At 35.8% G+C, this 72,089-nt stretch overlaps 2 protein-coding genes across 7 annotated transcripts; one reads left to right on the forward strand and one right to left on the reverse strand.

The window, feature by feature from the left end:
- Nucleotides 1-28,096: 28,096 nt before the first annotated feature.
- Nucleotides 28,097-31,946, forward strand: LOC127121267 (probable ubiquitin-like-specific protease 2B). Its single transcript, XM_051051819.1, has 11 exons — nt 28,097-28,259; nt 29,089-29,195; nt 29,272-29,323; nt 29,406-29,455; nt 29,540-29,661; nt 29,809-30,009; nt 30,099-30,154; nt 30,238-30,331; nt 31,086-31,179; nt 31,260-31,358; nt 31,480-31,946. Exons 1-11 carry the CDS (start codon nt 28,178-28,180, stop codon nt 31,864-31,866), a joined length of 1,344 nt encoding a protein of 447 aa, XP_050907776.1. The 5' UTR covers nt 28,097-28,177; the 3' UTR covers nt 31,867-31,946.
- A 13,281-nt stretch (nt 31,947-45,227) lies between these two features.
- On the reverse strand, nt 45,228-58,147 carry LOC127118667 (MADS-box protein JOINTLESS). Of its 6 annotated transcripts, none has more exons than XM_051048912.1 (10): nt 58,003-58,136; nt 57,482-57,686; nt 46,832-46,907; nt 46,538-46,599; nt 46,323-46,422; nt 46,057-46,098; nt 45,885-45,926; nt 45,663-45,799; nt 45,431-45,472; nt 45,228-45,312 (listed from the first exon to the last, which is right to left on the reverse strand). In XM_051048912.1, the coding sequence occupies exons 2-9, from the start codon at nt 57,670-57,672 to the stop codon at nt 45,457-45,459; spliced, it is 666 nt and encodes a 221-aa protein (XP_050904869.1). In that variant the 5' UTR covers nt 57,673-57,686; nt 58,003-58,136; the 3' UTR covers nt 45,228-45,312; nt 45,431-45,456. The 6 variants fall into 6 exon arrangements, with proteins under 6 accessions (XP_050904869.1, XP_050904867.1, XP_050904868.1 ...); XM_051048910.1 differs by having other exon boundaries at nt 45,236-45,312; nt 45,408-45,472; XM_051048911.1 differs by having other exon boundaries at nt 45,245-45,472; nt 57,482-57,689; nt 58,003-58,147.
- Between the last annotated feature and the right edge of the window lie 13,942 nt (nt 58,148-72,089).

The raw sequence follows: 72,089 nt of genomic DNA on the forward strand, positions 1-72,089 counted from the left end.
ATCCTAACATCCAGAAGTAGCATCATGCAGAAATTCACATCATTTGGAGTTCGTTTAGCATGGTAAAGAAAATCCACAAGTTGAACAAGCAAAGGTGTGACACACATTGTCACACCTACATTAACCAGATCATATCTCAACAACCATAAATGCTAAAAATGCAAACTCTATATCAAAATGTCAATTAGGATGTCTAGTTTGAGCATGCAAAGTTTCAAGAGCATTGGGTAAAATCTCATCATTTCATGAAGCAAATGGAAAGGTAGGTCAAGAAAACACACACATACACAAACCCTAAGCCAAATTAAATTCCATCCGTGCACAATTTCTGGAAAAAATCTCATAAAATACTAGACATCATGAGGAACAAAATGCAAAAATGCCTAGGTCAATTGGATCATCCATCAATGAGTTATGAATTTTCTAAGATGCAAATGGCAAATGAAATAAAAATTGAAAAAAAGAAAATGAATTAAACGAATTATAGGTTAAATGTTTATTTAATTGGATGAATAGTGCTGAACAAATGAAACTCAGCGTTTCATTAAATCTAGGTGGCGGCCAAACGCTAACAACCAATCGAAATGCCATGCAGGGGATTACGTGGACCAGTACATGTAGGTCATTATACAAACACATGCAAACAACAGAAACACGCTGCAAATGGATCAAAACGCGCCTGGGCAATGTTCTTCATCAAATCCATCATGTTCATCACGCACAGTACCAAGCCAAGAACAAATATCTCAGAAATTAAAAATAAACATATCATCGTGTTCATCTTGTCACATACAACTCAAATCCATGCTTGGTTCATCCTAAATCCACATATATCCAGCAAATCGAAGCCATACATTTTCACATATGAAACCCTAATTCGCTATAACTAACTCATTTCTACATGGAATTCAGTGAAACAAGGCTCAGATTGATCACCAATGCACGATCTACAACAATCATATAACCAATTTAAGAAAGAAGAAACTCGAGTTCTGACCTCTTGGAGAAAACAGAATTGGAAATGATGGATTCGAGCCTTGCAATGCACAAACAGGTCTTCTAAAGCCCTTGTATGGATGAATGAATGAAGAGTTGAAGTTCAAATGTGCACGATTCCACTCAAATCCAGATCTGCCATGGATGTAATGCAAGCTTCGAGCATGAGCAATAGTGCATGGATCCTCTTGATTCTTGCTTCAAATCTACTCAACTGCTCTTCCAGAAGATGAATTGGTCAAGAGAATGTGAAGTTATGTGAAGAAATGGAGAGAAAAAAGTGAGAGCAAATTTGAAGAATTTTTCTAGATCTGAATTTGTGTGTGTGGTTAGCTGAAATCTGTTATGTTTAGCCCCTTTATACTCCCTCCTAATCAAGCCCTTAAACATGTTTAGCATTTGGCAAGTGAATTAGGGAAAACAAGGTGCAAATGCAAAATGACCATTTCACCCTATGCATGGGGTGCATGGTGAACAGTGCACGGGTTTGTGATCCAATTCCACTTAAAACAAAATTTTGGAGCTATTGGAAGTGATTGAATGCTTAAACAATACACCAATTTTGAATTTGAAAATTCCCTCCAAAAATTAAGTGAAAAAATCAAATGATTATGTGAGGGGAATGCATGGCATGTGATGCATAATTTGGATAGTGTATGTCAAGACATGAATGTTGCAAAAAGAACCGCTTCATTTGGCCATTTGGTTTGAAAGTTATGCATGTTTGAAGTCCCATGTTCACTTGGCCAAGATTGATCCATATCTTTTCAACCACACATGAGAAATTCATGTTCTTGGACTTTGTGGAAATGGGAGAGCAATATTTTCAACTTTCATGTTGGACAAAATTTCATTTGAAGCTTTCTTGGTCATGTAATCTTGAGGAGAAAACCTTTCCATTTTTGGCAATTTCAAATTACATGTCACTTACTATTTTTGGAAACTTTTCATCTGACCTCAAATTATTCATTGTTGATGTTTGCAATGTCAAATGAGACTTGTATGTACATGAATGAGGCCTCTCTAACCATCTCCCACCTTTAAATCCATGGTTGAATTGACAGTTGACTTTGGTTGACTTTCTAGGGTTTCAGATGAAATGCATCTTGACTGATGAGCTTTGAACATCCAACCTTTGGCCAAACCACTTCAAAATGGTCCTTGACCATATGAAATCAATGAACCAACCCTAGGGCTTTGCTTCAATAGGAAATGCACTTGCTTGCTTGCACAACTGGATCTCCTGACTAGTCTTGACTGATGACTTGGCAATGGACAATGCAATGCTATGCAGTGGACAATAATGTTAATGGCCTAAACATGAAAATGAATGTACAAAATGGGAGGTGCAAATTTGAGGTGCTACAATGTGGAGCAGTTAAATATGTGGAGCTGTGTGGAGATGTATGTGCTGGTATAGCTGAACAGATGAACAACTATTGTTGAAGGAGATATGTTTGATGTAAAACAAAATGTTGTTCTGTTCTGTGATGTTGGGGGAGATGTCTCATGTTCTGTGCAGCTGATGTTGGAAGAGATGTCTGATGTGGTGCACAGGTGAGGTTGAAGCAGATGCTAGAGGGTGATTCCGACTGTTACAGGTGTTGCGGTTACAGGTGCTGTTATTATTAAATGAGATGTTTGTGTTGCACAGATTTAGGGGGAGAAGTAGTACCCTTGTGCATCTGTGTGTTTTACTAGTTGCTACTATAGCTAGTAATTCTGTTTGTTTGCTTCTGCCGCTGCTTAAACTGTTGTTTAACTGCTGATAGTTTTTCTTGTGAACAAAATGGACAGATATATGTTTTAGCCAAAATTTGCCAAAGGGGGAGTTTGTTGGTTCTAAGTGTTGGCAACAATTTTGGTAAACACAAAGAGTGTTCACAAGATGTAACATGTGATGTCTTAACATAAGATATTTGTGTACCTGCTGGAGTTAAAAAAATATAAGTATGCAGGATTGTTTCAGGATGTCATACACAATGTCATGGCATCTGATATTATGTACCTGCTGGAAATTATAAATGAAATTATGCAGGACTGTTCCAGGATGTCAGACCCGATGTCATGACATCTTGTACACAGAACATTCAGGGTGACTGTTATGTGTTATGTGATTGCGCATTTAATGGAAATCTATGTATGATTGAAGATCTGATTTGCAGGCGAATTCAATCATTAATTACAACCTGATTTACTTATTTTCCAAGGAGATCTAACCAGCTGTCATGAGAAGATTTAATTGGAAAATAGTTTTAGGGTTTTCAAGATGTCCAAGCCCAGCTGAGTGCTTCTATAAATAGGACATGGAAAACCTGATTTGACACATAACCAATACTGAGCGAAATATTGAGAGAATATAAGGGTTTGTGTCTTGTTTAGTCGTGAGACTTGTAAGCCATTCAATTCATCCATAGATGATTGAATTGGTCTGATTTGTGGGTTGTAAATTGTCACTCTAAGCTTGTAAGAAAGAGTGTGTATCTACTTGATCAAAGCTATTAAGCAAGACCAAGTGTGTGTCTACTTGATCAAAGCTGTTAAGCAAGATCAAGTGTGTGTTATTGAAAAGTGTCTTCTTTTCACAAGGAATTATTGTTTAAAATCACAGGTGTGATTGAGGGGGAGTGAGTGAGCTCTCATATCTAAGAGTGCTTAGGTAGAAGTCGCACGGGTAGAGATTAGGTGAGAAAGACTGTAACTTGTTGAAGTGTACGGAGAGTCTTTGAACTGATTCTATTTAGTGGATTTCTTTCCTGGCTTGGTAGCCCCCAAATGTAGGTGAGTTGGACCGAACTGGGTTAACAATTGCTTGTGTCTCCTGCATTACTATTCTTTGTGTTTATCCTGTTTGCATTACTCAGATATTAGTGTCGTGACATTACCTTCGACATCTCATATCTGATACCAGAATTTCACTCTAGATTATTGGATTAAGTCCTTATTGAATGCGAAATCACCTTAGCCGGGTGGATTGGAGTAGCTTTTAATTTCAAACGAACCAGGATAAACTTCTGCATTGTTTGTTTTGATCTTTGTGTGTATGGCGTTTCCAAAAAAATTTATTGTCAGTGAAAACAATTCAAACCCCCCTTTCTTGTTTTTCTCTACCTTCAAAAATAATTAATAAACTGGCTTTTTCGAAAGGCTTTTTGTTATCATTTACAAGTAGAGTAGAGTTGGTTAAGTCTATCATCCAACGAATGTTAACTCATAGCATGTCCATTTATGTGTGGCCGGTTTCTCTTGTTCGAGACCTTGAGTGTGCGAGGAAAAAATAAGGGGGTAATAGTGGCGTGGAGAAAATTTCCAAGCCTTTATAGGAAGGTGGCCTTGGGCTTAGATCAATTATCATGATAAATGAACCATCAAATTTGAAGCATGCTTGGATCTTCATAATTCAGATGAAACTTGGGCTTCTATTCTCAGGAAAAGAGTTCTAAGAAATAACAAATTCATCAATCAACACATCTTCTCTTTCATTTGGAAAACTGTTAAATAAGAGATGACTTATGTTATTGAAAATTCTTCCTGGTGTTTCGACAATGAAAGCTCTATCAACCTTTGGTTCGATAACTGGTGTGGTTCTCCTTTATTTCATGACATCAAGGATCCACATTCGATTGCTGATCACAAGGTCAGTAAGATCATTGTTAATGGGATTGTGATTTTTATAAATCTTCCACCCCCATTCCCCTTTCTCTCCAGGTGTGTATTAAAAATTCTCACATCCCTTTCAACCTTAGGCCTGACAAGAGAATCTAGAACCTCTCCCCTACTAGTGATTTATCCTTAAAACTTGATTTCAAATTTAAGTGTATCATAGGCATCAAAGAGGTTTGTTGGAGTTGGTTTTGGTCTAAGTCGGTACCACCTTCAATATCTTGTATGGTGTGGCGGCTTATTCATAACAAGTTGCCTACATATGAACAATGGAAAAGAAGAAGTTTCTTTTTCCCTTCTAAATGTGATCTTTGTAGTATGGCGGAGGAAATAACAAATCACTTGTTCTTTGAATGTGAGTATGTGACAAAGATTTGGAGTTGGGTAAAGACCATTCTCAACATCAATTCCCCCATTCAAGGATGGCCAGACATATGTCGTATTTACGGCAAGTATGGGTCATATCATTGCAAGATTATCTCTAATGTGGCAATCTGTAGCACCCCAAAATTTGTCCTCCTCATTCATACATTTATTGCTTAGGTCATTTAGCATTTCATATCACATTGCATCATGTCAGTCGGGATTGGCTCCAAGAAGCTCGAGCATTATCCAGGACACTTTGTGGGTTCTATGATCCGACAACACGGGGAAAAGACATGAGGTACTACCAACAAATCTAAGTGGGGCCTATTCACCGTACAAATCGTCAGTCTGAAGAAGCAAGAATCTGCCGCTGAGCTGCTATGCTCGCTAGGCGAGCAGATGCTTCGCCTAGCGAAAAGGACTGTCATGCTCGCTAGGCGAGCAGATCCTTCGCTAGGCGAAGGGCGCGTATTTCAGAAAAAGACAGAAAAAACCTTGGGCCTCAGCTGACTTCATTCCAAGCCCACAAGTCCACAAATTTAGCCTATAAATATAAGAGTTTCAGTAGGGTTTCAGACACTTGGAAATTCCCTGAGAAATAGACTTGGAGTTCACGTGGAGTTTCAAACCTAAGAACTACTCTGCAGCAACCTTCAGGCAGCTCTGAGAAGTTCACTCCGCCTCACGCAAACCCTAGTGCTACCTCGCAGATCCGGCCGCACTTTTCAATCCTAATCAGTCTCTCTCATCAGGTATGCCTCTGTTCCTATTACTCTATGCCTCGGATTGAATACTGAATATATGAGGTAACCTCAGATTTTGCCCACAGGGTTATATTTGTGTATGAATATGTGATTTATGCCTTGACTGTTTAACAATTTCGATGAATGCCATAGAATCTGGAATCATTAACATTATGCAGGCACACTTGAAAAGCCAAAATCCGCAGGCGCTCGCTAGCCGCTTCGCTAGGCGAGCACGCAGCGAAGCTTCGCTAAGCTTTCGCTAGGCGAAGCAGGCGCGAGCGTGACAGTATTTGTTTTTATTCTGTTTTGTTCTAACCTGTTCTTTGTGTTGCCATGGCCTTGTTACCTTTTGATTTCATCCTGTTTGCCTAACCCTTTTTGTTGAGTTTTTGTGAGGGCTCACATGTTCTTGCAGGGATACCCTTCGGAGGTTTATTCCGATTTCCCGTACTGACTGGTTTTCTTTGATGGCATCAGCTTGGGAGAGTCTCAGGGTCACTTATCCTTTAATTGCTGTAACTTCGGATCTTGATCCGTGTGGTATTTTACGTCTTCCCTTTTATTTTTACTGCTTTCTTAGCTGGAAGACCTCGATAGGAGGCAATGTTTGAGCCCCTTGGTGGCATTTTTTCTGCTTTAAGATACATGTTTTGTGTGATGTGATTGTTTCCCCATAGGATGCGAGGCTTCGCATAGCCTCCCGTTTGCATGCCAATTTAGGTAGCACTATTCCTCCGCCTAGGACTTCCTTTTCACATGCGCGTTCCTACAACGCAAACAAACCCTAAAACCCCAAAGCAACACGTTTACTCCTTCTACTACAGGCGAGTAAGTCTCCAAAGGTCGAGCATCCGGTAGATTGCGTAGTGACGTCGTTCGTCCAAAACCCAATCCATAACCCCGTAGTTAGCCGAACTACGGTTTGCTCTGATTCTCATTCCAGATGAGATACGTAGGCATAAGACGCGACGTCTTAGCGAGCACAATTACCCCAACCCATAGGTCAGCCGAGCTACGAAGACTCTGATTCTCATATTCAGATGAGATACGTATGCAGTGGATGCGACATCCGCGCGAGTCCTTTTCCTTTACCCCTTTTTTAGTAAATAGCACATTAGGCAAACCCATACCCTTTAAACAGAAACCGCATAAGTGGATCCCGTAGAGTACTACGGATGCGTAGGGGTGCTAATACCTTCCCTTCGCATAACCGACTCCCGAACCCAAGATTTGGTTGCGAGACCCCGTCTTGTCCTTTCCTTTTTTCAGGTTTACTTCGAGCGTTTCCTTTCCCTCCTTTGGGATAAATAACGCACGGTGGCGGCTCTGTTGTTTCTTCTTTTCCCGCCGGTTTTTTTCGCGTAATGCGACAGCTGGCGACTCTGCTGGGGACATAGAAGTTGACCTCTTGCTGGTCCATCTTCCCTAAGCGGGTCCCTCCTAGCTTGTGCGATTTCTTGTTTATTGGATGTTCATGCTTTTGTACATTTATTTACTTACTTGCTTGCATTCATGTACATATGTTTGCTGTATCTGCTGCTGTTTGTTTGTTTGTTGGGATGGGATGTCCTACGAGAAATAAGCCCATTACCCAGGCTTGAGTGTACACACAGGTTTTAGAGTGGATGTTCATGAGGCTTGCGTGGCATGTTGCTGCGTTAAGTCGTTCGTGAAGAACCACACCCAGACGAGGTTTCTCTTGGGTATATTATGTCCTACGGATGTTCCGTAACGACATGATGTTCCTTTAGAAATTGTCGACTCTGGTGACCATTTCCCGAGAACTCAGTCGAGGCCTCTCCTCCGAGACGCGATTATGTTAGCTCTGGTGGGCGCATTCTCGCCGATCAACCCGAGGACCCCGAGACTGGGAACTTGCTTTAGGATGTCCTGTTGAGGGGAGTCAGTGGAGGTCTTTTATCCTGTAATAATGCCAAACCTTCAGTGGTAAACGTATTATTCGCGACTGGAAGGCTGAAGTTGACGAACTTCTGTTCTTAGAACCTACCAGTGAGGGGCGGGCTAAATTCAGGAAACCTTAACCTCCAACCAACCCGGTTTTCTGAAGCAGAGCTTTGATCTTGTATTATGTTCCTCAGTGATTGTCTCTCCAGACAGCGCAACCTGACAAATGTTCAAGCAGATACAGCAATCCTGATTGACATGCCACTGCATTGCATTCACATCATCACATCATTTGCATTCATATCATTTAACACATGTTTATCTATTTCTAGGGGGTTTACATCTTCTTCTTGATTCCGGTCGGGGTTTTTCCTGGTTCTCTCAAGATGGATATTGGCAGAAAGAGACTCGTCGCCTACAGGTTTCCGGTGGTCTGTTTGGAGCCCATCCAACAACTGATGAAGTTAATGGATCCTGGTTCTCTAGAAGGATTCCGAGAGGATTACGGTTTGATTCTAAGTTTCGTCACGGTTCTTTCCAAAGATCAACATGATGCTCTCTTCACACTGCTACAGTTCTATGACCCTCCATTGAGGTGTTTCACATTCCCGGATTGTATTTTGGTCCCTACTTTGGAGGAGATTGCCAGTTTTCTCAGAGTTCCCATCAAGTCACAATTGCTATTCTACAGCTCGGAGTGTCTGCCCGATCTCAGCATGGTTGCTTCAACCACATATTTGAAGGAATCAGTTTTGAAGGCTAATATGTGTCAGAAGGGAAAAGTTAATGGTTTTCATCTAAGTTTCTTATTGGGGGAAGCAAAGAAGAAGCTTGAAGATGGTGACCAGAGGGGTTTCAATGCTGTGATGGCTCTTTGTGTGTATGGGATTGTCTTGTTCCCTAATGTCGCTAAATTTGTGGACATGGACGCGGTACGCCTCTTCGTGTTGAGAAATCCAGTGCCAACCTTGCTAGGAGATTTCTTTCATTCAGTGCACCACAAAAACGAGAATAGAAAAGGAGGATTGGTGAATTGCTGCGCGCCTTTGTTTTATAAGTGGTTCAATTCTCACCTGCCCAAATCAGGAGCATTCGTTGATGTCAGAGACTCGTTAAGTTGGTCGAAGAGATTGATGGGGTTGAGAGCTGAAGATATTTCTTGGTGGTCTGACCGGAGTTTGCTTCGGGCAGATATTGTTCACAGTTGTGGGAACTTCCCGAATGTGCCGTTGATAGGGAGAAGAGGAGGAATCAACTATAACCCTTCTCTTGCAGTTAGACAGTTTGGATATGCCTTAAGAACTCCGCCGTTGGAAAGAGATGTGGAAGAGAGTCTGTTTTTCCATTCTTCGCCTGATTTGACTGTATCCCGTAAGGCAGCTGAGGCCTGGCTCAAGGTGATCAAGAAAGGAAGAGCTGTTCTTGGGAAAGGAGATTGTAGAACTTACCCTCAGTATGGAGAGTGGCTTCAAGGAAGAATCGAAGAGTTTGGTCTACCGTTTCCTATTGAAGAACCTTTGTATACACCTGCTCTTGAGCAGTCAACAACGGTGAGCCGAGAGGAGTATGACAAGTTGAAGAACACCATGGAAGGACTGCAAGTCGAGAACTCGGAGTTAAGAGAGAAGTTGCAAGACTATGTGCACCAGGTCCGTGAGTCAGAATATCAGAAGGAGGAAGCCGTCAGATCGCAAGAGGAAGCCGAAAGGAAATTTGCTGTGGAGGTGGATTTCTTCAGGAAGACAGACGAAGCCTTGAGATCATCCGGTTCTGAGTTGAGGCGAGTCAAGCAGCGGTTAACGGATGCTCATGGTAAACTAGCTGGGTGGCAAGAGCAGTGGGATGCATTTTCGATGTCTCGGAAGGCAAAAGAGGAAGAGACGGTGGCCGAACTGACTGGTCAGATAGAGAAATTGAAGACTTTGCTGAAGGAGAAGAACCATGAGCTGCTGTGCACCCGATCAACTAAGGGTTATATCACCGATCAACTCAATAAGGCTCAAGGATATATCGAAGAACTCAAGACGCTGGCAAGTTCAAAGAAATCTAGACTTGAAGAGGTATTTGGGAAAGATGATGGGAATTACTATAGAGAACACATCAACGAATTGGATGGAATCATTCACAAGAGGAATCTGCTTATCCGGCGTTTGACAGAATCTCCAGATCATCCTGACACGGTGGCGTTACTGGATGAAGTGAGGAACGGTCCTTATGGGTTGTATACAGGAGGCTGATTTTTGATCTGCTTGTGCTTCTCTTTACTTACTTTAATGCTGTGTAGTGATGATCCACAGGCTTGTTGTGGAGATCCTCCTTTGATGTATTTTTTCGGCTAAGGCCCTTTCCTTGAACTCATTTGTATGATGGTTTCCCTTTATTGCATCTCGATCTCAGAAGCTTATCCATGACTCAGTCTTCTTGCACTATTCGCCTGATGTGAGACTGGAATCAAGGGGGCAGAATACCTTTTAGATTTGATAAACATGTCATTGCATTTACATAGTCATTGTCATATCTTGCATAACAGGTACCGCTGCGGTGTTCTCATATTGTTTGGTGTTCCACTAGCAGGATAGCTGACTCAGGCATTCACCGGTACGGTACTCGCAGGAACCAACAAAGAGCAATGGAAGGTGTACAAGCAGAACTCGCTGAGATGAGGGCCCGCATGACCCAATTCATGGACGTGGTTCAAGGGGTGGCTCAGGGACAACAAGAGCTCAGGCAGATAATACAGGGGAATCCCCCTGCTCAACCAGAGACAGTGACTGATCCTCCAGCTGGAGAAGTTAACGGACCCAGTGGACCGGGGCCTATCCCGATCCCGCATGTCAACCCCGGTCAGCAGCCCGCTCATGATGATCAGGACGATCAGTTTCCCCCACTTCAGGAAGACTTTGGCATGGGTCATGGCGTAGACCCCATGTTCAGGAGGTTGGAAGAGAGGTTGAAGGTAGTGGAAGGACAGAATCCTTTGGGAGTAGACGTTGCTGACTTAGGGCTGGTCCCAGGTGTGAGGGTGCCACCGAAATTCAAAGTCCCGGTCTTTGACAAGTACAAGGGCAACTCTTGTCCCAAGACTCACGTGCAAGCCTATTTCCGTAAAATGGTCGCATACTCTGATGACGAGAAGCTACTTATGTACTTCTTCCAGGATAGTCTAGCTGGGGCATCCTTAGAATGGTATATGAGGCTGGACAGAGCCCACATCCGTTGCTGGAGGGATTTGGCGGAGGCTTTCGTGAAGCAGTATCAGTATAATGCAGACATGGCTCCGGACAGAACTCAACTTCAGAATCTGTCTCTTAAAAGCAATGAGTGCTTCAGGGAATACGCTCAACGCTGGAGGGAGACAGCTTCCCGTGTTCAACCCCCTATGTTGGAGAAAGAAATGGCCAACATGTTCATGAATACATTGCCTGGACCTTATCTGGAGCGTCTAGTGGGGTGCAATGCTTCCAACTTTGCTGATGTGGTCTCTACCGGAGAGAGGGTGGAGAATTACCTGAAGACCTGCAAGATCCAAAGCGGAGGTGGATCTTCATCAGGGGTAAAAAAGTCGTTCGTTGGAGGGCATAAGCAGAGAGAAGGGGGAGTGAATTCTTTGGCTTCCTATCAGAACAGAGGTGTTAGAAGGAATAATTTTCAGAATTATCATCAACAACCGTATGTTGCGGCGGTGACCATTCCAGCTGCAGCGCCACTACAACAACAACAATCACAACGTCAACCGGCTCAGTATCAACAGCAGCAACAACCGGGTAACAGACCCGCTTATCAACAGAGGCAAAGGATGATGGACCGGCGTTTCGACACTATTCCAATGTCGTACGCCCAGTTACTTTCTAGTCTTCAACAACTGCAGCTTGTGCAATTACGCACTCTGGCTCCTCCTGTCGGTAGACTTCCGGTGGGTTACGACACCAACGCTAGGTGTAGCTTCCACTCTGGGGCACCTGGCCATGATATTGAGAACTGCAAAGCTTTTAAGCACGTAGTTCAAGACCTCATAGATTCAAAGGCCATTGACCTTGCACCAGCTCCGAATGTCGTCAACAATCCCATGCCCCAGCATGGTGGTGCAAATGTTAATATGATAGAGGGAAAAGCCAAGCTCGTTAAGGAGGTGTTGAAGTTGAAGACTCCATTGTTGGATATCAAAGGATGCTTGCTGAAGGCCGATGTTTTCCCCGGTTGTGGGAAGGATTGTTTGGATTGTGCTACTCAGAGTGGAGTTTGTTTGAAGCTACAGCAGGGTATCCAGGCCTTGCTCGACAAAGGTATCCTCCAGGTTGAAGATTTGTCTGTCCAAGAGTTTGATGAAGGGGTTGAGGAAGAGGGGTTTGAAGATGCTGCTGATGAGTTCGCAGATGTTGTTCCTACTGATCCTGTAATCTATGATGGTATGGTTGATCCTGATGTAATTGAGCGTGATTCTGACGTTTCGGATGTTTGTGCTCCATTAAATGAGGCTTCTGAGTACGACGGTGACATTGCTACTATAACTATTTTCTATCCAACTAATCGGATCAGTGTGCCAGAGGCGCAACCCGTGCCACCAGTGCAACAATCTACTATGACCATCACAACCCCTGGTCCTTTACCTTTCACCAGTGAAAGGGCCATTCCGTGGCATTATGGGGGGAACGTATACACGCACGATCATAGGGTGAAACGGCCACTAAAGGTAGAAGAGGGTCAAAAGCTTGAAGTTGAAAGTCCCGCAGTGGATAATGTTGGTGGAATCGGGCGATTCACCAGGAGTGGTAGATTGTTCTCACCACCGGTTATCCGAGCTGATAGTGCTGATGCTATGGTGAAAGCCAAGGGCAAAGAAGTCGTGAATGAGGGTACCTCTGCACCCCGGGAAAGTTCTGAGTCCACTTTTGCAAAGGATGTGGACGAGCTTCTGAGAATCATAAAGAAAAGTGATTACAAGGTAGTCGATCGGTTGATTCAGACTCCGTCCAAGATATCCATTCTCTCACTCCTATTGTGCTCGGAGGCGCACAGGGAGGCACTTCTGAAGGTTCTTAACGCTGCATATGTACCTCAGGAGATCTCAGTGAACCAACTAGAAGGGATCGTTGCCAGTGTCCATACAAGCAATGGGTTGGGTTTTACTGATTCTGACCTAACACCAGCTGGACGCAATCATAACAAGGCTCTGCACATCTCATTGGAATGCAGAGACACCGTGCTATCGCATGTTCTGGTGGATACAGGTTCCTCTCTCAATGTGCTACCCAAGAGAGCCCTGTCGAAGTTAGAAGTAGAGGGTTTGGTCTTGAAACCTTCAGATCTTATGGTGAGAGCCTTCGATGGTTCTAAAAGGTCGGTGTTTGGAGAGGTAGAGTTGCCAATTCTGATTGGATCACAAACCTTCAACACTGTTTTCTATGTGATGGATATCAGTCCTTCCTACAGTTGCCTGCTGGGTCATCCTTGGATCCATAATGTTGGGGCAGTCTCTTCAACTCTACATCAGAAGATTAAGTTTCCGGTCAATGGGCGAATTATCACCGTCTGTGGTGAGGAGGACATCCTGGTCAGTAACCTGTCTACATTCAAGTATGTAGAAGTAGAAGGTGAAATTCATGAGACCCTGTGTCAGGCTTTTGAGTCAGTTCAAATCAAGGATGCAGCTCCGGTGGAAGATGTTAAAGCAGGTGCCTCTATCTCATCCTTTAAGCAGGCACGGGCCGTGGTGGATTCAGGTGTTGCTCCCGGTTGGGGACGTCTGTTGGAATTACCAGTGAAGGAAGACAAGTTCGGGATTGGGTATCAGCCAGCTCTGACTTCTACAACTTCAACACTCCAGGGGCCGATTACTTTCTCCAGTGCTGGCATCATTCAGTATGGTCAAGTCTCTGCAGTCAACGAAGAAGATGGGGATAGTGATTGTGACATTGACAACTGGGTGCGTCCGAGGATCCCGGGTGAAGTCATCAACAATTGGTCTTCTGAAGAGATTATCCAAGTCACTCTTCTTGAAGAGTAATTTTATTTGTTTATTCTTGCATATCCAAGTCTTACGTTCCGCCCAGGGCGTAATGACTCATTGTAGGGCCCATCTATGTGACACTTGCATTTTTTATCATAAATAAAGGACGTGTTTTTGCATTCAAATATTTCGTTCCCTGTCTTTCTATTTTGGCAATTTTTCAAAATAAAATAAAAAAAATGGCAATGTTTTGTTTAGTTTTCACTTCTTGTTCACACTCATAAGCACATACCATCACTCATGCAGATGCACATCACCGGATCCTATTGATAACGGTTCTGCTATGGCTCGCTTCGACTTTGAAAATCCAATCTTTCAAGCTGAAGAAGAGGGTGATGAAGACTGTGAACTCCCTGAAGAACTTACCAGGTTATTGAAACAAGAGGAAAGGGTTATTCAACCGCATCAAGAGTCTGTTGAAGTGATTAATCTCGGCACCGAGGACGCCAAGAGAGAAATCAAGATAGGGGCTGCTTTGGGAAATGATGTGAAGAAAGGGCTGATTAAATTGCTGCAAGAATACGTTGACATCTTCGCCTGGTCTTATCAGGACATGCCTGGGCTGGACACAGACATCGTGGTACACCGCTTGCCTCTCAAAGAAGGTTGCCCTCCGGTCAAGCAGAAGCTCAGAAGAACAAGACCAGAGATGGCTGTCAAGATAAAGGAAGAAGTACAAAAGCAGTTGGATGCAGGGTTTCTAGCAGTCGCCAATTATCCGCCATGGGTTGCAAACATCGTCCCAGTACCTAAGAAGGACGGAAAGGTACGGATGTGTGTCGACTACCGGGATCTGAACAGAGCTAGCCCTAAAGATGATTTCCCATTACCTCACATCGACGTTTTGGTGGACAATACAGCTCAGTTCTCGGTATTCTCCTTCATGGATGGCTTTTCTGGCTATAACCAAATCAAGATGGCACCAGAAGACATGGAAAAGACAACTTTCATAACCCCATGGGGCACCTTCTGCTACCAGGTGATGCCGTTTGGTCTGAAAAATGCCGGAGCAACATATCAACGAGCTATGGTAACTCTGTTCCATGATATGATTCATCATGAAATCGAGGTTTATGTGGATGATATGATTGCCAAATCTCAGACAGAAGAAGAACATTTGGTGAATTTGCAGAAACTGTTTGAGCGTTTGAGGAAATTCAAACTGAGACTTAATCCGAATAAGTGCACTTTCGGGGTGAGATCGGGAAAATTGCTGGGTTTTATTGTTAGCGGAAAAGGGATTGAGGTAGATCCTGACAAAGTGAAAGCAATACAGGAAATGCCTGAGCCAAGAACAGAGAAGCAAGTCCGTAGTTTCTTAGGGAGGTTGAACTACATTGCAAGGTTCATCTCTCACCTAACAACCACGTGTGAGCCAATTTTCAAATTGTTGAGGAAAGATCAGGCTATCAGGTGGAATGAAGATTGTCAAAGGGCTTTCAAGAAAATGAAAGAGTATCTACAGAAACCTCCAATCCTTATACCTCCAGTTCCTGGGAGACCTCTGATAATGTACCTATCAGTGACGGAGAACTCGATGGGGTGTGTATTGGGACAGCATGACGAGTCTGGTCGAAAAGAGCATGCCATATACTACCTTAGCAAAAAGTTTACCGACTGTGAAATCAAATATTCGCAGCTTGAGAAAACTTGCTGTGCTTTGGCCTGGGCTGCTCGCCGACTGAGGCAGTATATGTTGAACCATACTACTTTGTTGATTTCTAAGATGGATCCAGTGAAATACATATTCGAGAAGCCAGCTCTCACCGGAAGGGTCGCTCGTTGGCAAATGATTTTAACAGAGTATGATATTCAGTACACGTCGCAAAAGGCCATCAAAGGTAGTATTCTGTCAGACTACCTTGCCGAGCAGCCGATTGATGATTATGAGCCGATGAAGTTTGAATTCCCTGATGAAGACATCATGTTCCTCAAGATGAAAGACTGTGAAGAGCCAGTTGTTGGGGAGGGACCTGATCCGAACGAAAAGTGGACTTTGTTGTTTGATGGGGCTGTCAATGCTAGAGGAAGTGGAATTGGCGCTGTCATTACAACTCCGAAAGGTGCCCACATGCCTTTCACCGCTCGTCTGACTTTCGAGTGCACCAATAATGAAGCTGAGTACGAGGCCTGTATCTTGGGTATTGAGCAAGCCATTGATCTGAGAATCAAGACTTTGGACATCTTCGGAGATTCAGCTCTGGTGATTAATCAAGTGAATGGTGATTGGAATACTCTCCAGCCCACTCTGGTCCCCTACAGAGATTACACGAGAAGACTTTTGACTTTCTTCACAACGGTAAAATTGTATCATATACCTCGTGATGAGAACCAGATGGCAGACGCACTTGCTACTCTATCCTCCATGATCAAGGTAACTCGTTGGAACCATGCTCCCAGGATCGATGTGATGCGCCTTGACAGGGCCGCGCATGTGTTTGCTGCTGAACTGGTAGTCGATGACAAGCCTTGGTATCACGATATCAAATGCTTTCTGAAGAATCAAGAGTACCCTGCAAGGGCATCCAACAATGACAGAAAGACTTTGAGAAGATTGGCAGGCAGTTTCTTCTTGAACAAAGACGATGTGTTGTATAAGAGGAACTTCGACATGGTTTTGCTCAGATGCGTGGACAGACACGAGGCGGACATGTTAATGCAGGAAGTTCATGAAGGTTCCTTCGGTACTCATGCCGGCGGACATGCAATGGCTAAGAAATTGTTGAGAGCGGGTTATTATTGGATGACCATGGAATCAGATTGTTTCAAGTATGCTCGGAAGTGTCATAAATGCCAGATTTATGCTGATAAGGTGCATGTACCGCCAAATCCTCTGAATGTGATGTCTTCGTCGTGGCCGTTTGCTATGTGGGGCATTGACATGATTGGAAAGATTGAGCCGACTGCTTCCAATGGGCATCGCTTCATCCTTGTTGCCATCGACTATTTCACCAAGTGGGTCGAAGCAGCGTCGTTCGCGAATGTCACCAGACATGTGGTTGCCCGTTTCATCAAGAAAGAAATCATTTGTCGCTATGGGATTCCCGAAAGAATCATTACTGATAATGGTTCTAATCTCAACAACAAATTGATGAAGGAGTTGTGTCAGAACTTCAACATTCAGCATCACAATTCTTCCCCTTACCGCCCTAAGATGAACGGCGCTGTCGAGGCGGCAAATAAGAACATAAAGAAGATTGTGCAGAAGATGGTCGTCACGTACAGAGATTGGCATGAGATGCTACCTTTCGCCTTGCATGGGTACCGCACCTCAGTACGTACATCGACCGGAGCAACCCCTTACTCCCTTGTGTATGGTATGGAAGCGGTCCTACCTGTTGAAGTGGAGATTCCTTCTCTAAGAGTCCTGTTGGATGTCAAGTTAGATGAAGCTGAATGGATTCGGACAAGGTTCAATGAGTTGAGTCTTATCGAAGAGAAGCGAATGACAGCCATTTGTCATGGGCAGTTGTATCAGAGTCGGATGAAGAGAACCTTTGATCAGAAAGTGCGTCCTCGTTGTTTCCAAGTTGGAGATTTAGTTTTGAAAAGGATCCTTCCTCCTCAGACAGACCACAGGGGCAAGTGGACTCCTAACTATGATGGACCGTATATTGTCACCAAGGTTTTTGATGGTGGGGCTTTAATGCTTGCAACTATGGATGGTGAAAACTTCACTTCCCCTGTAAACTCAGACGCAGTTAAAAAATACTTCGTATAAAATAGACCCGCTGGACAGTAAAAAGAATAGTCCAGGCAAAAAATGGGCGTCCCGGCGAACCAAGAAAATGAAAAGGTTCGGGCAAAAATTAGGGACAAAAATAAAAAAAAGGATTGTACACCCGGTAAGTTGAAAACCTGAAAAGGCAACTTAGGCAAAAATGGGTATCCCGGTGGATCGAAAACCCGAAAAGGGCGATCCAGGCAAAAGTTAGGGATTAAGCGAATGACTGCGTTCTGAGTAGTTCTGAGTCTCATCTCGTGCCAATGACTGGAAATTTTTGAAGGATAGGAAACAGTCCAATCACCTTTTCAGAAGGCTGATCATCTGGAGGATCTTGAAGACGGGCAAGTCATAGCAGAATTGGAACCCAATAGAAATCCACTTCACATTGCCATTAGATTAATTTCTGTTTTTATCTTTTGTGCGATTACCTCTTTCCAGGGATTGCTTCCTGATGTAAATGCCTATTCAGAGGCCATTCAATCAATAAAATCATGTTATTCAGTATATCTCTGTTTTTATTTTCATTTTACTGTTTTGTTTGCAAAAATGACGTCCGAATTTTTGATAAACGTTGCATCATGACACATAAGGGCTTTACAGGTACATGCTTAATAAACATTTAAAATTGCTGTAAATTTTAAGTGCTTTGGATCGTCTATTCAGAACAGATACCCTCGGGGCATTTCCTTAAAATCCCCTGCAGATGATCGTGAATATCTTCCCCAGTGAAGTCGCCAACAGACAAATTCGGTGCCTTATCCCTGCAGAGCTGATCAGAGCGTTGGATTCTTCAATCCCCCAGCAGTTTCTCACCACCGTACTTCCCCAAGCGGTTGTTTCAGGACATACACTCCCCAGTAGAGTTGATAGTACCAGACCACATATCCCCAACGGGGTTGACAGTGCCAGACTGTATCTTCCCAGCAGGAGTGGCTGCTCCTTAGAGTTCGATGCCAGATCGATAATCCCAATGCCAGATCCATGGTTTCTTTTCTTGAAGCAGAACCTCGGTACCGTATCAGTGTTTGCTCCCCCTACTGAGTCATCTCTCGCAAATCGTGGTTGCCAGAACCATTGTAGCTTTCCTCAGCAGCAGGCTTCCAATGCCATTCCTTCCCCGATCAGAGTCTCGGTATGGCCAGAACACCGCATGGCTAGTCATCTCCCACAGAATTCTTTGCGCTGTGCATCTCCAACAGCCTTGCCGGAGCCCAGAGGATGACAATCATTTCCCCAGCAAATCCCCTTGCCTCGGCTTGGCATTCTACCCAGCATTTCGCATCCCTGCATGTAGAGTCATATTGCATTGCATCTCGCGTAGCATTTCCATTTTCATGGAGCATTACGCCATTGAAAAATTCAAACATACGCATGTAAGCATAAAACATTCTCGGTATCCCAAGTGATAAGCTAGAAGTTGTTTCCAGTACTCAGACTGAAGATTGTTCGTGACTTACCTTTGTTATCTCCAGCAAGTATCATTGGCCCATGCGCCGCCTCTATTATCATTCCCTATTTCTGCCAATGCTGACAGGCATGAAGTTTTCCGGTATCCAGACCGAAGTGGCATTCAGGCCAGTTTCCCGGTATCCAGACTGAAGTGGCATTCAGGCCAGTTTCCCGGTATCCAGACCGAAGTGGCATTCAGGCCAGTGTTCCGATATTCAGATCGAAGTGGCATTCAGGCCAGTTTCCCGGTATCCAGACCGAAGTGGCATTCAGGCCAGTGTTCCGATATTCAGATCGAAGTGGCATTCAGGTCAGTTTCCCGGTATCCAGACCGAAGTGGCATTCAGGCCAGTGTTCCGATATTCAGATCGAAGTGGCATTCAGGCCAGTTTCCCGGTATCCAGACCGAAGTGGCATTCAGGCCAGTTTCCCGGTATCCAGACCGAAGTGGCATTCAGGCCAGTGTTCCGCTATTCAGATCGAAGTGGCATTCAGGCCAGTTTCCCGGTATCCAGACCGAAGTGGCATTCAGGCCAGTGTTCCGATATTCAGATCGAAGTGGCATTCAGGCCAGTTTCCCGGTATCCAGACCGAAGTGGCATTCAGGCCAGTGTTCCGATATTCAGATCGAAGTGGCATTCAGGCCAGTGTTCCGATATTCAGATCGAAGTGGCATTCAGGCCAGTTTCCCGGTATCCAGACCGAAGTGGCATTCAGGCCAGTGTTCCGATATTCAGATCGAAGTGGCATTCAGGCCAGTTTCCCGGTATCCAGACCGAAGTGGCATTCAGGCCAGTGTTCCGATATTCAGATCGAAGTGGCATTCAGGCCAGTTTCCCGGTATCCAGACCGAAGTGGCATTCAGGCCAGTGTTCCGATATTCAGATCGAAGTGGCATTCAGGCCAGTGTTCCGATGTTCAGATCGAAAAAGTTTCCGACGTTCAGGTCGATGCGACTTGTGGCATTCAGGCCAGTTTTCCGATGTCCAGATCGAAGTCACTTCCAGTATTCAGGTTGACTTTCACCGTACCAGACGGGTTCTTCTTTCAAGACCACCTCTTTGCCGATTCTGACAGGCATGGTCATGTCGCTTCAGTACAAATTTTTGGGCTTTCTATTGTATTCAATCCCTTGATACCTCGAAAGTACAAAGCCACTGCTATCTTCCTTTCGGGTCTCCAGCTAATTGAATAGGGGCAGCTGTAGCACCCCAAAATTTGTCCTCCTCATTCATACATTTATTGCTTAGGTCATTTAGCATTTCATATCACATTGCATCATGTCAGTCGGGATTGGCTCCAAGAAGCTCGAGCATTATCCAGGACACTTTGTGGGTTCTATGATCCGACAACACGGGGAAAAGACATGAGGTACTACCAACAAATCTAAGTGGGGCCTATTCACCGTACAAATCGTCAGTCTGAAGAAGCAAGAATCTGCCGCTGAGCTGCTATGCTCGCTAGGCGAGCAGATGCTTCGCCTAGCGAAAAGGACTGTCATGCTCGCTAGGCGAGCAGATCCTTCGCTAGGCGAAGGGCGCGTATTTCAGAAAAAGATAGAAAAAACCTTGGGCCTCAGCTGACTTCATTCCAAGCCCACAAGTCCACAAATTTAGCCTATAAATATAAGAGTTTCAGTAGGGTTTCAGACACTTGGAAATTCCCTGAGAAATAGACTTGGAGTTCACGTGGAGTTTCAAACCTAAGAACTACTCTGCAGCAACCTCCAGGCAGCTCTGAGAAGTTCACTCCGCCTCACGCAAACCCTAGTGCTACCTCGCAGATCCGGCCGCACTTTTCAATCCTAATCAGTCTCTCTCATCAGGTATGCCTCTGTTCCTATTACTCTATGCCTCGGATTGAATACTGAATATATGAGGTAACCTCAGATTTTGCCCACAGGGTTATATTTGTGTATGAATATGTGATTTATGCCTTGACTGTTTAACAATTTCGATGAATGCCATAGAATCTGGAATCATTAACATTATGCAGGCACACTTGAAAAGCCAAAATCCGCAGGCGCTCGCTAGCCGCTTCGCTAGGCGAGCACGCAGCGAAGCTTCGCTAAGCTTTCGCTAGGCGAAGCAGGCGCGAGCGTGACAGTATTTGTTTTTATTCTGTTTTGTTCTAACCTGTTCTTTGTGTTGCCATGGCCTTGTTACCTTTTGATTTCATCCTGTTTGCCTAACCCTTTTTGTTGAGTTTTTGTGAGGGCTCACATGTTCTTGCAGGGATACCCTTCGGAGGTTTATTCCGATTTCCCGTACTGACTGGTTTTCTTTGATGGCATCAGCTTGGGAGAGTCTCAGGGTCACTTATCCTTTAATTGCTGTAACTTCGGATCTTGATCCGTGTGGTATTTTACGTCTTCCCTTTTATTTTTACTGCTTTCTTAGCTGGAAGACCTCGATAGGAGGCAATGTTTGAGCCCCTTGGTGGCATTTTTTCTGCTTTAAGATACATGTTTTGTGTGATGTGATTGTTTCCCCATAGGATGCGAGGCTTCGCATAGCCTCCCGTTTGCATGCCAATTTAGGTAGCACTGTTCCTCCGCCTAGGACTTCCTTTTCACATGCGCGTTCCTACAACGCAAACAAACCCTAAAACCCCAAAGCAACACGTTTACTCCTTCTACTACAGGCGAGTAAGTCTCCAAAGGTCGAGCATCCGGTAGATTGCGTAGTGACGTCGTTCGTCCAAAACCCAATCCATAACCCCGTAGTTAGCCGAACTACGGTTTGCTCTGATTCTCATTCCAGATGAGATACGTAGGCATAAGACGCGACGTCTTAGCGAGCACAATTACCCCAACCCATAGGTCAGCCGAGCTACGAAGACTCTGATTCTCATATTCAGATGAGATACGTATGCAGTGGATGCGACATCCGCGCGAGTCCTTTTCCTTTACCCCTTTTTTAGTAAATAGCACATTAGGCAAACCCATACCCTTTAAACAGAAACCGCATAAGTGGATCCCGTAGAGTACTACGGATGCGTAGGGGTGCTAATACCTTCCCTTCGCATAACCGACTCCCGAACCCAAGATTTGGTTGCGAGACCCCGTCTTGTCCTTTCCTTTTTTCAGGTTTACTTCGAGCGTTTCCTTTCCCTCCTTTGGGATAAATAACGCACGGTGGCGGCTCTGTTGTTTCTTCTTTTCCCGCCGGTTTTTTTCGCGTAATGCGACACAATCATTCACATTTTCAAATCTATTTGGATGGCTAGAAAATGGTAAGATTTAAACACATTTTTTATATTATGGTTGTTGTCTCAATTGTCGGGACTTCGGTTACATCTGCCTCCCATTTGAGCATTCAAAGATTTTATGATTCTTAAGAGTTTTAAGCTTATTATTCGGCCCAAGAAAGCCCCAAATATCATTGAGTTTATTTGGCATCTTCCTCATAGAAATTGGATAAAATTAAACTATGATTGAGCTTACATTTCTCCTTCAGGAAATTCTGATTGTGATGGCATTGCTAGAGACAACGATGGTGATTTTTCTGGGAGCTTTTGCTTCTTTTTTGGGAGTGTCGAATTCTCTCATTTCCGAACTCTCGGGTGTTATATAAGCAATTGAGTTTGCTTATGATAAGAGTTGACACAACATTTGGTTGGAAACAGATTCGACGACTTTGGTCAAAACTTTTAACCCTCCTTTTAAAGGGTTCTGGAAAATTAGAAATAGATGGATTAATTGTATAAATTTAGTCTCTAATTGGAATTTTGTTGTTTCTAACATCTTTAGAAAAGGGAATACTGGTGCAGATTCCCTCACAAATATATGACTAACTATTACTAATTCTACTCATTTTACTTCAATACCATTGATTTTAAGGGCGGATTTTGTAAAGAATATGCTTAATTTGTCTTTATTTAAGTTTGTTTCTACTTGAGAGGGATTGGGTAAAGTCCCCTATCTCCATTTTGTAATGTTTTCTTTCCTCTATTTATCATTATTCAAAAAAAAAATTACACATTAAGCATATAAGCTCATAGACACCATTCACTGAATTAATGGCTATGTATAAAACTATGGACTGAAGAAGAAAAAAAATATTTTTTTTTTGACTTTGACTCCATAATATTATTATTTTTATGGGTTTAGATAAGGATATTTAAGGTATTTAATCCCTTTTTTTGGTAAAAAATCCAAAAAATTTAAGAACATAATTTGAAAACATTGTATGGTAAAAAAATATTTTTAGATTAAAATATTTTTCTTAAGCATGTATATATATATATATATATATATATATATATATATATATATATATATATATATATATATATATATATATATATATATATATATATATATATATATATATATATATATATATATATATATATATATATATATATATATATATATATATATATATATATATATATATATATATATATATATATATATATATATATATATATATATATATATTATTTCAGAAAATGGAAAAAATTAATTGAAGATTATTGTATTTATTTTATTTCTTAAAAATAAAATAAAATTATTATGCTTTTAAAAAATAAAATACTTTTTAAAAAATAGTATATCTTTTGAGAATAAAATAACTTTGAATAAGAATATGTAAACCAACAACTCTCTCTCTCTCTCTCTCTCTCTCTCTCTCTCTCTCTGAGATGGCGAAACGGGGACGAGGGCGGCCAAAATTTGCGGTACCACCGTCATTAGTGAACCATCCTTCTCTGTCAAAGCAACTGGATAAGGAGAGTGTGAATCAAAATAAGGTAGGAGGGAATAATAGTAATAGGAATGAGAATTCAATAGATGAAGGATTGTTGGAAGATGAAACCCTAGAATCTGAAATCAAGGGGGATCCTGAGGCGCGCAAGCTGTAGATTGATGTGCTTAGTGAGAATTAAAATTCGGAAAAAGTATTGACGATAGAGTATGTTGCGCAAACCTTGGTGAATGGGGAAGTAGAAATTGAAATTGAGGAAGACGACATCGCGACGAAGATCAAATTTTGGGAAACTGCTTTGATCATGTATGTGCTAGGTGAGGATCTAAGCATGAATACATTGAAGAATTACATGACGAAGACGTTGAACTTTGTCAAACTACCAGACATGTATTACCATGATGAGGGTTACTTTCTTCTCATATTCAAATATCATTCAGATGTGGATGCTATTATGATGAAAGGACCATATACAATAAGGAACATGTCAATGTTATTAAAGGAATGAAGGCCTGGTTTTAACCTAAAAAGGGGGGATTACAAAGGTAAATTAAAATTCTATAATTGTATGGTTGATATGGTTGGCTATGAGAATATGGTTAGTAATAGTTGGAGACAACCCTTAAGAGGTAGCCCCATGTATGTTCTATGGCATAAACTCAGAAGGTTGCAACCTGAGTTGAAGGCTTTTAGCAAGTCCATCTCAAATGTAAAGCAAAATATGGTGAAAGCTAGACATGATATTAAGGTAGCTTAACAAGATCTCATGCACAATAAAATGGATAGTCAGAAGATTGAGTTGGTTGAGAAGTTCACAGAGGATGTTATAAAATGGAATGAATTGGAGGAAAATATGTTGATGCAAAGATAAAAAAATTGAGTGGCTTAGGTTGGGTGATGGGAATAGTTCTTACTATTATGCTACCTTAAAAAAAGCATAATGCAAAGAGTATGCGGGTCCTGCATAGGACTTATGGTGTTATCCTCACTGATCAAAAATATATTGAAAAGGAAGTAATGGATTTTTATGATAGCTTAGTGGGGAATGCTATAAATAATTTGAAGCATGTTATATAGAAGCAATTATAAGTGGTGGGAAGATTAATATGGAGCAAAGAGAGTTTCTAGTGGGCAAAGTAATTGAGGAGGAAATTGCTAAATCGTTACAGGGCATTGGTAATTTTAAGGGCCCTGGAATTGATGGCTTTGGAGCTAAGTTCTTTAAGGCTAGTTGTCACATCATAAAAGGTGATGTTATTGCAGCCATTATGGAATATTTTTTAGAAGGATAAAATGTACAAGACTTTTAATAGTATTGTGGTTACTTTAATCCCTAAAAATGAGAATGCCAAATCTATTAAAGATTATAGACCAGTGTCTAGATGTACTACTTTCTACAAAACCATTTCAAAAATTTTGACTAGTAGATTAGGAAAGGTGCTTCATGGAGTAATACACCACTGCCAAGCAGCTTTTGTCCCAGGTCAGGCCACTCATAATCATATTCTTCTGGATTTTGAATTGATGAAATGGTACATTAGGAAGCGAGGAACCCCAAGGTGTATGATGCAACTTGACTTGAAGAAAGCATATGATATGGTGGATTGAAAAGCTCTATAATGTGTGTTACCGGAAATTGACAGTTTAGATTATAACTGTCACCTAAACTGTCTCATATAGATTTAACATTAATGGTGTTTTTTCTGATGTTTTGCCGGCTAGAAGAGGCATCAGGTAAGGGGATCCCATATCCCTTTTTCTTTTTTACATTATGATGGAACATATGAATAAATCCTTGACTAAGATGCAAAAGGATTATAACTTTAATCACCATGCCATGTGTTAGAGGTTATCCCTCACAAATCTCACATTTTCAGACGATGTTCTACTTTTTAGTAGAGGGGATCAGAAATCAGTGGAGATGATGCTTTATGCTTTCAAGAAGTTCTCTGAGTCTACTGATCTTATTGTTAACCCCGAAAAATGTAAAATCTATTGTTGTGGTATTAATGATATTACTAAGGGATCCTTGATCAACATGACAAGCTTTGAAGAAGGGCGTCTGCCAGTCAGATATCTTGGTGTTCCTCTGTCTTGCAGAAAGCTCAGTATTAACCATTACTTGCCCCTTGTGGAGAGGATTGTGGGGAGAGTAAAGCATTGGACAATGAAGTTGTTAAGTATTACTGGTAGAATTCAACTTGTCAAGAGTATATCTCATGCCATAACTCAGTATTGGATGCAATGCTTCCCAATACCTAAGATGGTTATCCAGAAGATTGACTTCATATGTAGATCATTCATATGGACTGGTAATTCTGAGATCAGTAGGAAATGTCAAGTGGCGTGGAAAAAGACTCGTAGTCCTATTAAGCAAGGTTGCTTTAATGTGATTAACTTGGAAGTTTGGAACATTGTGATCCTTTTGAAAAGCCTTTGAAATTTATGCAGGAAGCCTGACAATATGTGGGTTAAGTGGATCCATGTCTAGTACCTCAAAGGAAATGATGTGATAACTGCTGATATCAATAGCAGTAGTTCCTGGATTGTGAATCATATCATGCAGAAGAGAGCTTGTATAAACCAGATTCAACAACAGTGGGATGATATGTTAAGCAAAAAAGGTTTTCCATGAAGAAAGTGTATTCTGAGTTGATTAAAGATAACACTAGAGTTGGTTGGAGTCACATGTTGAGATACAACTATGCGCACCCTATAGCTGTGGTGATTCTTTGCCTTGTCTGTCACATAAGACTTGCCACAAAAATATATTACTTAGGTTTGGGATGATTCAAAACAACAACTGCAGTCCATGTTGTAATGTTGATGAGTAAATAAACCATCTTCTCTTTGAGTGCATAACCACTTTTGGGATTTGGGATGACATTCTACATTGGATGGATGTGCATCACAGTCCAAAAGACTGGATGGAGGAAATTGAGTGGATATCGAGATACACCAAAGAAAAAATATGGAAAGCTTCCATCATGAAGATTACCATTGCATATACCATTTGGCAATTTAGGAATGATATTTATTTTGATAGGAATATAGATAACACAAATAGAGTTAGCAAAATTATAAACAATATTGTATATAAGGGTTGGATGCGGCCTAAGCTTAGAGGTCATATTATTAATATGATGATGTAGTTTAGGGTGTTTTGGATGTCCTTTTGTCTGTACAGTGGATTGGATCCGTACGATCGCCATGTTTCATTGGATTTTTTGATTTTATATTTTTATTTGATTTGGTTCAAAATTACTTTGAATGAAAAAGTTGGAGCATTAAAGCTCAACTTTAATTTTGAGAGCATTTTCTTGATTAAAAGGGTCTTATTATTTTAAAACTAATACTTTTGAAAATTTAAATCTTTAAATTTAAAAAACCTTTAAAATTAGGCTTCAATTTTTAAAACTTTCACGTTTGACAACTCTAATTCTAATGATATTCTTAAAAATATATATATATATATATATATATATATATATATATATATATATATATATATATATATATATATATATATATATATATATATATATATATATATATATATATATATATATATATATATATATATATATATATATATATATTTATTTGTTTTAAATGTTTAAACCATGGTATTCTAAAGCAAGATTAGGTTTATGATAGTGTCACTTATTTAATAGATTTACTTCTTCTAAGAAAACAAGATTTACTTCTTTTTTCTTTTTTTGAATTTTTAAGTTTGATGGTATATTGATACTGTCAATTGTTTCGGAATGAATGTGACTTTTGTAATTATAAATTTATTTCTTTATATGAATGAGATTTTTTTAATGTAGTGGTTATAGAAAAAAAATTGTCTTTAAAAAAATAAACAAAAAAATTGTCTTAAAACAAAGAAACAAAAACAATATCGTAATAGGTTTCTGAATTTTTTTTTAATAAAATTTCTGGCACACAAGTAGTTACCTAAATAACAGCAACGGTTTGAAATGTTATATTAGAAAACATTGGGAAAGTATTTGATACAAATAACTGCACTACTTAAACTGCATTTGATAAAGAAATTATTGAAATTAAAATTTTGATTTTTTGAAAATTATTTTAGAAAACACCATCCGAATAAAATTAATATTTACCTAAATTTAAAAGACCAAACTTAATATTATATAAAAAATATATATATTAAAACTAATAATAATAAGATAAGTACAAAGTAATAAATTAATTATGGTTTTTAATGTATTATTTTAGAAAACACCATCTGAATAAAATTAATATTTACCTAAATGTAAAAGACCAAACTTAATATTATATAAAAAAAATATATATTAAAAATAATAATAATAAGATAAGTACAAGGTAATATATTAATTATGGTTTTCTAGTATATTATTTTAAATTTTTATAAAATACTGATGAAGTATATATATATATATATATATATATATATATATATATATATATATATATATATATATATATATATATATATATATATATATATATATATATATATATATATAGAGGTGAAGATATTCATTTATCACTTATACTTTTTATCACTCATTTGATTCTCTTGAGTTTATTCTTCATCTCTCTCAAATCCCATGCAAAAATGAATCAGTTTCCTCCTTCATGGCTTTCAAAATTTCTCGATTCCGATGATGATGCATTTGATAACCAGATTAATCCTTCTGGTAAGCAAATTTCCGATCATAATATTCTGTTTCCCAAAATATTATGTTCTAATTTTTTTTTCACTTTTTCGATAAACGGTGAAAATACTTGTTGTAGTATGTCATTTGTAACGATTTTCTGATTGAAGTTTTTGAAAATGATATGAAAATATGAATTAATTTGTTTTCTTTCTTTTTGGTTGGAATTCCACTCGTATAAGCAATAATTTTTTTAAATTTTTTTTAAATAATTGATGTTTCTAATATATAATAATAATCAGATACATTATTTATTTAATGAATTAAAATATTTTGTTATTGTTTATGATAATAATCGAAAGATGTATAAAAAATATATAGCAAGAAAGGATCATTTTATGATGTATTATGAATTCCATGAAATTTAAACTTAATAATTTAAATTGAATGTATTAATGTATAAGAAAACTCTATTTATTATATACATTGAATTGAAATATTTTAGTATCTTTTAGATTGAGGTTAATTTAAGATGACAACTTTTCTATCCATCATAAAAGGGTTGAACATTGTATTTTGATCAATCACATAGTAGCATTTAATTTTAGTATATTTATTATTTATTGAATAATATAATTTTAAATTGTTTTTAAAAGTATTTTACATTGACCATAGCTATATCAAACTTTTTGTAAGGAGTAAATAAGAATTCTCCTTAATTTAATTATTTTAATTGAATTTATTAAATAAAAAAATAATTTATTGAATAATGGATATATATTTGTTATTTAATTTTCACCAAATTTTTCAATAGTTCCTAATCATGATATCATTATCTTTAATCTATCTAACTTAGTATACTTTCATGTAGACAAGATAAATGATTTTGCTAGGATTCTCTCCGGTGATTGTAAAAATTATGATCAACATGTGATACAAGATTTCAATGACGACGTAGCTTCGTTACCTTCAACTCAGGTAGAATTTAATGAATTATAACTTCGAAACAAAGAGTTTAATTAGTGACTAATCTATGTTCAATTTTTTTTTTCAGATTGAATTTCTTGACATTAATTCACAAGTTGCAACAAATGATTCATTTTATGGTAACCATATATTCTCATTCTTATCAAATTACTATGCATTATCATTGAAACTAAAATTTTATTTTATTTTGATAAATTTCAGCTTCATTGAATGGTTGTGAACAGAGTTATTGCACAAATAATTCCAACATGGTAATTATTTTTCTCGTAGATTCTTATAAGATTTGCAAGATTTATCCTTCAAATAATTATTGACTATTTTTTAATTTTGCTCAGAATTTTGACGAATTTATTTATCCAAAAGGGGATCCTGATGCTGTTTCCATAAATAAGAAAGATGTTGATCTATTACACCCAGAAAGATACATCAATGATACAATTATCGATTTTTACATCTTGTAAGTTTATATATATATATATATATATATATATATATATATATATATATATATATATATATATATATATATATATATATATATATATATATATATGTTGAAATTAAAAAAAAAGGTGTAATTATTTAAAAATCTCAATTTTGACAGATATTTGAAGAATAAGATACAAGAGAAGGAAAAGGCTAGGTTTCACTTTTTCAATAGTTTTTTCTTTCGAAAATTGGTTGATATGGACAAAATTTCGCCTAAAGTTTGTGATGGAAAATCAGCATTTCTACGTGTTCGTAAATGGACAAGAAAAGTGAAATTATTTGAAAAAGATTATATTTTCATACCAGTGAATTTCAAGTAAGTAACTATCAAACTCTTACTTCCCTTTGTTGTTTGTAGATATATTTGTGTTTTTTATTAGAATATAATTTTGTTCATGGTTGCAGTCTTCACTGGAGCTTAATAGTAATTTGCCATCCTGGTGAAGTGGTTAATACTATTGGTGAGTTTTTGGATTTTTCAAATCAAATCATTTTTGTTAAACATATTTTTTTCTTGGAGATTATGTTAGGGTTCATGTTTCAGATGAAGAGTTGGACAAATCACTTAAGATGCCTTGCATATTACACATGGATTCTGTCATGGGATGTCATAATAATTTGAAAGACATTGTACAAAGGTATTTTAAGGTTATCAATTTTTTTCCTCCAAATTTTCTATTGGTTTGTATATGCTTTTTTTCATTTAAAATGTTTAGTGTTGCACTCACATGTGCGAAAGTTGGCTAAGAGTTAAGCATGTGCTCTAGCTTGAAATGATGCATAAACAAGAAAATGGATTATTTTAAAGTTATTATGTTTATTTTAATTTTAAAAAAAAAAGATTTTTATAGTATAACATAATTTTATGTAAAAAGAATTATATAAATTTTTTTCATAAAAACTTCAAATAAAAATTTAATTTGAATAATTATTTTTAAAATATTAATTTAGATATTTCATTATTTTATTAAAAAAAATTGAATACTAAAATTTTAAAAAATCATTTAATTTTAAAATTATTTTAAATAGATTTTCATAAATATCATTTTTGAAATAAACTTTTAAAAAAATTTATGATTTCAACAATATTTTAATTTTTAATAATATATATTTATATTATAGAATATAAAATTAGTCTTTTAATTAAAAAAAATATAAAAAAACTTATAATATTTTTAAAAACGGTTTTAGAAAATTCATTTTTGAAAAATAAAAGAAAAAAATTCATTTTTTTTAAAACTTTAACTCTAAAATCTAAACTTGTTTCTCTTCTTTATTTTACATTCTTCATTTTGTCAATTTTTTTTTTGTATTCCTTATATTTATTTGTATTTTCACTTTAAAAGTATAACTCAATAATTTATATATTGACTCATCTTGTTGAATTGACAGTTATTTGTGGGAAGAATGGAAAGAGAGAAATAAGGATACATGTGGAGAAGATCTCTCATCAAGATTCTTGAATATGCCTTTTTTTCCAATTGCGGTATCACTTGCTTACAATTATACTTTCTTTAAACTTTTTTATTTTATTTTATGGAATCTCATAGGATTGAATCTTGATAGGTACCACAACAGAAAAACTCATATGATTGCGGTATCTTTTTACTTCATTACCTAGAGCTCTTCCTGGCAGAAGCTCCATTTAACTTCAATCCATTGAAAGTAACCACTTCCAACATTTTATTAAATTATTTAAATTGCATAAAAATATATAATCTATTTTCACCTTATAACATTTTAATTTGTACTTAATCTCTAATCATTCATGTTTTGAATTTTTTAGCTTAATTTGGATTGGTTTCCACCTGAAGAGGCTTATCACAAGAGAACACTTATTCGTGAATTAATCTTTGAACTAGTGAAAAACCATGCTTCACATGAAGCAGCTTCTACTATGGTTTTCAATGAACACTTTGAACAAGAGGCTACAACTCCCTATTGTCACCAAGAGATTAAAATTTCACCACAAACAAGTTGTTCATCGCATGATTCAAATGACCTAGAGATGCCAAATATCATGTTTTTGGACAACAAGAATTGGTATCAAGGAACACCATCTCTACAATTTTATCAAGATTCAAATGTAGTTGATGACAAGGCCATCGATGATGATGTTCAGATTATTGACAATTTGAAAGTTGAGCGACCTGCAAAGAAGATGAGGCTGTAGAAGTGATGAAGTCATGACTTGTTTTACTTTCACATGAGTTTGAATAAATTTTATAGATTTTTCTTTGGAAACATGTAAGTAGTGATAAATAATGAGTATGTAACATCTTTTAATTCATCTCTTGAGAAAAAATACAATGTTTTCTTTTATCTATGACACGCTCATTTAGGTAAGAATTATTAGATCTCATCATTCTTCAAGCAAGGTAATTTATATCACACTTTATATACAAAATAGATAATTTAATAAAAGACTTTGACATTATGCCCCAATAATTCTTACATAAATTATTCTTACATTTCTAACAAATTTGATATCTTTTGAGATTTTGCTTAGTTGATTTTTTTGACATATTTTTTTTTATTTTAATGGTACAAGATTTCAAAGTCATTTCCATTGAAAAGTTAAAAAAAAGTAGTAATGTTTTTCTTAAATTTTAACGATTTTATTTGCATTTGAGTTTGGCAGGAAGTAACGTCAACCTACGATTGCGTTCTTGTTTATCGTGAAAATTGGTAAACAACCGTTGGTCTTTCAAATCAATGATATTTTGCTTACTCACAGGATGAACCAGATTGATCCTATGACATGTGCTATTGCTTAAAATGGTGTTTGAAAAAGGATGAACACTTCAACAGTATTCATGTATGAAGATTGTTTGTTTAAAGCGTTTTCAAATGGATAAATTGCAGAATATAAAGAAAGTGTATTAAAAGCGTTTGATAAATGACTTGCAATAAAAGATAAATTCTGGACAAAAGATATAAATAAAGGTGTTACCAAACGTACATTCTCAATTATACTGGTTTCTCAACACGCTAGATACTTTGAGTATTCTGAGTAATTGTACAGCAATTGAACACACGCAAATCCTAACACTAAGACTCCTATATATACTAAATTGAAATAACCACTACCAACGACTTTTCTCCCAAGCAATGACACGTCGCACTCGGCATGTCTTCAATTCATGATAATGCTTCACGCGTCTTTTCTTTAAAACTGGATAAGAATGAAATACAGTTATCCTTCTTTCATTCAAATTCAAACATGTGTCGAACGCAACCTTCTGTCAAAATATCGTTCTTTATGTCGAAGTCAAAAATGTCTTCAAAGTCTCACAACAATTCCCTCTTACACAAGGTAAACTTCGAATGGCTTCCTCATACCATGTTCTTTATGTCGAAGTCAAAAATATCTTCAAAAGTATTTTCTCTTCTTTGTCTATTAGCCCTAGTCTGACGTTGAAATTTCCAACTAACAAATTGCCCCCCCAAAATGTCTTTTTTGACATAACGAAGAAAATGGAATTTTTTTACAATCCAATTCAACCACAAACTGTTCATCTGCTATGATGTCACAGTCATGATGATAACTTTCGCAAAACGTCTCCTCAAAACCCACGTGAGGATCTTTAGGTAATCATCATGTTTCCTAGTCCCTAGGAGATTGTGGTTAAGCTTTAATTGCTACCGTTCATCATGGCCATTTTAACTGACACGCATCCCACTTTCTATTCACCAATTAATGCTCAATAAAAACCGCTTCCACTTCAGCAGCTTATAAATAGGTGTAGTTAACATTTTTCCCAACTTTTCATATTCTGAGCTTCCTCAAAAACAATTTCTTCCACCCTTCATCTTCCTCAAACCAAAAACCCATTTTACTCTTTCCTTCAATCTTTCTGCAACAATGGTGTCATCTACAAAAGCTACCAAGGAATCAACCAAGACCACAAAAGATTCTAAGAAATCTCAAGGTCTTCCTCTTGCTGACAAGATTTTAGGCCCAAACACTGTGGGTAATCAACAATATGTTCCAGAGCCTCTTACTGAAGAATAGAGGAGAATTTTTCAATCACAGGTATTGATTCATATTTCTATCTCTAGAAAAACTCATGCAATGCTAAGACCATTATCAAATCCAGATGTTGATCAAAGTAAGCTTAAGGAATTTTTCCCAACTTACCATAGGTATAAACCCACTGCTTGTGCGAAAAAACCTAAGGTTAGTAATGAAACCAATACTGAGGAAAACCCTAACCCAGATAATCAGGGCAACCCTTCGACTAACGAACCCATTAATCTAATATATATGAATAATGGTTTTAGGGTTTTTTGATCTTGTCCTTTATTTAGAGGTCCCTCTGATTATTTAGGTTAGTTGGAGAAGATAGAGAAGAAGAAATCCCAAGTTTTGAAAGAAATCGGTATTTTTGACTTAATACAACTATCGAAAGTAGGATCTGGTTATTGCTAAAGCATGTTAGTTTCTTCTCTATATTTTTGGGGTAGTACTCATCATAATTTTCACCTCCCCTGTGGAATGATGATGCCTACACTCTTCGATATATCTTCCATCACAGGGCTTAAACCCACTAGTGAAACTTATGATCTAGATTTTTTGTCTAAAGACACCATCAATTTCGATACCTCTAGATCCACCTTTACCATACACATATCATATTATAATGATCAGGATATTGATGAAGTCTCTAACACAGAGCATATTTCCTTTCTTTCTTTGTGGCTGTCTCGTTGTGTTTTTTGCTCGAAGTCTCTTCAGGTAGCAATGAAATTCCTTACATTGGCAAACCAACTTCATGTTGGACGCAACGTATGCCTCAACGAAATGATCTTGGTGAACCTTTATGAATCTTTGGGAGAAGGTGTAACTTTCCTTAAAAACATCCAAACAAAAGGGGACTTACTACTTTCTGGCCCCTTCTGGCTGTTACAATTATGGTTGAATGCTAGTTTTGAAGCATGTCTTCCAATTCATAACCCTATCGACGTGCATGCTAATGCAGCGAAGAATATGAGAGTCGAATGGACACACTTAGCTATGTTAACTCCAAGTGATGAAGGTCGAAACCTTCAACAAAGCTTCACCAATTACGTGATGATGTTCGCCAAGCGCTATAAATTCACTCCAGTTATGGCTCCTTTCTCCTCAAGAACATGCGGTCCAAAGTGGTTTACGAGGAAATTCCCCTCCTCGTCGAAAGATAAAGAAGCTGAATCAATCACTATTTGGGAAGCATTCCTTACTCCTAGGGTATTCTCCCTAAGTCTTAACCAATCAAAAAGCAAAATTACCATTATAGCGTACCAACCAAATCTTGTCGCACGATAATTTGGTCTGATTCAGATCCTTCCAAAACCTCTTTATGCAAAAAAGAATTATCTCCTTCTTTACAACAAAATCCACACCGAGGCTACCAGCAGCAGGAAAATAGATAGATATGATGGCCAAACAAAACTTACTCTAGTCGCCTTCAAACCTTACTTTCTCTGTACTCATGAATTTGACCTTTGGTGGCGTGATTACTACTCTGAAGAATTTTTTAATGTTTTTGCATTCCATCACCACCTCACCAAAACTACTTTTAATATGTATCCTCCCAATTTGACCTTTGTACGTTAAACATGAGCAACAGTATAAAACTGCTTTTAATATGTATCCTCCCAATTTCCCTTGACTGCCAAGTGCTGAATTTGGTGTGGCTTTTAGCCTTCCATTTCCAGATTTGTTCGTCTGTGGGGACTTTGTAAAAATCCTTCGACAAGAATCTCAAAAAAGGGCTAACCGGGTGGTTTCGACTAAGCACAACTTTGACAGTTTCAAAGGGCACCTTCATATTGGCATAAAAGACGTTCACATAGAGTCTGAAATCTATGAAGGTGTGGAGTTAGAGGTTTTTCGACTCAATTCTTCTCTTAATTATTCACTTTTCTTTATCTTGCAATAATTTGGTTCTTTTCCAACTGTAAAAAATCAACCCAAAAAAGTTTCCCCCATAACCAAAAAGTCCATCGAAGCAAGAGAGGAAGATGCTAGTAAAGAAACAACGACAAAGGTATATATATTTTATATATTGACACCTTCAATTTATGTATTACCTTCATATTTCTAATCATTTGAACTCTCTTTTTTCCTCAGACTAGCCGAAAACCACCACTAACACCCAAGAAAAGAAAACAAAAAGAACCCGAGGTCGAAGCAATCAAGTCTGATGACGATGACCTATCTCCAGACACTTCCAAACCCATCAAACAAAGAAAGAAGAAACAATTGAATCTTCCAGATGCTCCTGTCCAGCCAAAGGTAAAAACAAACAAGGCGAAGAAACTTCCTGCCCCAAAAATACATGGGGCCGAAACTAGGCCAAAGTCGAAGAAAACTCCAGAACAAATGGAGAGTGATAACTCCAGTCCAGGGGATGAATGCCCTAAGGTAAAATACTTCACCTTAACTTTTGAATAATTAACTGTATCTTCTTTTACTTTCGACTCACATAACTTTTATCTTATTTTCAGGCTGCTGCAGGAAGTTCTAAACATCCAACAGTCGAACCAATTATCGTCACAATCGTCCCTGATAGTAGTGGTGCTCCCAGATATCATCCCACAACTTCTCTTGACTCTGACACAGGTCCTATGGGCGAAGTAAACAATCCTTCTACAGAAATGCAGGAAGATTCTCCACCAAAAACCATTCCTCAACATTCCTATACTAGCGGCTCCGAACATGAGGATGAACAAGATAAAGATGCCCCTGTGAAAAAAGATGTAGAAATGTAAGATGTTAGGGAAATTCCTGAAGACGAATCAGAAGATGGTTCCCTCAAAACTAGCCAAGGTATGGGTAATGATGATGACAAATAAGAAGAGGATCAATCCATGTTTAACTTCGATGTAGAACCCCCAGAGGATGAGGATAAGGAACGAAACAATGATGGTAATGAGGAAAGGGATGTACGAGAGGATCTACAAACACCATAACAACCCAAGACCAATCCTAAAGTTGATGTCACCAAAGACACCATAAAACCTTCGACTGCCACTGCCACTACGCTATCTCCTGTAGAGTTAGAAGTGCTAAAACAAAGAAACCCACTGGAATATCTGAAGGCTATCATCAGTGCCAAGGGTAGCTCGTCAGAGAAAAGTCCTAGCACTTCGATAGTGTCAGGGGGACAAACTACAAGCCAGTCTGGTAGGGAAGTGCTCCATAAACTTAAAGAGAAGGCCTTCAACATTGATTTGATCCAGCTTTTAGAGAATGATACTTCTGCCTCCTACAGGATTAAAGACCTCCTGAAACAAATCGATGTCGTACATGCTTCTCCAGAAGTCGCAGATCTTGTCATGGATTTGGGGCTGATGATTGACTGTGTTGTTGCTGGCCCTACTCGAATAAGGGAAGCTTAAAAAAAATTCAAAGTAAATCACAAACCCAAATAGTAGAATGGGAAGCAGCCGCTGAATCCATTGCGAAAAGTGATGAGTTGGAGAAGGCTTCTGAGAAAAATAAGAAGGAGGTCGAAGCATGTGACAAAAACATTGATGCTTGGGAGCAACAAATTAAAGAGTTGTAAACCAAAATCGTCAAGGCTAAGGAGCGCAAAGAGAAACTCCTAAAACTGGATGGAGGTGTGTTGGCGAAGGAAGTTCAAATTGGCATGCATCATGTGGAAAAGGCCCAAAAGCTGGGAGAAGAAATTGACACTCTCACTTGTCACAAATCTGGTTGGGAACGATGCTTACAACTTAAGAAGTCGAAGTACCATAAGATGTTTAATTACAACTCAAATAATAATCAACTTATATGCTTTAAATATTCAGTTTAGGCTTCCTTAGAGGTTTACAATAAATAATAAGAATACAAAGACTCAAACCCTATCACACTATATTTTCAATACTTGTTTTTTCTTGTCTTCAATGGTAGGAATGATTCTTCTTAAATAGAAAACCATATGTTGGCCTTTTCTTCGATAGACATTTGATTTGATACATAACTAATTCCGATGCATATATAGTTTTCTTATACATTAATGACCACAAAGAAATTTGATTTGATTTTATCTTCATCCCATTTAAATCTACATTTAATTGGATTTGATCTTATTAAATCTCTTAGCAAATCTTACTAAATAAGATGTTGCTAAAAGATACAACAACAAATCTTCAGTTTAAATCAAACATAATTTCGCTCAGAAAAACTCGCAAACCTTGGCCTGTAGACTAAGGCTAGATTTTTCACACATGCTGGGACATCTTGTCTGACATGTTGTATCTTCATCAAAAATACATCTTGTACTACCCATGTTGTTTTACCTAAATTTGGAGGCCGGTGCAATCCTAGATTTGGATATGTGATCATCCTCCCCGTTGATTTGCAATATTTTCGAGGAAGTTGTAGATCTAGATGGTGGAGCTTAGACCGAGTAGGCTCTGGTGAGCCTCTGTGCTTACCCCTACGCACATTTCTTTCGATAATCGGAGACGCATGAACAAAGGAATCAAATGGCGTGTGCAGATTGGAAGGTTGAGTGTGATTATGATTCGACGTCACGAGGATGTTACATGTTGATCAGTTGAGATAGGATCTGAAATCGTGGAAATCACAGGAATCAGGAGTCGTTTCTCATAGACAGCGACGTTGTTCCTTGTGGAACCAAAACTTAAGAAGATTGCAGAAACTACGGTAGATCGAAGCTTCTGGGTGATTCTGATGGAACGGCGTTGTGGATCGAAGGTTGCGGTCATTGTGCTTATTAAACCAGAGACGTTAATCTTGAATTGACGTTGTCAAATGGTGTCGATCTTGAATCGATGTTTTTAACCTTGGATACGACGGTTAAAAGGGGGTACCTGCATGTTTAGCATGCTAACGTTCAAGTTAGTTTAGGGTTCAAGATAATCATAGTGAGAGTGGAGATAAAAGATTGTGTACCTGGACACCCTTTGTGAATGTATTTACACATTGGACTTAACCGAGGCTAAGTATTTTTTATCTTTAAATAATACTTAATGAATTATTTAGAGTCGGCTAGGCTGACTCTATAGTGTGACATACATCTGGTACATATTTTATTAATTTATTATAATATTTAATTAATTTATTAGAGTTGGCCTAGCCGACGCTACGTTATCTATATTATATTATTTTACATTTTATATTGTAACATACATATTATGTTTATATATTTAATTAATTATTTAATTAGAGATCTGTGATCATCTTCCCCATTGATTTGCAAGATTTTCGAGGAAGTTATAGATCTAGATGGAGGAGATGAGACTAAGTAGGCTCTGGTGAGCCTTTGTGCTTACCCCTACGCACATTTATTTTGAGAATCAGAGATACACGAACAAAGGAATCAAACAGCGTGTGCGTATTGGAAGGTTGGGTATGATTATGATTCGACGTCAAGAGGATGTTATATGTTGGTCAGTTGAGATAGGATCTGAAATCATGGAAATCACAGGAATTAGGAGTTGTTTCCCCAAAGACGGCGGCGTTGTTCCTTGTGGAACCAAAAATGGAGAAGATTGCAGAAACTATGACATAGTAAAGCTTCCGGGTGATTACGATGGAACGACGTCGTGGACCAGAGGTTACGATCACAATGCTTATTGAACCAGAGACATTAATCTTGAGTTGACATTATCAATCGGTGTTGATCTTGAGTCGATGTTGTTAACCTTTGATATGACAGTTAAAGGGGGGGGGGGTACTTGCATGGTTAGTGTAATGGTAAATTCATGACCATAAAATTATGGGTAAACTAGACATCAATAAAACCAAAGTCGCCACCGCGCTTTTATTGTTTCCAAAGAAAAAGGGAAAAGTACGAACAAAACTCAAACATAAGAAGTTTTCAAATTAAAACTAATAAAATGTCAGAGATTACAGGTAAGGAGGTTGGTTATATAGAGGGAAGGTGTTAGCACCCAAAGTGTCCTAGGTACTCCTAAGGAGCCCTTTTTTGTGTGCAAGTGATTTGGTCTAAATGATGTTTGATAAAATAGAGTGGGGGATGAGAAAAAGAATCATTAATTATATTTTTGTGTTTGACAAGACCTTCGGTCTTATGCCTACGTACCAACATAAAAATGAGGGATCAAAACCTCGTAGTTCGTGGTAAAAATTTCAAAGAAGTTGGTGGATTGTTTTTAACAAAAGTTTAAGTGAAAGGGCACAAAAAGCCAAAGATTGAATGGGGTTGTTAGTTATTTTCGTCTTTTTGAAATTAAAGTCAATATGGTTAAGTTTATTTACAAATTTGATTAAGGAAAAGATTTGAAAATTCAATGGCCTAAGGCCAAGGTTTCTAATCATTAAAACATGTCTAAGATTGAAATCATAAGAAACGAAGGTTTTTGAAAAGAGGGAGAAATTTTGAAATTAAAGAAGTGGGAAGAGATGAATGGACTATCCTAGACAAAAATTAAAAGTTAAGAGTTGAAAAGATCTAACCAATGGGATACAATCCAACTGACAAGAATATCATATATAAACCCATTTTCCTTTGGACTTTTAGCAAGCAACAAGCATAAGCAATATCCAAACAAATCATATGAAGGCCACGACATCAAACAAAGATGGTCATAACATCCAAGCAAGCATTCCAATAGCTAGCAATCTTTAATTGCTTCTAATGTATCAAATGAAATATTCCTTGATCAACTCAAAACATTCATCAACCATAGATAATAATAACAATATAACAATTAAACACAGAGACAAAGTAACAGATGAATCAAGGGCACTCAGGATCTTGCATCAGATGAAAGGCACTGTCAAAGATAGCTCAGTCTCAAATAGTGGCATTGGCCAAGTCCTTTAGCATAGGGAGTGTTGCCTAATCCTAAGTCCAAAAGTTCAGATCAAGTTCAACAATCCACCAAGATGTTTTTTAGGGTTTTTGTTGTTATTAGGTGTTTTAAGGTTCTAAGACCACAAGCAAAAACAAAAGCAAGCAAACAATATATAGAATCACAAGATATGGCTCCAATGAGCAAAGTGAAAAGGACTTGAAATATAGACAAGATGCATGAAATGTAAATGGTAATGAATGATAAAGGTACTGAAACTTAAATTGCATTAAGTAAATAACTTGAAAATAAAGCAACATTAATAAAAGTTAGTCAATGATTAGTCAAATGTTAGTGAATAGTTTTAATTGTTTAAGTAATTCTTTGGAGAATACTCAACCATTCATTCACAAGTATGAATTCTTGAACCAAGCCATCATCCATGAGAAGGGCTCAACTTGGATAAATTAACAAGTATGCCACTAGCTCTCATGAATGGAAAAAAGGTCAAGTTTCCACACAATGCCATGAAGAATGGGAGACTTACAATCTCACTTACTAGAAAGATATGCCTTGAGGGATAAATTTAGCTCTATGTTAAGCAATCATAATTGGACTTATGTAGAAGTCATAACTATTTGAGGCTAAACAATAAAATATAGGTGTTAATGCATGTTAGAGATTTGGTACAAATAACCAAACTCCTAAAACATACCACACACTACAAGAAATGGGAAAGACCTATCTCACTCAGACTTATGTTGATTCATCTGAAACAAGGTCATTGATGAATCAACTAGCATTTAAACATTAGAGAAATCATTGGTCAATTATGGATTGGGAAAGAATATGGATGAAGATGAAGAGGGAACGAAAAGTAGAAATCCAAATTGATCAGATGAGGAATTTCATCTGATCAATACTATCCATTCATTTTGGAAGATGAAATCTATATTTCATCAATCCCCTAAATCCAATGGTATTGATCAAACAAAAGTCAAATCAACAATGACCAAGGCCAAACAGAAAGTCAAACATCACAAGACCATAAAAATGGTTCAACACAATTTTTAAACAATTATTCAATTAAAAATCAAATTAAAAATGAATTGAAATGCATTTTAAAATGGACAAAACCTCAAATCCCTTCAAAACACCAAATAAATCGCCAAGGGATTTATCCTAGGTCAAACAAGGTCAAAGGACCTTAGACAAAAAATTCATAATTTTTGGAATGTCAGAAGTATTTTAAAAATATTTAAAATAAGTTAAAAATCATTTAAATCATGTAAAATATCAAAATTAATCCAAAAAATGATTTTAATTCAAAGTATGGAAGAGAAAAATATTTAAAGATTTTTTGTGAAAGTCCCATATTTTTTGGATTAAAAATGAAATTTCTATGAATTAAATAAAAGAAATGGATTAAATGAAAAAAATCAGAATTAAAAAAGAAAATAGAAAAAATGAGGACCATCAGATCTCCCTCATTAATTGAGGTGGCGTATCTGATGGCCAAGCGCGCGTTTTCCACCATGTGCCAGAGTCAATGTGCCACACGCAGGGTCAAATAAAACAAAGGCTGAGATTAAAATGTTTTACGATGATCAGATGGCTGGAGACACGCCAACACATCACCGGAGCCCTAGCTCCGGTTGTCTTCTCCGGTGGACCTCACCGGACTGGTCCACCCTCATCCATCAAGAAAATGAAAAGTAAGGACACTATTTTAAAGAGAAAAAAGCTCAGGAGCTCGAATCTGGCCTCAATTTTGTCCAATTCCAAATATATTGAGAGATACGAGGAATTGAATTTTGAGGTACACGATCTGAGTTGCTTTGATTTGACCTCAAAGTAACTCAATCTTGTTGCATACATTGGTAGGTCTTCAGACAACCAATAAACAAAGAGAATAGTGGGGAATTGAAAAATAATCGAAGGCTTGAAGTTTTGGAAAAATCACCTTCGGGTAGCAGTGATTTGGCTTGATCTCAATGTGAATCCACTTGGTTCTTCCTCCTCCTTCTTGTAGTGATCAATTGAGATGAAAATTACAATGAATCCTTGGAGTTTGAATCCCAAAACAGAAGGAGAAATTCAAACTTGATTTCAAATAAATCTCCAAGGAACTCTATGGAGTAGGGTTCTGAGTTTGCTTGGCAAGGCTTGGGAAATGTGTGTGTATCATTTATGAAGCAATCCACTGGTATTTGTAGGCTATGGAATTCAGTTTTGCACCATTTGAAAATTGACCAAAAATAACAATGTTGTGCATGGGTGCATGGGCATTGAATTAGGCTCAATCAATGATGCAATTCACTTCAAATTCGTGCACATTTGATACCGAAGTCATCACATGGAAACATGCAAAAGGAATTAATCATTTGAGTGCAAAAGTTGCCAAAACAAACCCAACAAAGGAACCTTGCGCAAGTCCCTCAATTCTTGTCCAAATGAAGTAATCTTGGATTATTCGGAAAGGTGACATCAAGGGGAACAACATTTAAGTTGAACACTTTTCCATTTGGATCTTGGATCATGATGAATTTTGAGGTGGAAGTTGGAGAAATCAAACATGGTTGAAAAGTTTCGAAGTACAAAGTCAAATGACCACGTCTTCCACCTTGAATAACTTTTGCTATGAGCTCCTAATGAAAATGGTTTCTTCACCAAAGTTGTATCTATTCCATTATTCTTCAATATAGTCATAAATTTGACATCATTTGGATTAAAAATGAGGGAGTTATGGATTTTAGAAGTTGAGGAAAATTGCTTGTTCAATGGAATGACCCAAAATGACCTATAATGTTTCCTCTTGGAACATGCCCTTGCAAGTTGAATTTGACATTTCTCAAAGAATCAAAGTTGGATAAGATGTCTTGAATTTGATCATGAAACTTGGATAGCCTTCATATCATAAAAAGTGAGAAAGTTATGGTCCATGGAAGTTGACCTTATAATTAGGGCACAAACAAAATGACCTATAATCTTTCACCATAAAAAATGACTTTCCAAGCAAAATTAGCTCTTAATGTCAACATGAAAGTTGTTTGGAATGTCATAAATAGTAACTTTGATCTTGGAGTCATTTTCACATGATAAAAATTGTAGGAGGTAGGGTCTAGGGAGCCCCAATTTTGACTAGTTGACTTTCTCTGGTCAATCTCTTTGAACCAACTTGCAAACTTGAAGTTCTCCTGATCTTTGGGGATCATGGAGGATCATATATGCTTTAGATGATGTATTATGAAGTATCACTTTAAATATTTGATCAATTTATGAAGAAACTTGTTGAGGAAGTCACACAAGATACCCAGATGAATTAGGGCTTCCAAGGCAAACAAGCTTTAACTCTTTATGAATTCTTGATCAAATGTACAAATAAAGAACATGGGGATCCATATATTATGCTTAGAACCAATGTGAACCTCTCCTTGACTGATCTCTTTGCATTGAGGGTCTCAAACCCTAGTTGTGAGCTTGATGAGGCACAGGTGGACACACACTACCTACAAAAGAAACCAAGCTACACATAGACATATTTTTGGTATTTTGGTGAGTAAACAAAAGAAAATAAAGTATGATACAATCAAATAGTGTTTGGTGATGTCTCCCAATGCAAACCCAATGACTGAGGGGTGAGGAGGATGCCAAGATATGATCCCAAAGCCAATGCAAATGATGAGATAGCATGAGGGATCTTAGGGTCAAAATTGGGGTCTTACAGTTAGCACTTTAACGTCCAAGTTAGTTTATGGTTCAAGATAATCATAGTGAGAGTGGAGATTAAAGATTGTGTATCTGAAAACCTTTTGTGAATGTATTTATACATTGGACTTAATGGAGCAGGTTGGATAAGTGGGCCTCAAGTGATTCGGCCTTTGACTGGCACTGATCGGTTTGTTCGAGGATATTTTTTATTGCTTCAAACATGAAGAATTTCATACATGCCATTATATCCCCGATCAGTCCAACAATACCAACATATCCCAGTGGTTCTTACATCCTTTGTTTCACCTTCTCCTTTGTCTCCTACTCCACTTCCTCTAGCACAACAATATGGTAGTGATTTTCGTGTTCTAATGTCAAATCAAAGTGGAATCGACCATCGCCTACATTAACCCTATCGTCAATTTAGTTTTTTAAATAACCATTGTAGCTACTAAATATTATTAATAAACTGAAATGTTATTTCAATGACTATAAATATCTTAATTTTTAATTTTTTTATTATAATTTATTAATTTTATGTTTAACTAAATTTAAAAAAAAAATATTTATTATTTACTGTTATGTTGAATAAATTTTAATATTAATTATTTATATATAATTTTATTAAATAACGAAAAACTAATATTGTAATTACACCACCCCACCCATTCGGTGGGTGTCTTCAATTATTTAATTAAAAAAGTTTCAATAGTGTGGCATTATAGTAAAAAACTCCAGCAAAAGATTGATATAAATAACTTTTGATTAAAAATTTTAATTTTAATTTTGTTAATTTCATGAAGTTGAGATTTAGAGTTACCAACTTTTTGCAATTTCGATAAACAAAGTTTGGCTTAATCTTATTCTAGCATATCAAAAAACAGACTTCCTAAACAAATTGTTTAGAGTGCGCAACAGGTTAGAGATACATGTTCTAAATTTTCCACATACAACATGAAGTTATATATATATATATATATATATATATATATATATATATATATATATATATATATATATATATATATATATATATATATATATATATATTGGATACAATAAAAAGTATATATTTGATTTAACTTATACAGAGTTATTTCAGCTTTCATATATAAGAAGTTATTGCTTTCACCTGATGAAAAAAAAAACAATTTCAACGTAACGGTCAGTTACCATCACAAAATCAGATCATAGTCATGATTTTTGAAAAGCAAGACAAAATTTTACTTGCAAGAAGTTAGAATTCATGCCTCGTTGCTCCATCATCACCATTTATTTAAGGAAACGCCAACCTGAAAAATTCAAACAAATTTTATGATGCACAGACGCATGTCCCGACACATATACTAGACACATGTGTCTGTGTCAGTGTCTGTGTTGTGTTAGAGTCAGACACACATTAATCTAAAATATCCAGTGTTACACACATCGTCTACACACGACTATAGAGGAGCCGGATCGGGAATATAATACATTGCTTACCCTAATTTAAGAGATATGTCAGATGAATCATCTTCAAGAGAAGGTCCACTATTGCAGCTGCATACATTATTCATGGACTCACATGACACATCCAAGTTTCCCAAGAGAGGACTTTTTCCCTTAAAAAGCATAGCCATCTGAGAGAAACCTTAGTAACATCAAAATCAAAGAAAATATCATATGAAAATTCAAATGAAACGATGAAATTCTTAATTCTCATACCTTTTGCTTTAAATGATTGTTCTCCTCTTGTAACTCGATACTCTTTTTTGGCACATGGTCAAAGAATGCAAAAGAAATTTTAGTATTAAAATTTATACACTTGTTAATAGAAATAAAACATTCAAACATATATCTCATAATATTATCAAACGAGCAACAGTTTCAAACAAACCTTTATCTGAAGTGCACCAATCTCATTCATTATTCTTTTTTCCTGAATTTAAAGGTTATAATTCATCATTAGTATCTTTAGTATTAAAAAGCAATAGCGCACACAAGAAATCATATTCTGTGTATGATCTAAAATTTAATGCAGTCAAACTATAGTTAAATAGAATTTTATAAAATATTTTTCACAATTAAATCATGAAAAAAAAACCCTTATTTATTTTGCTACAGTTAAACTGCGATTAATCTACACAAAAATACTTAAGATACCTTCATCTCAATCACACTCTTGAGTCCGGTTTCAAGTGTTCTCTCCAATTGCTGCAACCCATCTAAGTTTAACCCTTCAAAATCTTCTCCTTTCAAGCCCCTTGTGAAAACAAAGAAATACAGAATTTTATGCACAAACCTCAAATATTTTCTAATTTTCTGTTTTTTTTTTTTAATTTTATTTTAAATCTTTCACTTTAAGAAAATTGTGAAACCTTAGTTGTTGGGTTTTATCAGCAAATTCCTTTTGCAATTCAGCTGACATGCTTTTCACTACCTGAAATTAGCAAACAAAAATAAATTAAAACAACAATGTTTATGATTAACTAATTCATAAATATTTTAAAAAGTATATATATATATATATATATATATATATATATATATATATATATATATATATATATATATATATATATATATATATATATATATATATATATATATATATATATATATATATATATATATATATATATATATATTAGAACATGTTTTTAATACTTTACCTGCAGTGGTAGAGTTTTGTCCAATTTGTTGATTTGTTTGGAGTGCTGATTATACCTTGTAATTATGTCCTTCATACTTTATCAAACAAAAATAATAATTAAGCATGACTACTAAAGAAGTAAAGGTTAAGCATAACATAATATAAATAAGACTTAAATAGTATTCTGTTTTAGGTGAGTTAGCTTGTATTTTTTTTTTTGGATAGAGTTCGTAAATGTTAAACTTTATTTATTTTAATCTTTAAAATTAAAATATACATAAAAACTTGTAGATTTTTTATGGATTTTAATTTTAGGACTAAAATCAAAAGAATTTTAATATTTAGAATTATTTAAAAAAAATACGGATACAAAAATCAAAAGCATGTCACCTTAAATGGAAAAAAAAAACTATTTAAATCTATAAATAAAAATGTTGAGAAAGGATGTTTAATTAATAACCCTTACAATCTTTCATCATCTTAGAAAATTTAGTATAAAGTATTTAGTATGATATAGAAAAAAAATTCCGTCTCTCAGCTGTGTATTCCTTAAATCTTTAAAATATTATTTACTACGAAGTTGAATTTTTTTTAGCTACAAATCTAAGAAATACATAATAAAAATATAAAACACAAAAGTTATAAAATAAATTTACAAAAGTAATTTGATTTTGATTTATAGTGTGTCTTTCCTAAAATGTATTAGTGCACTAGATATAGACAAAAATAATTCTATTGGTAAAAGAGTTATCCAAAGAATTCCATCTAATTTTGATATTTCATGATATTGTTTTTTTTAGGGTGGGTTTACATGACCTCCCATGTTTGGCCTTTTTTTTTATTATTTTTTTGTGGAGTTTTGTATTTTTCTAATCCATCCATCTTTGCAACTTTGTCTCATAACGTGCTACTATGATGATACTTTCTTTATTTAGTGGTGCTATAGGGTAAGAAATGTGATTGAACCTAACTCAATCTTACAAAATCGGTTGGTAGAGTGAGGATTACTCCCACTTATAAACATATATTCAGGTTATATATTATCTGATGTGAGACTCTTAACACACCCTCTCACGTTCAGGACTAGACAATTTGAGCATGGAAATAAATGATGGGTGACTCGATAACGAAAACTAGAGTAGGTGACCCACCAGATCTTAAACCGAACTCTGATACCATATTAAGAAATATCGTTGGGCCTAACTCAACCATATAAAACCGGTTGATAGAGTGATGATTGTCCCCACTTATAAACACATGCTCATGCCATATATCAAGTTCCATGCGTCTTTAAGAGTTTCTTATATGCCTATGACTTTCGTGAATCATAGTAGACTTAAGAAAGATATGACATATCCCATATTCAACTGTTTTATATTTTACTGGTCTTTATTTAGTTAAATGTGTAACTCATTGTACATGATGTTACTTGACCAATGAGAAAGAGTGAAGCATGGTAGAGAATTTAGTTGTGACAAAATTGATTGTGGTGGTTAGTAATCTCAAAGTTAGTTAAAAATAGTTAGGTTACTTGGTGTGCAAGTAACCAATGAACAAATAATCTAACATTGTAATCATTTTGAGTTAGTGCAATTATTCTCCTTCCTCTTCCAATTTTCATTTCTCTCTAAATTGTGCAAAGTATGTGTGTGTGAGAAATAGAACAAAGCTTGAGCAAACTTGAGGTTGTTAGTGACTACCACCAAAAAGATCGGTGTTTATGCTTTGTCCGAGTTTCTTTGTTCTAACATCTGCTATCTAGAGTCGTGGTTATGCTCACAAAGAATTGAAGAAAACTGATTATACAATCCTCTTTATAATTCATCAGTGTGTTGATCTGAATAATTTTTAAAAAGTTGGAGATGTGTTGAATCATCGAAGGAGGCATGAGATATCTTGGAAAAGTAGTTTGGTGGTGATGAGAAAGTGAATGAGGTGTGGTTACAAAGTCACAAAAGATTGTATGAATTTATTCAGATGGAAGAAAATGATAGTGTAACTGATTTCTTAACAAGGGTGACTAGGTTTTTAAATCAGATCAAGATGTGTGACCAAGTTGATAGTTGCAAAAAAAATTGAGATCACCACTTCTAAAATTTGATCACATAGTAATAACCATATAAGAATTGAAAGATATGTCAAGTTTGACAAAGGAAGAACTACAGGGGACCCTTGAATCACATGAGCAAAGAATGGTGGAGAGATCTACAAGAAAGACAAAAAGTAATGTAACATTGCAAGCATAATATGGGAGAGATAGAAAGGGTAAAGGAAAATGGAATGGAAGTAGAGGTAGAAGTGGCTACAATAATTCAAATGCTATAATTCACCAACAAGAAGCAAGGAGGTCATAAAGGTGGTTTTGTCAACAAATGGAAAGAAGGAAGAAAGAGGCTTGACAATAGTGTCATCCAATGTTACAAATGTCAAATTCGACCATTTTGCTGATGAATATTTTGCAAAGAATCAAGAAAGTGGTGCAAAGCTTGCAAAACAAGATAATGAAGATGTGTTGCTCATGGTGACAACAAAGCAGGAAGAGAAGTGTAAAGATAAATGGTATTTTGACTCAGGATGATCATCACACATGGCTGGTAGAAAATATTGGTTTATCAACATTAGCAAATCCATGAAGAACAAAGCGAAGTTTTCAAATGATAGCACTGTGGCAGTTGAAGGAATTTGTGATGTCTTGATCATGTGGAAAGATGACAAGAAATCACTAACCTCATATTTATTGTACATTCCAAGCATGAAGAGAAACCTGATAAGCACTAACCAATTGATTGGAAGGAATTATAAAGTGATGATATAAGACAAGAGGATGATAGTGCATGACTCAAGTGGTAGATTGATCTTAAAGTCACATATGTCCTAAAATATGACCTTCAAAATTTAACTTGATGTAATGGAACACAAATGCCTAGAAACTACATCTAGTAAGAATGAATGGCTATGGCACTATAGGCTTGGCCATCTCAACTTTAGGAATATCAACAATCTAAAGAGGAAGAACATGGTTTCAGGCTTTCCTGAAATTCAAAATTTCCTAGTGAAGTGTGTGATGAATGTGTGGCAGCTGAAGGAATTTGTGATGTCTTAATCATGTGGAAAGATGACAAGAAATCACTAACCTCATATTTATTGTACATTCCAAGCATGAAGAGAAACTTGATAAGCATTAACCAATTGATTGGAAGGAATTATAAAGTGATGATATAAGACAAGAGGATGATAGTGCATGACTCAAGTGGTAGATTGATCTTAAAGTCACATATGTCTCAAAATATGACCTTCAAAATTTAACTTGATGTAATGGAACACAAATGCCTAGAAACTACATCTAGTAAGAATGAATGGCTATGGCACTATAGGCTTGGCCATCTCAACTTTAGGAATATCAACAATCTAAAGAGGAAGAACATGGTTTCAGGCTTTCCTGAAATTCAAAATTTCCTAGTGAAGTGTGTGATGAATGTGTGCAGGCCAAGCAACATAAGAATAGCTTCAACAAGGAGCAACAAACAAGTCTAGAGCTTCTCTTGAAGACATAACTCAGATGTGTGTGGTTATATCCAAGTTGATTAAATTGGAGGTAAAAAGTACTTTGTTACATTTGTAGATGACTACATCAGAAAATTATGGACATACTTGATTACGAAGAAAAATGATGTGATTGAAGTGCTCACTAAATTCAAAACCATGGTGGAAAGGTAAAGTGGTCACAATATTAAGACTTTGAGAACTGATGGTGGAGGAGAATATGTATCAATTAATTTTGATGCATTATGTGAAAGATAAGGGATTGTGCACGAGGTGGTGCCACCATACACATCTCAATAAAATTGGACTGCAAAGAGAAAGAACAAGAACATCATAAACATGGTGAGGAGTATGTTGAAAGAAACATATCTACCTAATGAGCTATGAAGTGAGGTTGTTCCAACTGCAACATATCTCTTGAATAGATTCCCAACCAAGAGTCTAGAAGGGATCACACCTAAAGAATGTTGGTATGGTGTCAAGCCAAGTTTAAGCCACTTGAATGTATTTGTTTACATTGCACATAGACATGTGCCTAACCAATTGAGAGTAAAGCTTGATGAGAAATCAAGCCAAACGATCTTGGTTGGTTATTCTTCAACTAGTGGCTACAAGTTGTTTGATCCTATGAATAGGTAAATACTGATCAACAGACATGTGGTTATAGACGAAATGAAAAATTGGGACCAAAACAACAATGTTATGAAGGATTTAGTGAGAATCGTGCATGAAGAACCAAGTTGTGAAATTGGGATGGAGACTCAAGCAGATACCACCAGGATTCAAGCAGGAACTAGCAGACCTCAAAGAACTAGAAACATGCTAGCCAGATTGCAGGAATGTGTGTTCATATCAGATGATGTGGTCAATGATGAAGGTGAGCCAGTACACTATGCTTTTTATGCAGATATTGAGCCTATAAATGTGACTTAAGAATTGAAGGATCTGAAGTGGAAGGTTGTTATGTTGAAGGAGCTGAAATCCATAGAGGTTAACAAAACTTGTTTACTATTTGACTTGCCACAACGAAAGAAAGAAGTTTATGTAAAATGGGTATATAAGGTGAAGCTGAATTCTAAGGGTGAAATGACCAAACATAAAGAAAGATATGTGGCAAAAGGATTTCTTCAAAGATAATGTATTGATTTTGACGAGTTTTTTGCACAAGTTTTCAGTATTTAAACAATTAGATTTGTTGTTGCCTTAGCCAATATGAAGAATTGGTCCATGTGCCAAATGGATGTGAAATGTGCATTCCTGAATGGCCCCTTAAATTAAGAGGTATATGTGTCACAACCAGTTAGTTTCGAGAAATAATTGCCAAAAGAGAAAGGTAAGCAGGTTGCATAAGGAGTTGTATGGGCTTAAACAAACTCCTAGGGTTTGGAATAAGAAGATTGATAGCTTCCTAAAAGAGGTAGCATATGTGAAGTGTGCAACCGAACATGGTGTGTATGTTAGAAGGAGAAAAAGTGAGCTGATAATACTTTATCTCTATGTAGATGATTTGTTAATCACAGGTAGCTGCAAGAAAGAGATTGAATATTTCAAACTTAACTTGATGAATGAATTTAAGATGTTTGATCTTGGCAACATCTCACATTTCCTTGGAATTGAGATTTACAAGTATGGTAGAGGGTTAATAATGCACCAAAGAAGATATTCTAATGAGATACTCAAGAGATTTGAAATGAAGGATTGTAACTCTACATCAACACCAACTGAGCCAAGATCACAATTAACAAAGGATTCAGATGAGGATGATATTGATCCAACACAATATAGAAGACTCGTTGAATCATTGAGAAATCTTTGTCACACAAGGCCTAGCCTAGCATACAATGTAAGCATGGTGAGTAGGTTCATGCAAAAGCCAAAGTTGTCACATCTTGCAGCCACAAAGAGGATACTAAGGTATCTTAGAGGAACCTTGGACTATGGAATCTTGTTCCGAATAGCAGATGAAGGAAAGGAATATAGTCTTGTTGGATACATTGATTCAAGTTGGTGTGGTGATGTTGAGGATATAAAGTCTACAACTGGTTATGTGTTCATGTTAGGTGGTGCACCAGTTGGATGTAACTCAAGAAAGAAACCAGTAGTAGCATTATCATCATGTGAAGAAAAGTAGATTGCAACCTGACTTTGTTCCTGTGAAGTGGTATGCATGGCGAGCATAACTGATGAAATTGAAGGCAAGAATCATAAAGCTATGACTATGAAGATTGACAATATGTCTGCTATCAACATGGTCAAGAACTCAATCACACACACGGGAGAAGTAAGAACATATAGATGAGGCTTCATTATCTTAGGGAATAAGTAAGCTATAAAAGGTTTTGTCTAGAACACTACAGAAGAGAAGATTAGATAGCCGACATTATGACAAAGGCAGTTCAGGTAGATTTGTTCAAAAGGCCCAGGAACATGATACATGTGGAAAGCTTAAGTAAAATGAATCAGATGGTGTGTTAAATGTGTAACTCAATGTACTTGATGTTACTTGATCAATAAAAAAGAATAAAACAAGGTAGAGAATCAAATTGTAACAGAACTGATTGACGTTGCTAGTAATCCAAAAATTAATTAGAGTTAGTTAGGTTACTTGGTGCGCAAGTAACCAATATACAAATACTCTAACATTGTAATCATTTTGAGTTAGTGCAAATATTCTCCTTCCTCTTCCAATTTTCATTTCCCTCTAAATTGTGCAAAGTGTGTGTGAGAAATAGAAAAAAACTTGAGCAAACTTGAGTCAACGAGTGAGCATCACGAAAGAGATTGGTGTATATGTTTTGTCCGAATTTCTTTGTTGTAACATATTTGACCCTTAATTAGGATATTTCTTATTCTCGACTAACAACTTCATTTGCATTATCCAGTAACATTAACTAAGATGATGTGACATAAATAGTAACTTTAACCTGAATAGTGTCATCACTATGCCATACAACAAAAAAGTAGACGTTGTGAATCATAATTTAGCTTGTAAATAGGTGAAGACTCATTCAACTCTTCAAACTCAACTACCTCACCAATGATCTTGGACTTCTCATATAACTTGCCTAATCATAAATTGGAGCCCTTCGATAAATATATTTAGTCAATTTTTTTCCCTTCGCTTCCCTAACTACTTTGTTTGTTAATCTCTTATTTATTCTTTACATACTCAACGCTCGCTTCGTGATTCTAACAATTTCTTTATTTTTCATGCTTGCTTAACCATTTCTTTTCATATCCTTAAAAATATCCTCTTAACAAGCCCCAAAGGATAAGGTGGAAACCCTAGGTCCAAAGTTAACTAGTGATACCCTATCCACTACAAAGCTAAATTTGTTACCTTATTAAGTTTTGAATTTGTATCAAGGATTCTTTGAATGCATGATATTAGAAACAAAGAAAAAATACGGGTAAGCAAATCAAGGTTGTGTAGGAGAATTTGAATATATTACATCTAAAAGATGAAGCAAAAAACCTTCATGGACTTTTCTTTCTTACATCTCAATTTTATTTACTATCATAATTAATTGTAGTATTCAATGACAAGATTTTAGATTGAATATGTTAAGAGAAGATTATGCTAATTTGAGATATTTCATACTGTATTACGAGTAGGAGGTGAAGTTCGCATTGAAGTGGATGGTGCTAAAAAAGACGTGTTTGAAAATATATAGTTTTAGACAACTAATGAAGTTTATGCTTTGATATTAACTAAATCTTTTCATGAGGAGGAGGTTGGACAAGCTCAGTGGAATTGCAATAGTTATAAAAACCTAGGGATCATAAGATGTTAACCAAGGTTTTAGACAACTAATGACATTGTCTTGATCCCAAAAATTGATGTATTTTAGGTCCATTTCTTTTATGGGTTCAATGTACAAGGTGTTGACCAAGATTTTTGAAGATAGATGAAAGGAAGTTATTAATAAGTGGTTTATGATACAATATCATCATTCATAAAGAAAAGGTAAATTTTTGATGGAATTTTGATTGCTTATGGATTTATGATTAATGAGTAAAAGGTACAAAGAAAGAGTTGATATTGTTCAAAGTTGTTTTTTAAAAGGCTTTTGATTAACTTGAGTGAATTTATCTAGATTTGGAAAATCTGATTTCATTGAATTGATATTTAGGTTGAAGTTGAATTTCCATAAACATCTTGTGATGTTGAATATTCATCAAACGTGGTTAGCAAAAAAGCTTAATTATAGACTAGATAAGACTAAATTTAAATTATTGAAGTTATTGTTAGAATAATAATTAGTACAAAAGATTAAAGAAACGAAAGTTAAAAACATTGAATAATATCGAAATTTCTTAATGCAATTCAGGCAATGTTGCATACCTCTACGATTATAAAATATTTATAGTTTCATTTTATTTCTGTGTTGAAATTAGGGTTATAGTATTATAAACAATATATATAATACTACGTCTCAGTTTACAATAATACCATTGTATATGACGTTCCTTTCCCCCCACCTCTCTTTAGTGTCTACATATATATCAGTAATACTCAACAATCTCCACCTAGGAGAATACCAAATCCATATGAATATTTCATGTCGGATGATCACATCTTGGAAACTCGGGACGTAGAACTCCTGCTTAACATTTAGAAACATGTAACAAGTCTAAATAATGTTTGAACTCGTCATCGATGATTGGCTTAGTCAACATATCAATTGCATTATCTGAAGTATGAATATTTCCAAGTAATATATGTCCAGATGCAAGTTACTCTTTGATATATGATTGGGTATGGCATGATACACTTAATTGCTTGTCAAATAAATGACACTCTAATTATCACAATGCAACTGAATTCCACCTTTCTTAACACCCAATTCTCTCGCCAATCATGTAAGCCAAAAGGCTTCTTTGACAGCTTCAGTGTCGTCATGTACTCTACTTTAGTTGTCTACATGGTCACTGTGGACCTTCTATCATCAATGTCATATTGTAGACCTTATATCATCAATATCCTATTGTAGACCTTCTATCATCAATATCACCAACATCGTCTGAATCAACATATCCTCCAACTAAAGGATCACTCTGTTCACTGCAAAATATGATACTATGATCCATTGTACCCTTTAAGTACCCGGAAATCAACTTTATTTCTCCCCAATGACACTTGTCCAGTCTGGACATAAACTTACATACTTGAATTATAGTTTGTGTCAAATACGGTCTAGTGCAGACATAACATACATTAAACAATCAACAACATTGACATAAGGGACCTTTGGCATATACTTAGCTTTTGCATCTGTCTTTTGAAACTTATCCAATGAGAGTTTAAAGTGATCTGCCAATTGAATACTCACAATCTTTGAATTACTCATGTCACCCTTGTGTAACACCTTTTAACATAGTTTTCTTAGACAAACATAATTTTCTAGCACTCTTATTCCCGTGAACTTTTATATCAAAATTCTTCTTAGCATTGCATAAGTCATTTATGTCAAACTCCTTACTTAAACATGTTTTTCATTTCATTTACAACATGTAAATGATTAGCCACAATTAACATATTATCAACATACAATAACAAGAAAGTAAAAGAACCAACATGAAGGCTCTTAACTTAAACACAACTGTCATACTCACATTTTCAATAGCCAACCTGAAGCATGTATGAATCAAAAAGCCTGTACTATTGCATTGAACTTTTCTCCTTCTTTTTCTATTATTTTTGATTTTTTTATTGAACATTCACTTACAACTGATGCCCCTTTTCCCCTTTGGAAGTTGAACAAGCTCCCATATTTGATTATTTTTCAATGACTTCATTTCCTCCACCATTGCACTCACCCACTTATCTTTCTCTCAAAAGGTGGAAGGATCTCCCAAACTAGTAAGTGCATAGGTTGAAAAGTCTTCGTATCCACGTCTTTCTGATAGTTTGGTTGAACGATGTCACATTTTTAGTAAGTTCTTGGCCATATTTCGTACCCCACTAACGCACTTGAATGATTGGGCTAGAACAATTCTAAGTGTGTACTAAATTAATTTGGTCTACAACATCGTGGGCATGTGTAATTCTACCTTCAAGAAGAACATCATCATCAACAAGAAGCGTGATAAAATTTATTATGCTATTAGTTTTGAAGGTACAAATGATGTTTGTTCTGATATTTTAAAAATGGTTATTACTACCAATCTTATTGATGATACTTGAGGTTTTAATAGTTTAAAATCTAGAGGTATTGACTTCAAGAGGCTTATCGTAGCCGCTATGTCGTCTTCAATATGATCTCTTTGCGTTATTTGGTCTCATTATGTTACATATGACAATCTGCAGAGGGGATATATAAGGTGTCTTGATGTAGTCTCTGAGGTAAAAAATGTGAATCTTATAACCATTTTTTCTTCCATGTTACTTTGCAGTTTAATCTCTCACAATAATATTTATTTATATTTAATTAAATTGTTAATATTTAAAAATTAATAAATTAAAATATATATATATAATTATTTTTTATTATTGGAATGAATTAATATTTAAATGTTACAAGTGACCTATTTTATACTACAACTCAACACTAATGTTTTATTAATATATAATTTTCATAGTTAGATCTAAAATGTTTAGTTTGAAAGATTTGGTTGATGTGATATTGGATCTTCTAAAGAAAAAAAAATGGAGTTTTTGGAATCCGAATTGATGTTGATATTTTTAATAATTTAAAATAAAATAATTTCAAGAAAATGTAACCATATCAAAATATAAAAAATTTCAATACATTACAACATTTTTTTGGCAGACTAGATTTCAAGAATTTTAAAGCCTATGAAAATAATTTTTTGGCAATGTAATAAATCATATGAGACTAGAAAATATAGATATCTAAATGTTCTCATATTCTATTTCTTTTCACCATTTTATATATTGATTTTCCTTTTTTCTTTCTAAAAGACAATCCATCTGCATAGTAAACTATGTACCTTCTCAGCCCAATTTTCCAGCAAGTCATATCAGTAGTACTACCCTTACATCTCCATAAATGATAAAGTTTCAATAAAATGTAAACTATATCATATAAAGTATAAACTATATTATTATCATTATTATTATATTTCTGAAAGATAAAAAGTAGAAAATAGTAATTAATATTACCGTACGTACCTTGAACTGCAATGCTCATAGAGTTTCCCAGTTGTGGAAAAAATAATAAGACCAACTTCAGCATCACACAACACTGATAACTCCTCAGCTTTCTTAAATATTCCTCTTCTTCTCTTCGAAAATGTCACTTGTCTTGCTGTTGCATTGTCTATTTTCTTTATCTTTATCTTCTGTCGAGCCATTGATTAATCTTTCTCTACTACATTCAAAATAATCAAACTCTTTTTTCATTATTTCATTCCTCCTAATAATAATAATAATACACAAATAAATTAATTATGTAGTATTTGTTGATTAAGAAAATTAGATTTATATATATGATGTAAAATAATCGACCTAAATTTGACCAAAACCCTAGTTTCAGATCTGGAAATTATTATATGAAATCTTGTATGAGAAATAAATGAATAGATAAAAAGATGTGGCTAATAATAGAAAGAAATGATGAAGGAATAGAGAAGAAGATAGAAAAATAGAAAGAAAAGGAAAGGAAATGGAAAGAAAGAGAAAACCTGATTAGAATGGTGTGGCTGAATTTGCAAGAAAGGAAAGGGGTTTCTTCCCAAATATAGCTAATAAAGAATCTTACTTTCCTTCTTTGTTACTTACATAAATATCTTCTGAAATTTGTACGATATTTTCTTTTTTTGCTATACCTATAAAGTCTCGAATATATATATATATATATATATATATATATATATATATATATATATATATATATATATATATATATATATATATATATATATATATAACCAAATTAAAAGAAATACACTTATTTAATAATATCAAATCAAATTAATATTTTTTAAACTAATCATTGTTGTGAAAAGTATTACCCTATAAATAATCTATATAATTTTTTACATTAATCTATAATAATTTAATATATCATCAAGACACACGTCAAATAAAATTAGTTTTAAATTCTCTTGTATCATGATCATTTGAGCTAGATAACCGAGCTAAATTTAAATTAGTGGCTCTAAAGGATAATGTGTAAGTTAATGAATGTTCTTAATTGGAATTATTGGAGGTACTTGTAAACGCTTCGACACCAAATTAGCAAATAAGGTCAAGTGAGAGGTATGCTCCTTAAACTCTCATTCCAATGTTTTTTATTGTTGTTTATGGGAGATCGGAGTTATGGGGGACCTCATAAGTATTTATGGCCTTTAACACTTTTGACATTGTTTGAGGTGTTTTCTCTATCATACTAATCGGTGAGGATTGGTCTGTAGGCTTGTTTGGGTCATGGAATGGACATGTCCTTGTCCATAACAATTTCCCCCGGAGTCGTCAATCTTAAGGGAAGAGTAATGGAGATTTGATGTGGGTGGCAGAGGGTTGATTTAAGGTTTGATCTCAAGTGGAACTCTCCATGGGGTAAAATGAGATCTCTTTAAGTTCTAGACATTTCGAGGAGGGTTCCCATATGGTATTTCCATGATTTTATGTTCTATCTACATCTTGTTCATGATAAGGGTTTATCAACTCAAACGTCTTTCATGATAAGGGTTTATTAACTCAAATGTATTTCATGACCAAAGACGTAAACTTGGGGGTTTCAAAAATTTGGTTTATGTTTCTTACATGTTAGAGGATTTAGAGGCCACAAAGTGAGTTGCACCCCATATGTTTGTTGTGTATGGTTTTGAGGTGATTGTGAACCATTGGATAAATATGCGTATTTTCATTCTTGATAGTTCATTAATTTAATATATAAGCTGGTCATTTCCATTTTTATGGGAGTTCTTTCTTCATTTCTTGGAACTCTTCTACATTTGGTTTTCTCCTATTTTTCATTTCCTCTTTGTTTTTCTCAGGTGTTTGTTGCTTTCAAAAAGATTCATAATTTATGATCAAATGAGCTCTAGGTCATCTAGCTCATTACAATCACTTTTTTGAGAGGTTATCTGATACTATTTTGGGTCGTTTGCAATATCCATAGAGAAAGACCTAAGACCCAATCTTGAGAAGAAATAAACACGGAGCATGTAGACCTTTTTATATCCAGAAGCATGAAATTTTGTCCTCCTACATATCAATCACCAACATATCAAAACTTACGGTTGTCTGCACAACACGCTACATCACACGTGAGCAATTTCAACAACTATTAGTATATAAAGGTAAAGTGTAACACCTTAAACCCTAACATACCATTTTAAAATATAATGCGGAAATAATTCTCAAAAAGGGTGTCACATTTTCTCAGCATAAACATCTTTCTCAAACAAATATAATTGCAGCGAAAATAAACAATTAAAAATATCTTCAATTATATCATGAAATAGTACTTAACTTTATTAAAATATAAGTCAAATGAACTCAACAATTCGCATAAAACATCATCAAATAATCCCAACACAAGTATTATACTATTAGAGCGACTCACGAAAATTAAACAACACAAAAACAATAAACACATAAGACCAACTACACCATCCTCCAACATAAGTAACATCTAATGTTCCTCGAGCTCTACCTGAGTATCTTCACCATATGCGTAAAGAACAACACATGAAATAAATAGGGGTTGTGAATACATTCACATATGTTAATGGTGCACAAAACAACAAGAATAAAACAATTAGGAAATTTAATCAATTGCACAATACATTCACCATAACAATCATTCACAAATGCATTTATGTATGCAATATACTCGTCTCTTCTACTCCAATTCATGTGGTATCATCCTACAACACTGGAACGAAGTCCTACAACACTGGACCGAAGACCTACAACACTGGATATTAGAGTTATGTTACTGAGAGATCCTTAACATTGGACCAAAGTCCTATAACACTGAATCGAAGTCCTAAGCTAATCTCTGATATACATGATTCATGATGCTACAAACAAATGCAAAACAATATTCATCTGAACCTCATACTCTCATTATCACTACTACAAAATATACATTTGGTAACACTAAATTACAATGGTATGTAAGTTAATCGTGGTAATACCTCATTTTAGGATGCATTATATTTTTCTTATATTTACGAAAAGACATTGCATTACGGACAAAATGATTAACTGTGATTATACATTCATGGAGTGACAGGGTTTGAATCCCAACTCCAATAATTTTCTACTTTTTCGTTACAATGAGTGATCTCCTTATAAGCGAATTAACTATCGGTTTTTGATAGTATCATTGTATCTCTCAAAGTAAAACCCTAGCACATATTTTCTCTCTTCTTCTTCGTCATTACCTTTCCTATTCTACAGTATAGCCTCAATCTTGTTCTTCATACATAAAGGCATTCTTCTTCTTCCTTATTCTCTCGTTCTCGTGTATATGGTTATTATGTTTCACATGATTTTCTTCTTGTTCGAGAGTTTATGTTTTTTTGTTGTTGTATGTTTCACATGATTTTCATATTACTTACTTTGGTTTCACATGTTTTATTGTTGGTTTGGATATGCTTTAAGTTTACGTTTTTAAAAAGGGTTTCTCTTCCCTACGACCACTTTGAACCATCTAGACCTATCCTACTCTCAGATTTCAAATCCTTCTCTTAGATTTTAGATCCTTCTCTCAACATGAATCAAGATCAATCTAGTGGGAGAAAACTTGTCAAAGATATTGAGGCTTCAAAGGAGGTTATTGATATGTTGGAGTTATGGTTGAACAAATCCAAGGAAGCTGAAGCTGTTAGGGATCATGTTACTTTGTTGAACTGTTTGGTGGAATAGACTATAAGAAGATTCTTATCAAGAATATTAACCCTGAAAAAATAAGGAAGATAGAAGCTATTATGAAATACCTAATGAATTTGGATGCAACTAATTCTGAATCAGATGAAGACTTTGAGAACTGCACGAATTCAACTAGGCATAAAGATTGAAGACGTCCCTTTATGTATCCAATAGATTATAGGAAAGGTTAGTTATCAAGTTCTCCCAACTATGTTAATTAATTGATGTTTTTGTTGATAAATGTTGTTAGTGAGTTTGTTATATCATATGTGATTTCTTGTTTCACTAACCCTTCAATGAACTCGCATTCATTTAAATAGATTTTTGAGGCAATAATTAGAAAATTAAATTATTCATGAAAATCAACTTAGACAATCCAATGTTTATTGAATTGCATGCATCTTGAAATCTTGATATCCTTTTTAGCTCATAGAATTTGATTCAATACCATAAATTCTTCAAAACAATTATGATAAATGGATGTTAGTTTGAGTCTTTCACACAAAATTTGATATTTTCAAAATAAATTAGAAAAAAAAAGAAATCAAATTTGGTGTGAAATACTTAGAAGACATCCATTCATCATCATTACTTTGAAGAGTTTGGGATTGAATCAAATTATATGGGTTAATGAGAAATTCATGAATTACAAGATGCATGCAATTCGAAAAAACATGGACCGTTTAAGTTTTTTTTCAAGAATAATTTGATTTTTCTTATTATTATCTCAAAAATTTATTTTTTTGTTTCTGGTAACGCCAAATGCTTATTTCTTTTTTCGTTGCTGACAAACTCATTGCTTTCCACATGACATATTCAGATACCAAAACGCAACCCAAAAACGTTCAAACCCACTTCCCTGGCTTTAGTCCTGCCATTCCACCAGCCTTTGAGAAGGATGGTACCATCGACATGAAGTTCATGGACCCAAAGGCCAGGGTTTTCAGGTCGATGCCTACTCCTGGAAATAAAGAGTATGTGGCTTGGCTCAACAAAGTTTAACACAAACGCCAAGAATAATGGAAGATGGCTGGTATTTTCGACGCCATCCAAATCTCGAGGAACGCCCATCGAATCAACCCATGTATGTTTCTTGCTTCGATGTACTTCTGGGAAGGTTCGATTAACACCTTCCAATTTCCCTGTCGTATGTTGACGCCAACTCTTTTCGACGTGGTAGCTGTCGCACCCCAAAATTTTCCCTCCCTTGTCACTTTTCATCTAACCTATGGCTTAAGATTCATCTGTACACATTCATCTACATCATGCATCATCCATCATCAAATACTCCATGTGGTTATGGGAATTATCTAGTTAACATACATGCCTACATGGTTGAGATTTCATATGGTTCAAGGCTTTTTTCAAGCATCCACATATGTACATTCTACTTGGCCATTCCTAATCCCTTAATTTTAATCCTATGGTGCTTTCAAGTTCATAGGTATTTGGTTAGTGGTTCACGATTCCTGATTGCATTGCTACGTTGGTGTTTTGGTCCATTGTTTGTCATTGATCCTTTGTAATTAACAAGGGCATGTATTCTTGGTGCATCTATGTACCTTGGTCCATTTGGTTCATGATACCTAGATAGATCGTTTGGTCTTCGAGATTCTATTACCCAGTAACTGGTAATATTATTCTTGATGTTGAGTACGTTACCTTTACCCAATACCTGGTGTCATACCCTAAATTTTACCCTGAGTTTTCACTCGCATCAGCATAACATAAATCGATCCATTTTGTCGTGTATTTCATCAATTTAAAGCATTCATCAGGGTTCAGGTACAAAGTCAGGAATTCTGAGATTTTATCTGACTTTGATAATACTTATTCAGTCGTCTGTTGATTAAGAAGTCAAAAGACTTGATTTCTCAATCTCATTGCACGCTTATTTTTATTACATCGTACTTTAGAGGTTCGGAAAGTGATAATCAAGAGTATTATCGTCGTCTGAATCTTTGTAGGTTTTGTTTGTGCTTGAGAATCAACAGCAAATCGTACAAGAGCGATTCATTTGCATCTGATTGTCTGTTCACGATTATTCAGTCAACAATTCAGTTCATTTACATGACGCTTGCATTTTTTACTTGTAAAAACATGCATTTTGTTTCACATAGTGCTTAAAATATACTTGAATTAATTTTTTCGAAACTACAGACAGACCGGTCGAATTGTGTCTCAACTATACTTCGAATTAGCGGGCGAAAAATTGCAAAAAAATTGAGCTTTCTGACGTCAGTTTTCTTAATCTATGGTTCACATAGTTTAACATGGCGTGTTCGTTTTATTTTTTTTCGACTACTTTTTCAGTCGCAATTTTTATCAGTCTGGGTCTTTTAACCGGTGGATTTTTTTTATCAAAACCTATATGTTTCTGAAAAGTTTATTAAGCGCTGATAATTTTGGCGCAATCGATTTTATTTTTCGGGTATTTTTAATGCTCGATTTTATTTATTTATTTATTATTATTATTATTCAATTTTTATCTGATTATTTTTGTTAGTTTGTCGGAATAATTGAGAGATTTACTTAGAGTTATTCGTATTCTTGTTTTGATTTTAAATCATGTTTGTCTTTTTTTTTTAATTTAATTAAATAAAGATAAATTGATTATTTTGTTTTTTTATTAAATTGTTGATTAGAGGACCAATCACTTTTCCTCTTTTTATTTGTGAAATTTAATTAAGTTTGGAACCATTAGGGAGAAGGCACATCCATCATTTTTTCTCTATCTTCTTTTCTTCCTCATCCCACGTTCTCTCTTTGTCTCTCTCTCTCTCTCACACATATTTTAATTTTTTCTCTATCCTAATACCCACTTGCTCACTCTCTTAAAATATCATTGTCTTGCTCTCGAGACACACAAAAAAGAGAGCATAAATTTTCCATCACCATCAACTCACCATCTGCATCACCTTTTGAAAGAAACTCAAAAAGTCCACTCTTCCATCATCATAACAACAACCACATTTTTTCTCTCTATAACAAAAAAAATAAGCTCCTACTCCAGACCCTTCAACATTGGAACTGATCATCAACCCACCACGGCAACCTTCATCTTCATCATCCAAAACCATCAAGGACATCCCTCAAACTTCCATCCATCTTTGTCGGCTAAATCTTAAAGCCACCATCCACCGTGTTCCTTCCGTTTCACCATTGCACGCAACTAAATAACAACCACATCAAAATCTCCCTTTAAAACAGAACTTACCCAACAGTAAAACTCTTCATCTCTTCTAATCTTCAGCCACTGTGGATTAACTCCCTATATTGCAATTTCTATACAACAACAACGATATAAAAAAAACAACCGGAAACCAACAACAAATGCCATAACCACCACTGTGTTGACGCCACCACAAATCACGAATAAATCCAAGCTTGCAAACCTCTGTTTCAGCGAGAACCGTTGCCCTCCCTGTGCAAAATCACCATCACTGAGGTGAATCGAAAGCTCCGTTAGGTAAGCTTTTATTTTATTTATTTTTTTTCATTTCATTTTCTTCATGTTTGTGTTTCTTCTTTAAACTTGAGAGGATTGAGCATGAGAGAAAATATTTGTATTTGGAACTTTGTGACAGACTACATAAGAAGAATTGATTGAGAGTGGATGAGAGAATCTATTGTAAGAAATAGGGGGAGAATCGTGAAAGAGAGAAAGCAGAGAAAGTTTTTTCTCTGTTTGTTGTTTTCCTTTAAACACGGTAGAGAAAGCATTGATGTATATTATGCTTTTTTATTTTTTTTTATTATTATTTCATTCATTTCCACATGTCTTTATGTTATTGGTTTATTTCAAAATTTGAAAATATACTCCATCTTCTGCAAGTGTACACCGCCCCTATTTTTTTGTTTTTTTATTATTATTTCTCTATTTTGTTTATATTATTATTATTATGGGTATTGACTATTATCACTATTGATTGTTTATCATTAATATAGTTATTATTGCTATTATTTGTCTATTATTATGATTAATGTCATTATTATTATTTGATTACTATTGATATTATTATTGATATTATTATTTGTTTATTTATTATTATTATTTCCATTATTACTATTATTATTATTATTCATCTTTTTTTTATTAACTATTATCATTACTATATTTATTGATTATTATTATTAATTTATTGTTATTATTTAGTTATTGAGATTACTTATTTTATTATCATTTTTGTTATCATTATTGTTATTATTATTGATTAATTATTACTATTATTATTTATTTATGGATTTTATTTTTCATTGTTATTGCTAATATTATTATTGTTAATCATTAGTATAATTATTTATCTTTATTTATTTTTATTTGTTCATTTATTATTATTACTATTATTGATTAATTATTACTATTATTATTTATTTATGGATTTTATTTTTCATTATTATTGCTAATATTATTATTGTTAATCATTAAAATAATTATTTATCTTTATTTATTTTTATTTGTTCATTTATTATTATTACTATTATTGATTAATTATTACTATTATTATTTATTTATGGATTTTATTTTTCATTATTATTGCTAATATTATTATTGTTAATCATTAGTATAATTATTTATCTTTATTTATTTTTATTTGTTAATTTATTATTATTACTATTATTGTTTGATTATTACTGTTATATTTATTAATTAATTATTTGTTTTTAATTAAAATTTCTTTTTAGTTGATTTATATGTTCGATCGGTTTTTCCATAGATGCGTAGCACTTTCAAAATTGATAATATATGTTCGATCGATTTTTAATTAAATTCTGATTTTTACTTCGAGTCCCCTGACTTTCTCTTGGGCCTTCTTACAACGAGATTCTTTATTTTTACAACTGTCTTTTGAACTTTTACTATTTAAATTATTGGGTTATATCCCCATTCGAAAAGCTGTACCCCCATTCCCAAAAATATGTAATAAGTTTATCGCTTTCATTTACTTTATTAATCAGTTGATTGTTAATTCAAAGATTAAAATCAACCTTTTTCAGAAAAGAACAAAAAGAAAACAAATACTCGATCCAACGTCAAGAAATTTTCACACAAAAAACTATAACCATTTTCATATCCACTTCTCTGTCATTTTTAAAACTTTCAAATCATGCCATTCTATTTCGATTCAAACGCAAAGAATAAAAACCTCGATCCAACATCGAGTGTCTTTTCCCTATTCAGATCCAAAATACTTTATCGTAATTAAACACCATTTCGTTAAAGATGAAAAGGGAGATGGTCTCGAGCCTTCGATTCCTCTCCTCAATTACTTGGATACGAGTAGCCTTACTCGGTCATTCGAGCAATTGTCATCTATTAAAAACTTCTAGCCCCCGCCACATCCAAACTGTTTTCATAATCAAAACTTAAGTTAAACTCAATTTCGCAACAAACTTAGACGAAAAAGGAGGTGGTCTGGAGCCTTCCATTCCCTTCCTCGAGTACTTGGATACGAGTAGCCTTACTCGGTCATTCGAGTATTTGTCGTCCGTCCAAAATACATTAAGCTTATTTAAATCCTTTTGCAGTTAAGAATGAAAAGGGAGATGGTCTAGAGCCTTCTATTCCTCTTCTTGAGTACTTGGATACGAGTAGCCTTACTCGGCCATTCGAGTAATCATCATCTAAACAAAACACTCAAACCAATCAAACTTATTTTCCGTCCTTGCGTGACCACGAAAATATTTGCAGAAAAGAGTATGCAACATCCATTTTGATGCGAAACAAACAAAGACTTCATCCTCCAAGAGCGAGCAACAAGTAAAGGTTTAATCGCTCAAATGTGATCCAAGCATCACTCTCTTTAAAAGCAATCCACCAAGTAGTTCTCTTTGGGCAGAACTACGTTTGCCTTGAGTTCTTCATAGCACCTGGAGATACGTAGGAGCAGGATTGCGAAATCTTGTCAGGCACATTAATATTAAAAAACCTAAGTCTTTCCTTTCTTTCTTTCTTTTTTTTTCGCCCGATAAGTAGAAGATATAATTAACATTAGCTAAACACTCTATCATAAATTTAACTAAGTGGTTCCCGTTGAGTACAACGGACGTGAGGGGTGCTAGTACCTTCCCCTTGCGTAACCAACTCCTGAACCTGAATTTGGTTGTGACGGCCATTTTTCTTTTTATTGTTTTTCGTGGGTTTTATCAATATTTTCCCTTTCCTTCGTTGGAATAAATAAAGTTCGGTGGCGACTCTGTTCGAACATCTTTTCCGTGAGCGTGCGAGCGCCTCGCGAAGGATCGCGTTTTTCGAGATGCGACACCTGGTAAAAAGTAATATACTTCCTTTGTTTCCCTAGCGGATTCATTTTCACGTTTCCCCGATAAGTCTATCCTTGATATGTTCACCTTAATCAGTGACATATATTCTTCCTGTTTGGTTTTCTACCAAGTAAAAAGGTAGTTGCAATCCCTATTTTATTCCCCAGAGAGTCTGTCCTTGATATGTTCACTTTAACTAGTGACATATTTTCTCTTCTTTGTGGTTTTTTACCTAGTAAAAAGGTAGTTGTAATCCCTATTTTATTCCCAAGAGAGTCTATCCTTGATATGTTCACTTTAACCAGTGACGGATTTTCTCTTCTTTGTGGTTTTCTACCTAGTAAAAAGGTAGTTGTAATCCCTATTTTATTCCCAAGAGAGTCTATCCTTGATATGTTCACTTTAACCGGTGATGGATTTTCTCTTCTTTGTGGTATTCTACCTAGTAACCGGTAGTTATAATTCATACTTTCCCCTGCTGAGTCTATCCTTGATATGTTTATCCTAATCGGTAACGGATATTCTCTCTTTATTATTCTACCCAGTAACTAGTAGATATAATTCATATTTCTCCCCCGTAGTTTATCCTTGATATGTTTACCCTAAACGATAACGGATAGTCTTCCTCATTCCCTAGGTGGTTTATCCTTGATATGTTCATCCTAACTGATGACGGATATTCTTCCTTTGAGTTTATCCTTGATATGTTCACTTTAACTAGACAGATACTCTCTCTTTGGTCTTCTGCCCAGTAACAGGTAGTTGTAAATCCTATTTAATCTTTTATCCCCAGTAGGTCATTCTTACCCAGTAACCGATAATGAATACGCCTTTTTTTCCTCAGCGAGTCATCCTTGATATGTTTACCCTAACCGGTAACGGATGTCCCTCTGTCAAAGTGTATTATCTTCTTACCCAGTAACCGGTAATAGATAATACATCTCTTTTACTCTTGTGTTGAAGTTCGTTCTTCCCCAGTTAAGTTTGAGCGCGTATTTCCTCAATGAAGTCGCCATCCCCTGCAGATAACCTTATCCCTGAACTGAGTCTTTCCATTGATTTATTTTCATGGAAAATCCCTCGTGTCTCCAGCAGTTTTCAAATCGTAGCCTGGCCTACGAATAGCATTTTATCTCCTAGAGTCTCTGTCTCCCAGTGAGTTTTCCTTACGGAATGCATTATGCTTCTTTGAACTTTCAGTCTCTCCAAATTCTTTTCCTTTGTCGCAATATATTCCCCACAAAGAGTACTTCAACATTCATATCATATGCATAATGAGGTCTCTTAGGGACCAAAATTTGTTTCTTAATATTGTTATTTAAGTCCATTCTACTAAGTTGATACGAAGATTTTAACCTTCACATCCTCAGTTAGAATGCCCTTAAATAGGGGCAGCTATAAGACCCCAATTTTGACCTAAGATCCCTCATGATATCCTCATTTGCATTGCCTTTGGAATCACACCTTAGTATCCTCATTACCCCTCATTCATTGGGTTTGTATTGGGAGAGATCACCAAGAAAATTTTGACTGTATCATATTTTCTTTTGTTTACTAACCAAAATACCAAAAATATGTCCATATATAGCTTTGTTTCTTTTATAGGTAGTGTGTGCATCCACCAATACCCTATCAAGCTTACAACTAGGGTTTGAGACCCTCAGTGTAAGAAGATTAATCAAGAGATGGTCCATAATGGTTCTAATCATCATATATGGATCCCCATGATCTTCATTTATCATTTTGATCAAGAGTTCATCAAGAGTTTGAAGCTTCTTTGCCTCGGAAGCCCTAATTCATCTAGGTATCTTATGTGACTTCCTCAACAAGTTTCTTCAACAATGAGTCAAATATATCAAGGGATACTTCATTATACATCATATTATGCATATATGATCCTCCATGAGTCCCAAATATCAAGAGAACTTCAAGTTTGCAAGTTGGTTCAAAGAGGTTGACCAGACAAAGTCAACTGGTCAAAACTGAGGCTCCCTAGACCCCATCTCCTACAATAATTGTCATATGAAAATGATTCCAAGAGAAACTTTACTCTTTATGACATTCCAAACAACTTTCATATTACATCAAGAGATAGTTTTTCTTGGAAAGTCATTTTTTATGGTGAAAGATTATATGTCATTTTGTTTGTGCCCTAGTTAGGAGGTCAACTTCCAAGGACCATAACTTGCTCAATTCGTATGTGATGAATTCCATCCAAGTTTCCTGATAAATTTCAAGATGTCTTCTCCAACTTTTATTATTTGAGAAACTTCAAATTCAACTTGCAAGGGCGTGCTCCTAGAGGAAACATTATAGGTCATTTTGGGCCATCATCATTGAATAAGCAATTTTACTCAACTTCTAAAATACATAACTCCCTAATACCAAATCCAAATCATGTCAAATTTATGACCAAATTAAATAGGTATGAAAGAGCTACAACTTTGGTGAAGGAACCATTTACATTTGAAGCTCATAGCAAAATTTATTCAAGGTGGAGGAAGTGGTCATTTGACTTGGTACTTAGGACATTTCAATTATGTTTGATTTCTCAAACTTCCACCTCAAAATTCATCATGATCTAAGCTTAAAATGGAAATGAGTTTAACATCAAAGTTGTTCCCCTTGATGTCACCTTTCCAAAAAGTCCAAGATCACTTCATTTGGACAAGATTTGAGGGACTTACGCATGGTTCCTTTCATAGGTTTGTTTTTTAAAGATTTGAATTCAAATAACCATTTCCTATTGCATCCTTACATGTTAATGTTTCAGTACTCATTGTGTATGAATTGGAGCAATATTATATCATGAATTAGGAACAAATCAATGCCCATGCATCCATGCACCAAAGTTGCTAAATTTGGAAAAATTTCAAAGTGTGTGAAAAGTAACTTGATACCCTATAAATACATGGCCATTGTGATGAGAAAGAGGATCCCTGCTTGCCCAAGCTTTGAACTATTGCCTCCCTAACCTCCATTAAAGGATAAACTTGAAGATTTTACTTGACATCGAGTTTCAAATCTCCTTCTCTTTTGAGATTTAAACTCCAAGAATCCAAGCCTCTCTTTGTTTCCTTTCACTTCCTACAAGCTTATAGAGTCGAGCCAAGGTCAATTGGAAGCAAGATTAAGCCAGATTCAAGCTACCCGAAGGTGATTTTTCAGAAACTTTGAGCCTTCGATTCTCTCTCAATTCTTCACTATTCTCTTTGATTTTTGGTTGGCTGAAGTCCTACCAATGTAGGCAACAAGATTGAGTTGCTTTGAGGTCAAATCGAAGCAATTCAGATCATGAACCTCAAAGTTCAAATCCATGTGTCTTTCAATATACTTGGAAGTGAGTGAAATGGATGTCAGATTCGAGCTTATGAGCATTTTTCTTTAAAATCATGTCCTTACTTTTCATTTTTGTGTTGGTTTATGGTGGACCAGTCTAGTGAGGTCCGCCGGAGAAGATGACCGAAGCTAGGGCTCTAGTGGTGCGTTGACACAGTCCAAGCCATCTGATCTGGTACCCATGTTCTAATCTTGGCCTTTGATTTGAATTACCACGCGTGTATAGGCATTGACTGAGGTGTTTGGTGGGAGCGCGTGTGTGGTCATTAGATCTGCCACCTTAATTAATGAAGGAGATCTGATGGCCCTCATTTTTTCTAATCTCTTTTTATTTTTTGATTTTTCATTTAATCCTTTTATTTTGTTTAATTCATAGAAATTTCATTTTTAATCCAAAAAATATGGGACTTTCACAAAAAATCTTTAAATATTTTTGTCTTTCATATTTTGGATTAATTTTTGTATTTTTTATGAATTAAATGTTTTTTGTGCATATCTTTAATTGTTTTAAAATACTTCTGACTTTCTAAAAATTGTGAATTTTTTTGTCTAAGGTCCTTTGACCTTGTTTCATATAGGATAAATCCCTTAGCTATTTATTTGGTGTTTTGAAGGGATTTGAGGTTTTGACCAAATTAAAATGCATTTTAATTCATTTTTAATGTGATTTTTTATTGATTAAATGTTTAAAAATTATGTTGAGTCATTTTAATGTGATGTTTGACTTTCTGTTTGGGCCTTGGTCATGGTTGATTTGATTTTTGTTTGATCAAAACCATTGGATTTAGGGGATTGATGAAATGTACATTTCATCTCCTAAAATGAATGGATGGTATTGATCAGATCAAATTCCTCTCATGATCAATTTGTGTTTCTATTTCCCCTTCCATCTTCATCTTCATCCCTAATGTCTAAATGTCTAAATGCTAATTGATTCATCAATGACCTTGTGTCAGATGAATTAATACGAGTCTGACTGAGATAGGTCCCTCCCTTTTTTTAGTGTGTGGTATGTTTTAGGAGTTTGGTTCTTTGTACCAAATATCTAACATGCATTAACACCTATATTTTTATTCCCCGACCTCAAATAGTTGTGACTTCTACATAAGTCCAATTATGATTGCTTAACATAGAGCTAAATTTGAAACTCAAAGCATAACATTCTAGTAAGTGAGATTGTAAGTCTCCCATTCTTCATGGAATTGTATGGAAACCTGACCTTTTTTCCTTTCACGAGAGCTAGTGGCATATTTGTTGAATTATCCAAGTTGAAGACCTTCTT

Source organism: Lathyrus oleraceus, chromosome 2, assembly GCF_024323335.1.
Source record: "Lathyrus oleraceus cultivar Zhongwan6 chromosome 2, CAAS_Psat_ZW6_1.0, whole genome shotgun sequence".
In the NCBI taxonomy this organism is placed as follows: domain Eukaryota; kingdom Viridiplantae; phylum Streptophyta; class Magnoliopsida; order Fabales; family Fabaceae; genus Lathyrus; species Lathyrus oleraceus.

Bases quoted from the DNA above. Each gene is read 5' to 3' on its own strand.
- LOC127121267 (XM_051051819.1), top strand. From the start codon at position 28,178: ATGAATCAGTTTCCTCCTTCATGGCTTTCAAAATTTCTCGATTCCGAT. The intron at 28,260-29,088 runs GTAAGCAAATTT...ACTTTCATGTAG, and splicing joins TAACCAGATTAATCCTTCTG to ACAAGATAAATGATTTTGCT. The intron at 30,010-30,098 runs GTAAGTAACTAT...TCATGGTTGCAG, and splicing joins TTCATACCAGTGAATTTCAA to TCTTCACTGGAGCTTAATAG.
- LOC127118667 (XM_051048912.1), bottom strand. From the start codon at position 57,672: ATGGCTCGACAGAAGATAAAGATAAAGAAAATAGACAATGCAACAGCA. The intron at 46,600-46,831 runs GTAAAGTATTAA...TGCTAATTTCAG, and splicing joins ACAAAACTCTACCACTGCAG to GTAGTGAAAAGCATGTCAGC. The intron at 45,927-46,056 runs GTTTGTTTGAAA...GTGCCAAAAAAG, and splicing joins TTGGTGCACTTCAGATAAAG to AGTATCGAGTTACAAGAGGA.